Genomic DNA, 72089 nt, shown 5'->3' on the forward strand with positions numbered 1-72089 from the left:
CGAACTGCTCGGAAGACGGCTGCTCCTGGTACTGATCCAAAGGCTCCGAGTCTACTCACGATCATCAAGCATAGTCCAAGCATACACACATGCACAAACAATAACAAACTATAAGAAACAGTACACCAATACAATAGAACAACACATAAAACTGGCCTAGAACTATTCTACGCGTTACAACGATCGCGTGGATATAAAGAACGCTTAAAACGGAGCTAAAACGCGAAAACTACGCTCGAAACAAGGTACAGGGACCTATTTGTAAGAAAACAGGGCAACCAGGGGCTTCTGGACAAAAATCAGGGACCTAAACGCAATTAAAGGGTAGATCTAGGGGTTAGCACGAGAAAAACCCAAGATAAGGACTGCGGGTTCAAAATCCAGAGAGCTCAGGGGTCAAAAGGGAAGAAAAAGGGCCTATCTGTAAATATTTTTGACTCACGGGGTGGACTGCGGGTTGATTTCTCGAAAACCCGAGGACTCTTTAGCAAAGAGGCTGGCTGAAGCGGTATGTTTTAACCTGGGCCACTGGATCTAACATCTACGGCCCAGATCAGATCTATTTCGCGAAGGGGTATGTGCGCATCGTGGCCGCTGGATCTAGATCCAACGGTTTACACGCGATTCAGTTCGGACGGTCCGATCTAACTGCCGTTTACGGACGGTCCGATCTGACTGCCGTTTACGGACGGTCCGATCTGTCCGAGGGGGTCCGGTCCACTGGATCCTGATCGGAGGGCTGGGACTAGACTCACACGGCGAAGGGGTATCTGCGGATCTGGACGCTTGGATCTCGATCGAAGGGTGCTGGTCCAAGAGGTAAGCGAGATCTAATCCTACACCTCCACTACAGATCGAGCGGCTGAGGGCTTTCCGGCCGGCTCTGGTGGCGGCGGCTACTGGGCATGGCGGAGGGCGGTCGGGGCTCGCCGGAGGACACGCTGTCGGGCGTTTCCGGCCACTATTCGGGGTACGGCTGGCACTGGGAGAAAGAGAGGACGACGGCAAACCCATCTAGGCGGTCAAGGAAGCGGTTTAGGGTTTGGGTTGGGGTTCCCCACGGCAGGGGCGGCTCGGTTTCACGGTGACAAGCGGAACATGCTCACGCGGAGGGAGAGAAGAAGGGAGATAAGCACGGCGCGACCCTTACCACGTCTGGAAACCGCGACGACTGCTGGCGGTGGAGAAGTGGCGATGCCGGAATGTAATTGCGACAGTGCGGCTCGGTCAACGACGGCGCAGCCCTCGGATTGAGCGGCGGAGCGGCAACGCGGGGCTTGGGGGAAAAACTGGGGAAGGCAGAGGCGGCCGAGGGGAAACGTGAAGAAGTGGTCGCGGCTAAGAAGGGGGCGGTCCTCGGCATACGGTCAATCGGGCAACGGAACTCCGCCCTTCCCGGAGTCGTTGCGGCTTGATTCAATCCAGGCGTTGCGGCTTCTAGAAGCAAGGGGAAGCTCGGGTGCTGGCCAGGGCGCGGGCTCGGGGCGCGCAGCAGAGCGGGGCCACGGGCAGCGACAGGGAGGCCGGCCGGCGGGGAAGGGAAACAGAGGAGGAGTTGAGCTGGGGGAATGACCGAGAAAGAAGGAATAACTGAGGAAAGAACGAGAATGACTGAGAAAAGAAGGAATGACTGAGAATATAAGGGATGACCGAGAACAGAAGGAATGACTGAGAGAAAGGAAGGAATGACTGAGAAAAGAGAGACTACAGGAGTGACTGAGAAAAGAAGGAATGACTGACTCACTTTCCTGTTTCCACTCAAATCTATTGGAATTCAGTTCGAATTTGAATTCAACTTGTATGCACTCAACCAAATAAAACTTATGCACCAGCATGAATGCACAAACATGTTGACCTTACAATAAATTTTATTTCCCGTGTTATAAATTTCTTTTAAATGCAGGATAAATTAGAAAAACCTTGAAAATTTTATTTGAGCCAAAATAAATTCCTTAAAATTTGGGAAAATTACATTAGGGTGTTACACCCTGGCATCTTGAGATGTAGATAAACGTAATGTGGCACTGCCATAAACTTGGCAAGTGCCGGACGGCCCAAAATTGCATGGTAAGAAGATTCGAAGTTAGCTACTTCGAACTTGATAAACTCAGTACGGTAGTTCTCCCTCGTGCCAAAGGTGACTGGGAGGACGACCGTACCAAGTGGGTGTGCCGCGTTACCTGGGATGATGCCGTAGAAAGGGGACTTGCTGGGAATCAGCATGTCCTTGAAATCCAGGCTCATCTTCCTCAAAGTGCTGACGAAGATGAGGTTGAGCCCGCTTCCGCCATCGATGAGGACCTTGGTGAGCTTGACCTCTGCCACCACAGGATCGAGGACCAAGAGGAACTTTCCAGGTTCCGAAAAGCTCACCCACTAGTCGTCGCGGGAGAACGAGATGGGGACCTCCGACCAACGGAGTGGTCGTGGTACCGCCGGCTCGACGGACATGATCTCCCGAGAAGCAGCTTCTGGTCCCGCCTGGAGCCAAAATCCTCATCTCCCCCGAAGATGACGTTGATGACCTTCGAAGCGTCCTGGAACTTCGAGTTGCGCCCTTGGTCCTCGTGGTCGTCATCCTCGGGTTCTTTGTCCGCAGGCTTCTTGTTCTTCTTACCACCACCGGAGTTGCTGAACGTCCTCCGAAGGTGGTAATAGTCAATGGTAGCGTGGTTGGCACCTGGGTGCCATGGGCACTTTTTCTGCAGGAGCTTCTCGAACTCCTCCTGCGTTGTCGACTTCTTGCCCCGCGAAGGATGATCCATAGCCGTGATGATATCATCTGGCTTACATTTCCGGGGTGGACCCGAAAAGTTCCGCTGGCCTTTGTCGTTGTGGTTGTCGTTTGGGCGCCTCAGGTTGCTATCTTGACGCCGCGGGAACCGCTCCCGCATCTTCTCCTCCTGTTCGGACCAATCGTGCATCATATCACGAAGGCCCGCAACGGTCTTTGGCCTGTTCCGCCCAAAATCTCTGTAGATGCTTGGGTCATTGATGCCGTTGTAGAAGCAGTTGATGATGTCGTCCTTCGAAATGTTCGCGATGGTGGCACGGACGTCGAAGAAGCGACGTGTGTAGGACCGTAGGAGCTCGTTACGTTCCTGTTTACACTGGGCAAGATTGTGATGAGTACCTGCACGAGCGGTCGCTCCCTGGAAGTTGTCGATGAAGATCTTCTTGAGTTGCTCCCAGGAGTCGATGGAGTTGTTGCTGAGGCTCTCCAGCCATGTGAGCGGCGCAGGGTCCAAAGCCATCGGGAAGTAGACGACTTTGGTGATGTTCGAGCCCCCTGCGACCTCAATGGCCATGGAGTAGCAACGGAGCCACTACTGAGGAGCCTGCTTGCCGTCGTACTTGGTGATGCCGATCGGCTTGAAGCCCTCCGGGTACTTATAGCTGCTGAATCGCGCAAAGAAAGCTGGGAAACGATCACTACAATCAGTCCCTTCAGTCTCGATTTCTTCACATACCTTACGCCTGGAGGAGATCACAGTCCGCGCATCGTGGCCTTCATTAATGTGCTGGCGCAAGTCTTCTGTAGGAGGCCGATGATTGGCCTGTCGTGGGCTACCCCCTGAAGGTGGCTGTTGCCTCCCGCTAGGAGCCTGGCTCCCGTGAGCGTTGTTGTTGTTGTGGCTGGGCTGAAGTCGAGGGCGACCGCCAGCCGTTCGGCTGTGAGCCTGGCTCCAACTCTCACCCACGCGCTCCTCCCTGATGGTGGAAGCTGGATTTTGCTGATCCAGCTGGATCCAGGCCCTCTGTGCGTAAAGAAGTGCTTGACGCACGTCCGGATCATAGCTGCGCTCAAGGATGGCCGTAACCCTAGCAATGTTAGCCACCGGGGTCCTAAAACCCCGTTCGCTTACGGCGACAAACTCAGTGTCAAGCTCGCGATACATAGATCGCCTACGCTCGTTGGCCCTCCTTCGCCGGATTGCGCGGGCCCTGTTCCTGGCCCTCCACGCCTCACGATCGGCGTTGTTCTCTTCGCCGGCGTTGGCAGTGGCCTCATCTTTAGCGACCGCTTCGAAGTCAACGATGGGAAAACCACCATCATCCTCGCCTTCTTCCGCCATTAGCACCTGGCGGGAGGTGAGCTCGTCAGAGCTCGCGTCGACTAGTTCAGTCGACCCCTCCGCCACGGTAGCCAACGGCCTGCCCTCCTGAAAGGGCAGGGGCTCGAGGTGAGCCACAAGTCGACCCTCAGCCTCGAGTAGATCGGAGAGCGCCATGCCCCTCCAATGCACAATGCGCCCCTGCGGCATGGAGGTGATCACCAGATCACTGGCGCCAAAACAACCCGAAGCCCCCCGACACGCGGTGGCTTCAGGCCTTCCGTCCTAGAGCAGAAAGTCCAGGTCCTTCTCTAGCATGGAGAGGGACCCAGAGACGTTGGCCTCCTGGAGATCAGTGGCCGGATTGCGTGAACCGAATCCTGGAGATCAATTACGCGAATCTTTAGATTGGAACGAGTCCAACTCAAGGGAAGTTGCTGCAACACTGGATGAAGCCGAGCCTGAAGCAGACTCCACCCCGATCTTTGTCGCAGAAGCACAGGTCGACAAAGTCATCGAGATCGTCGACGAACTTGTCGAGGTCGCTGCGGAGATCCGCAACGGAAGTCTTTGGCTTCATGTCGACGAGGAATCGCTGAAAATTGCCCACACCATCTGCGATGCAGACCCACGAGCCAAAAACGAATGTCGTGCCCTGAGAGGGAACTGACCTGGTGAATTTGAAAGACGCCATCGAGCTCGCCGATGGATCTTCAATGCGTCCCCCTACCTGGCACGCCAGCTGTCGGTGTTTTACCGGCTGCCCACCGAGGGATATACCCAAGGTGGTAAGTTTTGGGTGAGGAGACGCCAAGACCAGAAACTCGAAGGTGCAAGGAACACAAAGCTTTAGACAGGTTCGGGCCGCAAAGCGCGTAATACCCTACGTCCTGTATGGTGGTTTGTATTGCCTTAGGTGTAGAATGATCTAGAGATCTTATTTTGAGAGGGGTCCCTGTCCTCCCTTATATATCCGAGAGGCCAGGGTTACAAGGATACTAACTAACACCTGCCAAGGAATCGTACCAGAACATATCTTGAGTAGATTCCTTCTGTATTGGTTAGCTCTATCTCCTACTTAAACGGGATAAATAAGAGATAAACGAGATAAATAAGAGATAAGATGGACTTAATCTCTTAGATCTCTTTAAACTACGTTATATACACAATCCCATGGCCCCGGGTCTGACAGGATCAGACCAACATTATTACGCACAGTACCAACCACACCACATTATCACAAACATTTAATTTATAAAGTATGTTTATCGAAAGCCAATTTGTAAACTAAAAGACCATCCATGAAATACGAAGAAACAAAGAGCCAACATCTCCAGCAAACGATATGCCTTAATCATCATCTTATTTTGATCCTCACTGCGCTGCAATTATGTCCAATGGTATAGCCAACACGTTCCTCTGAATAAAACCTGCATAAAAATTTTAGTTGACATTTGTTAAAAACAACATCATTCCTAGAGAGCCAAATATAACCCAACACATTGCTGATATGCCTGTCAATAAGTGTATTTTTGATTTATGACCCCCCTATTTCCTCCAAATATAAATCATCAACATTGGTGGTGCTAAATTATAAACTAAGTGAATAGCACGCCAAAAAAATTTAGTGTAAGTGTATAAAAGTTTCAATATTTGATATCGAATTTGCACTTCTCACATCTTCTAACCCTCAATTCGTAAACCTTTCAAAATATAATTCTCCATCTGTGAATTGTTTCGATTTAGATGGATTTATTTTCCTTTTCTCGGTTTCTCTCTTTTTTTTTTAGGTTACAGACCAAGTGAAGGATCGTTTTTCCTGTGACCGTATCGATGACAATGATTGGATCCAATCGATCCATTCATCCGTGTCTACCTACCTTTCTCTCTCGCTCGCTTCTTCTCAATTGCCGCTGCTGCCCCCCTCCCCTCCCGCCACTACTGTCAATGCACCCACACGAAGCTCTCTTCCGCCCGTGGGCATGTGCCATGTCGTGGCTCACACGCTCCATTGCGACCACCCTCTCCTCGACGCACAGGGGGCCTGACTCCAACGCCGACGAGTCGGAGACTGAGCCCCGCCTCCACCGAGAGCGGGGCGGGGCCGAGGGAGGAGGAGTCCTCGCCATGCGGCCGCTCGCGTGAGGGCTCCGCGAACGGTTGCGCCGAGAACTGGCCGCTGTCCGACCTATTAGGGTTCCAGGACTCCTCGTATGGATGTCTCCGATTGCTAAATGGATGTATTCAAATCCGATTTTCTATAAAGTTTTCTTCCAATTCCATATTCGTATGAGAAAAAAATATAAAATATCCAACCATATCTTTACCCGCAAAGAAAAAACCGGTGAAAGCATCTCAAACTTATCTTTAAACTAATTACTAACGATGTACACCATTTAAACTATTTAAAATCTATTTATATGGAAAATGAATAATAATGTTAATTCTAATACTACACATGCTATATAAAGATTAGGTTTAATTAATTTTAATTTATCTATTTAATGATGACTTTATTTTTTATATGTTAATTATTAATTATTTTAAATATTTATGCTAGATATTTATTTAATATTTAAAATTATTTTAATATATTTAATTATTAAAATTATCTGTACGCTATTCTCTATTATCTATCTTTTATGCATGTGCTATGTGCTTATATGTTACTCTCTACTTATTAATAATTTTGATCTACTATAAAATATTGATAAAATAAATTTATACTCGTGAGAAGGTATATATCCAAATCTGAATCGAACTTGTACTATTCATTTTGCATTTCTATCCAATAAGATCCGTATTTATATTTGAATTTGGATTAAAATATAGTAAAAGATACTATCCGGATCTGATTCCATTCCTATTCGATCCGAATTCATTTCTATGTGTAGAGATATAGTAGCAGTAGGGGAATGATGGTTGCGACAACAGCTGAAGAAGCATAGCGGTTGTGGCAGTTGGGTGGAAGCTGCGGAGGTGGTGCATCCGTTGGTTGGAGTCTTAGGGTGCGTTTGGTTTAGCTGTGAGCTGTGAAAAAGCAGCTGTGAGATGTCAGCTATGAAAAAGCTGTTGTGAGATGTCAGCTATGAAAAAGCTGAAAGTCGTTTGGTTCAACCTGCTGTGAAAAAGCTGTTGTGACCTGACAGCTGTGTAAATTGTCTGTAATGTCCCTGAATCTTTGATATGATGTTTATATGCGAAATGATCGTAGTGATGTGAACTTTGCATTGATGACATGTTTATCACGAAATTATATATTACATATATAAATGAGTGCATTGTTCATGTCAAAAGATGATTATCCTATGTCGTCAAGGTGAGAAACTTAGCATGGCTTTCAATTTGCGTCATTTTTGCTTGATTTGATATAAATTGTCTATGACATCCTTGAGATCCTGATAAACCTCAATAATATTAATTTCAAATTTTAATTAGTCGTTCCATATTTCAATTTCATTAATTCCCAAATATTATTTAGTCGTTCACAACTCTCAATTGGCTATTCAAAAATCTCAATTAACCATTACATCTCTCAATTAATCATTCCCAAATCTTAATTAAACAAATTCAAATCTCAATTAACCATTTACAAATCGAGTGCCCAACTGACGATTCTTCCCAACTGATTGGCAACTACAGAACTACTCCCCAATGCACCGTCGCCCGAGCACCACGTCGTTGCGCTGCCGGCCCGCCCGACCACCCCGCCGCTCGAGCCCATAGCTGCGCCGGACCGCCACCGACGCCGCCGCCCGCCGCCCCGAGCAATCTGACGCAGCAGCACCAACACCAAGCCCTTGTCGCCTCCGATGCGGCAGCTGGCGTGGGGAGGATAGCCTCCGGAGACACAAGAGCGAGTGGAGGGGGGCCCAACGGCCGGTGTGGTGAGAGAAGAGCGCCGGCGTGGGGAAGGAAGCTCCAGGGCCCGGAGAGGTCGAGATCCGGCGACCAGTGAGGGCAGCGCTGGGGCTGCGTCCGGCAAGGGTAGGGCCAAGGTCCGGTGCAAGTTAGGGAGTCGAACAGCGAGGGCAGGGCCAAGGGCCGACGCGAGCTCGCGCGGCCGATGAGGGAGGGCCTCCCTTAGAGGGCCTATACGGTTTTCAGACAACCTGGCGAAGGCTATGAGAATGAGGTGTCTATGGCCTTCATCGTTCACTAGATCTAGCAAAATCTTTGTATATTGCTTAAATCTCATAGAATTTTAATTTTCTCTCATACTATCTTCGTCCTAAATTATAATTTGTTTTAACTTTTCTAGATACATATATTTTGCTATACACCTAGATGTACACTGTGTCTAGATACTTAGGCAAAACTATGTATCAAAAAAGCTAAAATAAATTATAATTTAGAACCGAGGGGAGCAGTAAGCATGAGTAGACATGTACGCGATGAAATATGTGTATGTATTTGATCCTCCAATTAATAAGCGGCGACCACTATATAAATAATTTTTGTAGTAATATAATGAGTAGCGGCCTAGGTTTTCTTGGCGAGAATGCATGGGAATAAAGCAATACTGAAGAGTGTTTGCGTTGGGTAAAATTAAGTTTTGGAGTTGAGGCTACAGGAAGCTTACGCGCCGGCGCACTGTATGATTCGTACGTCACCGTATAACAACTAGCCTAATACGCGTATGGCGCGTCATCAGCTGAGACTGTAACAGGCGCTAGATGCCAGGAGGTAGCGTAAAGCAAAGATTTTCTTGTGACCTGCTCGTGCTCTTTCTCTTTGACATGTTCCTACTACGATTGGCTAGGGAGGAGGATGGAACTGGACAGGTATATCCACAGTGTTCCTAATGAAGAGGTCCAAATTTTAACACGGTTGTTCATGTTAGTTTTCCTATATATTGTTTCCATTTGACTAGCATCAGCTGCAATTATTGCAGAGTAAGGAGCTGTTTGGGAGGGATTCAATAGTGAAGCCGAAACTGGTGAAGCTAAAAAATATAGCTTCATCTAGTTTCTAGTTTATTTTAGCAAAGGTTTACAACACAGCTTTATACTATAGTATCTCATTGTGTGTAAAATAGGTGAAATCAAAACCAAAAAAGCTGTGCCAAAAGGACCCTGGCTTGTGTGAAGGATCCATCCACCCACCCATCAACTACAGCCGGGACGGAATCTTCAATTTGTTTCTTGCCCCGGGGGTCCTCCTTGGTGTGCAGAAAATATATCAGATCCCGCAAGAAGTTCACAGCTAGGAAAACTGGTCAGGCGGTGGAAAATCTCTGCGTGCCGAGCGAAGCAGACCGCACCGAGGAAAACGATGAACATGACAGTTGACGGTATTCTATTCCATCCTCGCTGCTGCTGGTCCGTGCGCGTTATTCCATCTTTTCTTTACCCGGAGTTCAAACCACCAAATGCTCGGAAGATTTGCTTTCCTTCGCATCCAAGCACGCAGAGCAGACAAAGTCATGAATAATGTGCACTTCTCCCTCCATTCAAAATTTAAGGATACATTATGTTTCGAGAAAATCTTAAGTAAACTTAGTAGTGTATCAAAAATATACAAATTGAATTTGGTTGCTTTCATGCTTCGCATATTGCTTTTATAACCATAAATGGCATATTATTCGCGGAGTACTTGAAGTAGGGTTATGTACGTGTATTTATAGCTATTTGTATCTTAACCGTGTTTTTTTAAAAAAGCTTCCTGTATGTATGAATAAGAGATCCCATCAGGTTTGTCTGCCACACTATCTTTTAAAATAGAAGATTTTGAAATGCCACACCATTTTTTAAAATGGAAGATTTTGAAATCCGCTTGCGAGGGAGGTAACATCAATCTGTCCAAATAATTAAGGGTTCGTTTGGTAAGCCTCCAGCTCTTGTCAAAACAGCTCCAGTTCTAACTTCTACAGTGAAGCGTCTTCTTTAATGAGGTTGGAATTATTTTATAAAATGTTTGGTAAAATAGCTCTACTCGTTCCTTTCTCTTTTCTCCGCGCCGCCGCAGTCCATTCTCGCGACTCTTCCTGGCCGTTCACTGCTAGCTTGCCTCCGCCGCTAGCCAAGCACTGCTGTTGCATGCTGCTGCTTGTCTGCTGCCCCGCCTCGGCCAGCTGCTCCGCATGCCCTGCTGCGCGCTTTCTGCAGCTGCTCCCTTGTAAGCCCAAGCGTGTGAGGCTGCGGCTGAGGCATGGACGGCGAGCGGTGCTCGCTCCGGTGGGTAGACATCGGCGGGCGGCGCGCCCTTCTCTAGCCTCGGAACAACCGCCGGCAAGCCTCCAACCTCCAGGTACAGCATAATTTCGGGTTAATTTTCGCCGAGTTGATGGGCAGTTTGGTAACACTGGGTGTGGGAAGGGGGAGGAGCCGGGCGGAGCCACTATTTTGGGCTCCGGCTCCGTCGATCGGTCCGTGTGAGCAGGATTTGCGGGACTTATTCGGAATTCTTTGACGGAGCTAATTAGAGGTGCCCCTCTGGTACGGCTTCACCTGAAGCCGGTGGTGAAGCCCTGCCAAGCCAAAGAGGGCCTAAAAGCAACAGCTGGTAGCCATCGACGAATCAACTGCTCAACTAGCCGCGAAGAGTCACAGCAAAAGAGCCAAAGAATAGTCTCCAAGAATATATAATCCCTTTTGCAACGGAACAAGTTGAGTCGTCGTCATCATTTCTCCTCTTCTCTATAAAACCTCACCATCACACATGGATCTAGCATCGATCTCAATTGGATCACAACGCCATCGGCACAAAAACAATGGAGCTCATGTGGCTTCTCCTCGCGGCTCTCCTCCTTCCTCTCTCCTTCATGCTGTTGTCCTCCCACGCCAAGAACGGCGGCAAGGCCAGCCGCCGCCTGCCGCCGGGGCCGGCCGTCGTGCCGGTGCTCGGCAACCTGCTGTGGGTGAGGCACCATGGGATCGACATCGTGCGCGCCATGCGCCGCCTCCACGCGCGCCACGGCCCGCTGCTCACGCTCCGCATGGGCTCCCGCCTCGAGGTCACCGTCTCCGACCGCCGCCTCGCGCACGCCGCGCTCGTCGAGCGCGGCGCCGCTCTGGCCGACCGCCCCGGGTTCGCGTCCAGGGACCTCCTGGGTCTCAACGCCGCCACCATCTCCACCTCCAGCTACGGCCCGCTGTGGCGCTTGTTCCGGCGCAACTTCGTGGCCGAGGTCGCGCACCCGGCGCGGCTCCGGCTGTTCGCGCCGGCGCGGGCGGCGGTGCTCGCCGAGCTCACGGACAAGCTGCGGCTCAGGGAGGAGGACGGGGGCGGCGACCAAGGCACCATCGTGGAAACGTTCCAGTACGCCATGTTCCGCCTCCTCGTGGCCATGTGCTTCGGGGAGCAGCTCGGCGAGCGCGCCGTGCGCGACATCGCCGCCGCGCAGCGCGACCTGCTGCTCTACTCCTCCACCAAGGTCAGGGTCTTCGCCTTCCTGCCCGCCGTCACGACGCGCCTCTTCCGCGGCCGCCTGCAGGCCATGTTCGCCATGCGCCAAAGGCTCAAGGACATGTACATGCCGCTGATCGACGCGCGCAGGGAGCGCAAGAAGCTCGGACTCGGAGCCGTGCCGCCTGAGCCGCAGGACGAGACAACGACGCTGCCGCACTCTTACGTCGACACGCTTCTGGACATCCGGCTCGCCGACGACGGCGGGCGCGCGCTGACCGACGACGAGATGATTGCGCTGTGCTCGGAGTTCCTCAACGGCGGCACGGACACCACGTCCACGGCGCTGCAGTGGATCATGGCTGAGCTTGTCAAGAACCCGGCCATCCAGGAAAAGCTCCACGACGAGATCAAGTCCACAATGGCCTCCACCGGCTCGGATCATATCTCCGAGGAGGACGTGCTCAAGATGCCGTACCTGAAGGCGGTGGTGCTGGAAGGCCTCCGGCGCCACCCGCCGGGTCACATGGTGCTGCCGCACGCGCCGGCGGAGGACATGGAGCTGGGCGGGTACGTGATCCCGAAGGGCACGACGGTGAACTTCTTGGTGGCGGACATGGGCATGGACGAGCGGGCGTGGGAGCGGCCGACGGAGTTCGCGCCGGAGAGGTTCATGCCGGGCGGCGACGGCGAAGGCGTTGACATCACGGGCACGCGAGAGATCAGGATGATGCCGTTCGGGGCCGGGCGGAGGATCTGCCCCGGGCTCAACGTCGCGACGCTTCACCTCGAGTACTTCGTGGCGAACCTGGTGCGCGTGTTCGAGTGGCGAAGCGCGGAGGGGGAGGAGGTGGACGTGGACGGCGAGAAGGCTGAGTTCACCATCGTCATGGCCAAGCCGCTCCAGGCGCGCATCGTGCCCAGAGGAGCTGCTTGAGACTTGGCGAGACTGTGTTGCGTGCTTGCTTGATTGTACCGTGTCAATGAACTTGCTAGTAGTACTAGGTAATTGTTGCTTTGTAAATTGTAATGGTGAATTAGTGGATAATGCCATTTTGTTGCTAGTGGATTTTTCATAGATTTTGCCTGGATGAAAACAAAAGCCACATTCATCCACCTTTTATATTGAACGGAGGTCGACCACTGATCTGAATCCGAGCCCAAAAAAAAATGACTGCCTTTTGGATAGAATCAATGAGAACTATAGAGACACAAAGGATGTGCAAAATGAAATGTATCAGTTCTCGTTAGCAAATTCAATGATCTTTTATGACTTGATCGATGCCTAACAAATTGATGATGAGGAATTGGCGAGCAAGATGATTCAAGCACTTAATAATTTTAAAAGCTAAACTAGATTTTTTTTAATTTCCAAAAAATGCAAAACCTACCTTTGAAACCATCCAAGGGGCTAAATTTATCTAGTTTCAATAGTTGAATGGTCCCGGTGTCCAGTTTTGTACTTGAAGGTTAAAAATTAGATTTTTGGGATAACTAAAATTTTCCCTAAGAAAAAAAAAGCAAAAATTACCTTGGAGATCCGAAATGCTTGAAAGCATGCATCTTTATTGAGCAAATTTTGCCAAATTCCTCCCTGTGTTTTTTTAGTATAAAAAGATACCACGTTGGGATTGCACTTGTGTATTTATTTTTCTTACGCCATCTTTGAGCTAATTATAAGCTCCGCAAAAATGTTCAACAATTGAGTTTTGTAACAACTTATTAATTGCCAAAGATATTGCTAAAAAATAGCGAGCTCAACTTTATTTCTTCTTAGGTGTATACTAAAACACAATATGATTTTCAATTTTAAGATAACACTAAACAATGACTATGTTCTCACTATATGGTAAGAAGTATTGTCCTAAGTCAGACTATTTTAAGTTTGCCAAATTTTTAGAGTACGAATATTTATGGCATCAAATAGGTATACTATGAAAGCAAAATGAGCGTGCTCAACTACTCATCCGGATGCGAGTCCTCGACTCGACATATGTGCTCGCATTTTTCTAAATATATTTCATGATTTAACTAGCATGATTTTTTTTCAGTGGTAGACAACGTGCTCATCGATAACAAGGCGTCTACGGTGACTTTGCGTTTGCGTCTATACTATATTTCGCAAAATAAAATATACTACAAAAATGTGGTTCATGATTAATTTAATGTTACTTATTTGCTATAATAAAATACTGGTATATTTTTGTATAAATTTAATCAAACTTAAAATAGTTTAACTTATAATAAAGTTAGAAGTGCAATTGTTTTTTTGGGGGGGGGGTGTTTCCCTATATAAACTAGTCAATATCTTGTGACGCTTACTTTCATACAATAAATTCACTTTTGAAAACTTGGCATTGACTGATAAGATAGTTTGTTTAGCGCAGTGAAAGAGTTGCTTTCTAGGTGACGTAATTAAAATATCCGATAAATCGCTTTCCTGTTTTCAATTCGTGTGTGTGTGGTTGGTGGGCCAGGGGGCGACTAGCTCATCCTCAGATGTTATCTCTTCCATGGTGTGTTAATCTTTACTATGGGATTAGAACATTGGCATATGCTGCCGAGTATTCAAGACACTTGCAATCCGTAGGATGGATTTATGCTTTGGTAGTCAATCCAAATGCTTATAAACCGTAGCATTTGCATGTAACCAAAAAACTGTTTCAGTAGTTGACTAGTTTCACATATATTTATCGAAAGGTGGTCAATATCTTGCCAGCCTGCTCTATCTTCCACGTTGCTTGCCAGTGTTCATGAAGTTTTCGAAAGTGTCATGTACGAGGTTCGCGACGTTCTTATCTGCACGGTTGAACATGAAACTTTAGAGAAACCATTAAGAACCTGCACCTGCGGTGTGCTGTGGTTTAGTCTCTATATTTGTTTTAAAAAAGTAAATCCATTCTCTGTAGTTTGCCGTCATCCCTTCTCTTTCTTGAATCCGTCTGCATCACCCTTCGTTGGTGGGTTCAGCTTCAGCCAATCTTGCAGCCCTGCTAGGCTGCTACCCCAGCACATGTGCCTAGCAGCAAACTACAAGCAGATATTGTTGAAGTATGCTTATATAGACAAGTTACACATTGATACGGCACTTCGGAGGGCATGACGGCAAACGGAAAAACACCATTCTTGGACGCCAGCTCTCAAGGGCTGCTCTATTGCGCCGGAGTTGCACCTTGAATTTTGTGCAATAAACTTACAAGGTTCGACATGTAAACACTAAACAGTATTTCGTAATTCAAAAAATCTATTAACTGAACATATGCCATTTCATGGAACTTGCAAAGCGTTTCTGACGGAGTTGAAGCACGTCGTTTCTTGCACAACCCGAACGGGCACAGACGCAACATACATACTGCTGCTAGACCATCGGAACAAAAAACTGGCTTCGTGAAGACCAGGTGAACGTACATCTGCTCAGGTTACAATAATGAATACATCTCTACTGCCGTAGCTGTTCCTTCAAAACAATTAGCATCCAAATAACCGAGGCAATTATGTACAGAGGCTGGCTTTTCCAAATCTGAGTAATAACCCTCGCTAAATTGTTCGAGCCAACTAACTACGCAGCCCTCACTAATTCCAAGAATGTACAACAGAAACATACGAGGCCTTTTATGTCTGCTGATTCGCCTTGTTTCCCGCCAGTATGAGGGAGATCTCCAGGCCACGACTGAATGCTTGGTTGAAGAGGATGCGTGACTGAAATGTTGACACGAAGGGGAACCATGAGAAGAAAACGATTGGCACAAAGATGAGGGCGCCCATTCCTGCATCATACATCCGTGCAATCTCGCGTACAGAGTCCCAGAGCCCGAGGGTTTTTACTACCCTCTTCCATGTGATGGCCAGCTGCCATGACAAGAAAAAGTTAGCAGGGCATTGTCATGACAAACTAATGTGATGACCCAAGCACATGAACTTGAGTTTGGCAGAATTGCACTATCCATATACACATGTTCCTTCTAATTGCTATAGTGATAAAACTTGATATTCCACCAGGATTATGGTTAACTAAGTTATCTCCAGAAGTACTATTAGCATATTTAGTAGAAGTATTATAGACATATTTGGTACTGTAAGACAATGAGAATGTTACTGGAATACATTCTTCGACATCAATTATATATTTTTCAAAATAAAAAAAATGGAAGCTAAAGCGGTGAAACAAGACAAAGACAAGTTGGTAAACGGGCTAATAGTGTGATCAATTCACTATGCAAGCATCAAAGGGCTACCCATGACAGCAGCAAAGTTACCAGCCACTAATTTGATACTTGGAATATTCTACTATTGCTTTGATTAAGTAGGAGATACAAGGATGTTGTAGTACTTACACATAAAACACACCAACCAGTTGCTATAAAAGCAAGTGCACTCGCAAACAAATCAGCAATAGTGAAGCGGGTGAATACAATAAGTAGCGCAATTCCTGCAATAATTCCAATAGCAAGGAGGCCCTGCAGAAACCGAACAAAAGTCGGCAAGGCAGTTGACTTCTTCGGAGTTGCAGTAAAAAGCTGAAACCAGAACAAAAACTTAGCTTAGAGTTCATCCATATGATCTGAAAACGTGCAATATATGAAAGCCTAAATAATTAACATGATGAACCTTGAAAAGGAGAACCATAACAAAGAGAACAATCCATGAGAAACCATAGACCTGGACAGTAACAAAGGCATTAGTATAGGAAGAAGTTAGAAAGAGAGAAACATGGTTGGTGGTAGGAACAGAAGTAAAGCATGATGTGCGTCCTGCTATACTACTATTATGTTTTTATGTTACTTATTTTAAACACTTAGGCTATGAATATCTACAATAGCCACTTCAACACTGAAATCCATGACAAAGATTACAAGGGAAAAATGAAGAGACCCAATAACATTTATTTACTAAGACCATATTACATGTTACACTCCAAATTTATCAAATCACAAGAACATATTTTTAGGTCCAAACATTTGACATATATACCTAGGTGGTGTTTGGCTGTGGCGAATGTAATGCTAACTGATTACAATGGGTATCTGATTGTGTTGCCTACTGTTTGTTCCGGTGGCTCTGTAATTGAATCCCGTGTAACCGGATGCGGGCTAGTAGAGAGCTGATACCACACTCCAAATGCAGCGCAATCGGATAACACCGCGGAGGACATCACATCGGTCTAGAAGAAAACAGAACATGGGAGAGAATATGGAAGAGTTGGGCACCTAGCATGTGCAAATTTTTCATGTGGACTGCTGCACTAAATAGGTGTTGGACAGCTGATCGCCTAGCCAGGAAAGGTCTTCCCCATCCTGCAGTCTGCTCTCTATGCGACCAGGTTGAAGAAACAGCTGACCAGCTGCTGGTCACGTGTGTATTCTCCCGTCAGGTTTGGTTCAGGGTTCTGCAGAAATTCGGCTTACAGATTTTAGCTCCACAGACCGACCTTTTCTTCTCTGATTGGTCGGCAGCTGCAAGCGCAAGAGTGGACGGCCAGGTCCAAAAAGGATTCAATTCCATCATCATCTTGGGAGCCTGGTCCATCTGGAAACACTGGAATCGATGCGTCTTCAATGGGGCTCCTCCTGATGTGTCGTGTGGTTTCTGTCATCGAAGAGGAGTTACACCAGTGGTCTATACCCGAGGCTCGAGGAGTGTCACACCTCCTCGCCATTGGTTCTCAGGCTGTTTAGGTTCTGGCCTGTTTAGTTGGTTAGGTCTCAGCTATTTGTGCCGTATGTAATAGTTTTCAGGTTTTTCTCTGTAAGGGCGTGATACAGGCCCCTTTCTGTATCACTTGGGGTTTCCTACCCCTTTCTTTCTTCTTAATATATTGATGTGCAGCTCTCCTGCGCGTTTGAGAAAAAAGAAGCAAACAGAACATGTATTCTGATACATCCCTTGCATTCGCAGCGTATTCTGATTTCATTACCGTTTGCATTTGCACTTGCCAACCAAACAGCACCCTAGTTGAATTCTTTGAAGACCTGGAAGGTGAAGCTATAGGTCGTACTAGCATACAGATGCTTTCCGTGAGGATAGGGTAAAGCGCTATGCTGATTCCTACTTGCATTGAGGTGCCACCATTGATCAGTTTGATCAAAAACGCAGAAATGAGAAGTGAAAACAAAACTTAGGCATGATATATAAAATTCTTAAAAAAGGTTTAATACCAGTGAATAATCGGGTTAATAAGAAGGGGCAAAGCAATTGAAGAACATTTAAAGGGAGATACAGTAGGGGAAGCCCCTAGTGTGAGCAATTGAAGAGTTTACAGTGACGAACTACTAACTGAGAGAGCTCAACTTACTGCAAGGGATGTATTATGCGACGTAATCTTAAGCTTGTACACAATGCCATACTGAAAAATGAGAAATCTGAGGCTCAAGATTGTCTCTAGAATACGTCCTCTGAAAGTCCGGATATGACTCTGTATAAACATATTGAGATGACTTAATTAAACAGTGTTAATTGTTCAGTAAAAAGAACAAACTATCTAGGGTTAAAATAAATATATAGTTCAAACACTGGTGCATCCTTGCTGACCTGCTCCTCATCCCACCAGCTTTCCCAACTATTATCACCCTTTACACCCACTCCTCCTTTATAAAGTAACCAGTTTGTCCAGTCATCAAAGTCCTCCACAGTCCTGATATTTCCAATAATGCAGAGTAAGTACAATAAGTTATCAAGCATCCATGTCTCTTATGCATACCAAAACAAAAACATGTTCTTAGAGCCTGTTTCTATAATCTAGCTTATATAAGCTCATGTTCATGTGGTCAACAAACACCCCAACTATAGATGTCCAAACAGCCCGACACGGAGCCCGGCTTTTTATCCCAGCCTAAGGACGACACGGCCTGGTAGCACTTGTCGTGTTTGGCTGCCACCTTGGCACGCCGAGCGGCACGGACTGCCTGATAAGGCCTGTCACACCTCCAAATATAATCCTACCGCAAGCCTGCTGGAAATCGTAGCCCGGCGCCTCTCCCCATTTCTCCTCCTTAGCTCGGCAGCTCCCCCTTTCGACGCTCAAACTCCGCCTCCTCGACCACCCCACCCTCTGCTGCCGGCCTCAGCCTCCTCGACCCCGCCGCCTCTCTCCCGCAGCAGCTCCTCTGCGCGCTGCTGCTGCTACCCCCCCCAACACACACACACACACACACACACACACCGCCACCGCTGCCCCCCTCCGCCACCGGAGCCAAGGAAGGAAGGCCACCAGTCAATGGTCGCTGCTCACGTCCCCTTCTTCCTCCCCGCGCAAATCTGCGGCGTGGCGCTGGCGGCCTGGCGTGGTGCGGAGGCCTCCACAGGCTGTGGGCTGGCTCAGCACGCTAGGCCAGCCGTGCTTTATGTGCCAGCACAGCACGAAATAGGCACGGCGTGCCCGTGCCTGGGTCAAGGGCGCAGCCCACCCGTGGGCAGGCACAGCATGGCACGGCAGCACCACCATGCCATGCCAGGCCCAGTCAAGTTGTGCCCGGGAACGTGCTGGGTCGTTTGGCCATCTATAACCCCAACTTATAAAAGCCATCATACAATAATCTAGGCTCCCCAGCTTATATAATCCTCTAAGCTCCCCTGGACCAACTTATTTCAGCTTATTTTAGTTTTGTTTTTCTTCCACACCTATAAGCTGGATTATATAATCTTTTGGGGGGGGGGGGGGGGTAAACATTATTTTCCTATGCATCCAGTGAAAATATTCATCAATATGGTGTTATGTTTCTCCACGATGTAAAAAGCCACCTAACTGTCAATTCTCCCAATCAATGGTCTCATTCGATTCCAAATACCAACTTAGAGGAAAGGATTTAAAGGTAGGATTAGAATAAACATACTTCTGCCACTCAAAACCAGAGGGGTTGAATATGTAAGGCGCGAAAAGCCAAGACATGACAAGGAACCAGCTACTGATAGTTATCAGAATAAATGAAGATGAACCGCCCTTCGTGTAACCATACGCAATGTAAATGATGAGGAGGAGAGCAACCTCAAGCCTGCAATAAGAATGTCTTTCCGATCAATCACCAACTAGTCCAAGCAAGCACACTTTATTAGAACTGCAGTGTCAGAACCCAGTAATGCCTAAGAAAAACAAATATCAAGTGTTTCCAGGTTTGATTCTGAACCTAAAGCACAGAAACACAGGTTTGTCCTCACACAAGTTACGGTAATGGTTCAGATTCCATGTTATGGATGCATCGATACACCCACTGTTAAACAATAAATTCGACCTTGTTACTCCAGTAGGCATGTGGCACAGTAATATAAGATATTACTCCCTCTGTTCCAAATTATAGGTCGTTTTGGCTGTTCTAGGTACAAAGATTTTGCTATGCATCTAGATATACACTATGTCTAGATACATTGCAAAAACTATGTATATAAAAAAGCCAAAATAACCTATAAACTGTAATGGAGGGAGTACAAGCAATTGCACTGACATAATAAATTAGCACTCTTATCTATTATAGGAAGATATGTTTGCGCAACCTTTTATAATACAGGTCAACTTCCTATAAGAATTTATGACTACTTTGGAAAGTAAATAACTTACGCTTTGACAAAGTGGCTTCGCGAATAAAGCCTATAATTTTCAGCAAACTTTATGTGGCGAACAACAAATCCTCTTCCAGTAGCATGATACTGCATAAAGGAAACATTCAGCAAAAAATCTAGCAAGTGATACTTTTAACAATTAATACGACTTTTGTACCTTTGCACCACCATGAAGGATCGTTCTACCAAAGTAATGTGTTCTTGTTCCAAGCGAAAAGGTGAAAAAGACTGAGCAAAACTGGAGCTGCATTGTAATAAAACTAAAAACAGCCTGCAAAAGATTGAACATTATGATGTGATAACAAATACCCAGTAAGGTCTTGTTCGGTTTGGAGGGGATTGAAGGGGGTTGGGAGGGATCAAATCCCCAACAAGCCAAAATCCCACTCAATCCCTCCCTATCCCCTTGAGAAGGGGATTGACCGAACAAGCCCTAAAGAAGAGATATATTTTTCAAAAAAAAAAGCCACCTTCATCAGCCCCAGCTCCAAAATGAAACCCATTATCATTGGAACTGCTGTAAAAATACCAATCTGGACCAGAAACTGAGCATTCAAAGCAGCATCTAGTGCTGTGTTCCCCAAAAACCTAGCCTGGCGAGATATTGAGTAGTCAAGTCCAGAGAGTGCCTGAAAATTACAATACCAAATCTCAGACAAATTAAAATTCAGAGAAATCCACATAAAAGTGGAGAATAATACATTGAGAATTGAAAGTGCTCACCAGATAAACCCTTCCGTACAAGAAGATATACACAGTTAAAACAGTCATCTGCGCGCATAAATGAACAAACAAGTCAACAGACTGGTAATTAATAAGTTGAAAGTCTCAGAATCAGTTCACTATGAACTAATTCCTATTGCAGAATTGTTCAAGGTGGATATCAAGAACCAGGTTTCCTTGCCAGGGATGGAAAAACAGATCAGATTTCCAATGCAAATTTCAATGCAATGTTGAAAATTAATACTATCCAAAATATTCAAAAGTTCAACAAGCTTTGTGGTTTGAGCTCAACGGCAAAAGGGAATATTCAAGATAGATTCCTATCATGAATCAAGAACAAATTCAATTCAACAATTTACCAAACAGCATTTTGGGACTCTGATAGAAGCTGGGCTCTATTTTCATAAGCCTCCAAAGTTGTGGCATCAGCTTTCTGGAGAAGCTGCAGTTCAGTTGTAGTGGCCAGATGAATCTGGCTGGGTAGCTGACGACAGAGGGGAGAGATCAAGTCTCCTGCTCTGCACTTAGATTAGAAGGAGGTGGAGGAAGTAAATTCTATTGCTTCATGTTCCAGATACAGGGCCTTCATATATATAAGTAAATTCTATTGCTTGATGTTCCAGATACAGGGCCTTCATATATATAGGGCAATCCCTTTGCCCCTTGCTCGAGCTGTCAACAACTCGAGATAAACCAAATCCCAAACAAACTGAACCTTAAACTGACCAAAGTCGTCCATCTAAAATCCTGAACTAACAAAATTCAATCTAAGATAACTATGATGCTTGGGCTGCATCCTGCGTCTTCGTGGCCTTCTTGTTGAGCCGGGAGTACTTCCGGCCCCACATGACAGCAGTATGCAGGCATGCCGCGTCAATGCTGTTGCAATTTCTAGCTATATGGGCACTCAGGTAACCACATGCTGTATTGCAAGTTAAGATGCCACGGAAAGAACCCAGTAAACACATGAGATGCTACAGAAAAATCCAGCATCCATAAAATAAACCCATATGCAGAGGCAGCATAAGGGAGGGAAGGAGGTGGGGAATACCATTGTGCAGACATAATAACCAACAGTGGTGAAAAAGAAGGTTAGCATCCTGAAGAAGTCAAATAACTGCCCCAGCCGATACACATCTCGGCTGAGAACTTGCTCGCCGTTGCCTCCAGCTACTTTCCCCTCAAAAAGTGCAATTTGGTTCAAGCCAACATCCCGACCTTTCCCAACCTGAAAAGAAGAATAATTTGTATTCCCTTATAAACTTCTGGGAATAGTAAATATGGAGGTAGTGGTATATGCACTCATTGAATAAATGCAAGCATGCGTGCCCTTCAAAGAATCTACAATGTCATCAATATAAATGTTAGCACGTGCGCTTGCAACTTTGTGTGCACATGGTCGTAACATGTGCACTATATACTAAGTGATAATCAATTCTGATGTCTAAGTTTCACCAGTCTTCTGAATTGTAATGCACATATTAATATTTTCAAGTGCAAAAGTATGCAAGTGCGCATGTCCTGTTAAGTCAAATAACCGCGAATATTTAAAGGTTAACAAGGGAACTTAAATATTAACCTGTATATATTCATGGTGTGTGATGTTCCCTTGGCGCAGAGTCGAATTGAATCCTGCAGAATAGTTCACGCTTAAAGAACTTTGAAGAGTTCAGGTATCCAATATGAAACCAGAAGTGATGCAATGTGTATAGTTATTTATAATGTGATAGAAATAACAAAAACAGAGATGATATTACAGAATCAACATCCCTTCCATAAGTACACATATTCTCCCAGAACTATAATAAGCCACACATCTTTTTCAAAATAATATAATAAGCCACACGTACATAAACAATATAATTGTGTAATCATAACATCTGGTTATTTCAGGAACAGAATATATCCACAACATTTTGAACAACAGTCCAATTTCTAGTGACAGAAAACTCACACACATGAAGCTGAAATAGTCACAATTCCTTTTCTTAAGGACTTAAATCTGGTTCCAAGCATCAAATACAACGAAGCACAACTGCCACCATGTCAAACTCATGATGAAACTTAAACGTAGAGAATAAAAAATACCCACCAGCATATATATCTTCGCTTATATTAATCACTCGGGATGCCTTGCTAATGCCACCTCGGGTTATGTGAAATATTCGATCAAAAACATCAGGATGTCCATAGTGCATTCTAACCCTGGAGAAAGATAATGTCACCAGTAAGTTTGTCCAGTTTGAAATCATTATCACAGATCCCATAATGAGAAGAGAATGTAGTAAGAAAGAACAGCCAAACAATATTTCCTATAGCAAGTTATCATATGGTTGGCAGCATTTACTCACTTGAGGTAAGCAAGAACTCGTTGCCCCAAAGTAACAAAACTGGTTTCTTGTTTGGACATAAATGACGCTAGGGAAGAGACACTAGCAAAAATGAAATAGATCAGGTCAATACAGAAACATTTAATAAGTAAATATAGATAGCTGGTAAATGAGTAAGATTAGTTAAATAATAACCTTCCCGTGAAAACATGCTCCCTCACACCTAAAATTGTGGGGTTCCTTATGCCATGGTTTCCATGAGCATTACGAAATTCTTCAAGCAAATTTCTCATTTTCATTGCCTCCTCCAGGTAGTTATCCTACATGGGAACTTCTGTCAGTCAAGGTTACAAAGAGGTATGTGAAACTCTGTAATGTTGTTCTAAAAAAGAATCTATACTATCTGATATGTATATCGAGAAATGTTAGTGTCCAGTTCAACCTCATCCAAGTGCTCGCACAAAACCCGAGTGCGGACCATTGTTGGATGAGATTATACGTGCACATCATATTAAATGGAGATGGGTGTATCATTTTTTTACTCCTGTGAGAGTCTAGTGATCCTCACAACCCTTTGAATCTAATCTGTGCACGTCTCATGGAGAGACTCAGGTGACGGGACAGCATATTAGAACTTAAAGATGTTGCTCTAGAAACCCACAGTAAATATACAAGCAAGTTAAAAGAATATACTATATATCCTTCATTATTGGAAATTATAGAAAATTTTACCAAGTATGAACAGAATTTAACACAATTCACCTGTCATGGTTAACTAAGCATCTATACCATGAATGGAATTCTTAAAAACAGGACAACCAAATGACCAATCCAAAAGTAATAAAATTTTCGAATTGACATTCTACTCCCAATAACAATTAATACAGAATAATCTATGCAAATGCTAGTAAACAGATTCTGCAAGGAGTGTCTATCAATGAAAAGATAAGGTTACCGTTAGCAGTGAAATAGAAAAAGGTAAACCTGGTTCATATCGATCGTCTGTATTGCATCTCCCCGAGTGAAGATTATAGCATGGTTCTGGTTCTCAGGTTTCCCCTCACCAAGCTTGGGGTTCCCAGGCAGTTTAATCGAGTATATTTCCTATTTGTGTAACAGGATGCAGGATAAAGCATAAGATGTTAAGTAAAAGAAACAAATGCATTATGTCTAACAAGATTGCAGCAAATAAAATTATGCTTTCCATTGTGATTTAGTTGGACTGAAATAGTAAATATGACACGGATAGTAGTAAATGTACACATTGACCTAATGTCAACATAAGTCTATGCAACCATTCAAACTATTGAACATCTTTTTTTCTGAAAGGGTAGGTTTTACAAATTTTGAGCAAAGAATACATAGAACTAGATTCCATATAATACATGAACTTTATTTAGTGACTTGAGAAGTCTTTGACCTACAACAATGCACCAGCTTGTTGATGTCTCGCAGCATGGCTTTCACAAAAGTAATGATAGCAAAGTAGGTATACAGCAGTGAGTTGAGGCTAGGGAACAAATGCCAGTGGTAACCGGACAGCTACCATCAGTAACCAGTTGTACTGGCCTAACACATTACAATGAGGAGACGATGTGTAAAAAGAACATGATAAAACATGAAGTGTAAAAGATAGGAAAAACAAACGGTAACCATTGGGACAGCCGAACTGTTAAAGTTTAGCAATCCAGTTTCGAAATCCTTTGTTGGGGCTAAAGTATTTGTAGGTACTAACAGAAGTGGAAATTGGTTCGGTATTTTGTTGAAAGTTTCAAGACCTATGACTTCTTTTTAACGATTTATTCAGGACAAAACCATGAGAAAATAGTGGTATCAGCTCATTCAAGAGGAAGAAATTGTTGCCAGACCAAGGAACATGGGGGGACCTTTTTTTTGGCAAGGAGTCACATGGTATCTGGTATTCACGATAAAGGGAAAAAGAATGGTAGAGGATGCAATTATCATTTGATACATGACTGACCACCTGGCCAAGAAAACACAAGCTAAATAAATTTTTCAGCTATCTATATTTTTCGGGGGCCAACTGTGGTAAGCTGGCAATCTAAATCGGACTGATGGGTAGGCTCATAATTGATTCTAAAGTGAGAAGATGAATGCATCACATCAATAGATTCAAGAAAATAGACTGACTTGATCTTTGCCGTGAACATCAGCCTTTACAAGCTTGGAATAATACTCTTTTGTAGCATGTCCATCACTTGACACACTATCCTCTTCATGTATGAAAGCGACCCGAAGAGCCTCATTTCTACAAATTATAACAAAACTTGATCAGTATCATTAAGTTTGAGTGTTTGACAGCTGTAGGGCCTATTTGGAACACAGGACTTTCACACGAATTTCACAGGAAGCAGATCAATTCCCACACAAAGCGCGTAAAATTCACATACTTGCAAGCAGGACATTCTAGTGTCAAGCAAAAAATCAAGATCAGAGACATTTTAGGACTTGAAAATCCTCGGACAAATGTGAAAAAAAATTCATGTAGATCAACTACTTCCTCCAGACCCTTTTCTAAGGCGTAATAGCATTTTTCAATTTGGCCGATATGTAGGGGGGGGCAGTGCATCGAGGCGTCAAAGCAATTCATCATATTAAAGTGTAGGAGTACGAAGCGACGCTGGCCAACCTGTAGACGTTCTGAGAGTATAAAATCAATCCGGTATTCACCCCTTGCATGCATGCATGCAGGCCAGGTAGTTAAATCAGCCAAACACCTTGAACAGCTTTGCTAGGCAATTAATTTGGCGCACCCTCTCATCCCTCGTCTTGGTATATGGAATTACACCAGTGACCTTAGAAAAGGGTCTGGAGGGAGTAGTTGACAAAAGAAACTAGACTAGTAGGCCCTGAAATTAGCATTGTTTTATCTAATACAGTAACAACTACAAACCCATTCAATAAACAAGATAAACAAGAAAGTCAACCAACCTTTGCAGTAAGAGGGCAATATCTGCAGCTTCTTGTTTTTTCATTTGCTTCTGCTGTCCATATATTTGGCATGAAACAACATAAGTAAATTTTATATCTGCTTGGGCCCGTGCATCAGGAGACAACTCATAGCCTTGAGTGTCAATATATTGTGCTGCAGAATTGCCATCTTCAATACCTGGTAGAGCAAGAAGGATGAAGATAGTCAAACAAATGTGTTCAACTAAGTAACAAACAACACAAAACTATATACCCACCTCCAAGGTATCTCTTCTCCAGGTAACTTTGTAACATCAGAGCTCTTCTATAGTACATCATACCACGCACTGCCTCAGCAAAATAAGTAAATGAACACAGAAACTAAAGAAGGGTAAAACCATGCAGATAAGCAAATCAGAATAAATATTTTTCAACCTAACATGTAACTTGTTTGTTGTGCATCATTTTGTTTACTACTTAAGAATCTACTGAAACAAAAAGAAATGAAAAAATAAATTTACCTGTCCTTGCCAAAGTTTGGCCACGATAGGACACCCAAAACCGGAGTTCCAAGGTGTCACTTGGGCTATCCTTAAAATCATCTTCTGATGATTCACCACGGCCAATTCGTTCTAAGAAGTTAGCCCACTCATCTGCAGACCAGGTGAGAGAATGTTATGTGTAAAAACGACAATCCCTTTTCTTTTTTGGTTGGTTTTTGGGTTGGGGGGGGGGGGGGGGGGCGCTTGGCTCTAGGTACAATACATCAGCATAATGAAAGTGCTTTATTATATGGAGTTTCTGCGAGAGAAATATTCAAGAAAAAAGGAACAGTGTTGTCCCAGCAGCCTCAAAGCCTAACAAATAACCACGCAACACTGTGACAATCATGCTTACAGTTTACCGCCAAAACATAATCAGAGCTTGCAAAATGATGTCCATTGCACTAGGGTGTTATAAAGCAAGAACAAAAAATATAAAGAAAAAAAGAAGGCGACAATCAAAAGCAGAAAGCAGGCACTGTTTTTGTCACTCACTTGGACTTGCTTTTATACTCATCACCCTGCCAGAATAACAAAAAAAGAGGTAGTATACTTGCCATTATCTAGCCAGAAGGTCCTGATGTGTCCCAACTCCCAATTAATGGATATTTATACAAACCAGAAGTCACAAGCAAAAAAAATACAAGTACCAAGGTAAACCAGTAATCAAAGCAGCATCAGTACTTCAGCAGACAGGTCCAGAAACATAGCCACGCTTAAAATATTTTAATGAATTATAAATTTGCAAATTAGAAGCTCAGAATTAGGCATGGCAACAGTACCAGGGTATATTTTTTGAAGGTAGAAAAGTATCGAAATGCCGTCTTCATTCTCAACACAAAGCTCTGACATGCTATAAAGTACCGTCTCACTGTAGTAGGGAGTAAAGACACTGTTGCACATGAAAATTAGGTGTTAATAGGAACCTATTCATTATAATATAATGAAGATCCTATGTGTTAATAGTACCTGAACGGGATCATCTCAGATACAGGCTTTGCTGCTGGCATGTCCATGAATAGAGAATTGGTGAAAAATTGTAATCTTCTCCGAGCTTCAAGATTTTTTGGAATGTTGGCCGCCGAATCTTTGACAGTCAAAAGTAAGTGCAAACGCTTAACTTGTTCTTTCTGCAGGGACAAACAAAAGCAACACACTAGTAACAGCATTACAGCTAAGAGATTTTTAGTTTTTTTTTGTAAGATTAGTACCATTTCTGGATCATTTGGCCAGAAAATCTTAGAGAATAGGCGCCCTTCATTTCTAGCTCTTAATAATAGTTGCCATGTGTCGAATTGTTCCCTGCAAAAAGAAAGAGAATGTTTTCAACAGAAATAAATGGAGTATCATTGTCAAATAAAAAAATGATTTTCAGTTCATACCTCAGATTTGGTGCAAGAAATTCATGTGTGATAACCTCGTAGAGCTCAAGGAGAGCTTTTGTAACACCAGCTGCAAGACCAGCAGTCTCGTTGCGTATCTAATAGACGCACCATTTATCATAAACACATTCATACAAATTTATGAAACACAGAAGCAAAAATGCATTCACAATAAATTTATGAAACACAGAAGAAATAGGAATAGTTCAACAATAAGCATGATATACTTGTTGACTTTGGCCTCCAGGTTAGTCACTCAATCTCACACAAACATACAAGCAAGAGGTAGGAGAAGGGGAAACAGGGGAGACACCAAACAATGGTGCTGCTGAACTGAGTCACAGCTGCTCTTACTCCTTGCATATACCATGAGTCAAATGTCACTAGTCCCTACCAACTACTAGCTAGATCATACTTCTATACTAGCACTACTGTTGCAGCATACTGCCCACTACTTGCTACTGCCTGGTTCTGTCCAACATGACAGGCTGAGCATGACCAAAAAGGAAGGGGAGCACTACCTGCTCCTGATGCAAATGAAATGCAAGAGCGTACTCAATTATCTATCAATAATAAAACACCTTATGCGGAAAATGCAAGTAAAGCACAATAGAGTGGCTTTTCAATTTTCATTCCCAGACTCAAGAAACAAGGGTAACAATCTTACCAGAAGACCTGTCAAACCCGTAAGCTTTCTCTGGACTAACTGCAACTTCCTGAGATTTATAGTCACTAAAAGCGAACCCTGTGCTATACTGTCATTGAGATCTCGGAAAAGCCTTTCAACCCTGTATAAATATCAGCAGCACGTGTTATAGTCAAGTAGCGAAATAAGGGCAAACATTAAGTAGCCTTGATGTTAGTATCAGATTCATCTTTCTCTGAGAAAGCATACCAGCGCTGCCCTTCAGCATCAACCAACGAATGAAGAATTCTTTCAGTGCTGTAGTAACATTCCTTGACAGCATAAGCCATGTATTCATCTTTTGATATTCTATACCATAGCTCATATTGGGAGTCTTTACAGTCAGAAGCATAGTCATTTGCCAACATAATCTACAGAAGAATCAACCAACAGATTGCTAACAGCCAAACCACAGATTCAGATATGCAAAAGATTCATTCTCACAATGAAAAATGCTACTTGAACTAGGATTTCTCATACCTTGCTAGTCAGCAGAAACAATGGCCATTGTACAAGTCTCAAATTTCCACAGTTACTTGGCATCATAAGCAAGTCCATTTCCCTGAAAGGAAATCCACCAATATTGAAGCAAAGAAAATCACACATAAGGTAATAATCTATTACTATTTTCTGCCTGACCTGTTACTGATATAGTCTTCTTCACGCAAGCTCTTGATAATCTCATTCCAAAATGGGGAAAATATCGAGGCATACATCTTAGTAATTTCTGAATCCTAATGTCAAGTGATAAAAAAATAGAACAACATTACACTTATATCCGATGTTTCAAGAAAAACTGATTATCAAATTCACCAGGTGACTTCTTTGTATAACGAATAGAAAAGGAACCTTCAAAACTAAAGAGTGTGCAGTCTATCATCAAAGCTGTATGGATATTCCCTTGGAGAGATAATAACAACAACGAGAAAGGGGAAATCTGAACTCACAAATTAAGAATGAACCTAGAATCTAGTGAAACAAGACGCTAGATTAGTTGGACAATGTTCAGTTAAATTAGGTTGAAAAAGAAAAAAGCAATTATTTCAAGGATGTGAAATATGGAACCAATCTTTTAAAGGAAGTATCAAAAACAACATGTGGTGAACAGGTGTGCATTTACCTGAGCAACTGGTCTGCTCGATATCCTGCAGAATAAGATACAAAGAGTATGAAAAACAAGCACCTAAAGATCCAGAGCAATCTATACTAAACAGAAATAAACATATACAAAGTTCAGCTAATATGTAATTAATCATAAACAATTAGAATGACACGAATTCAGAGAATAGGGCTAAGAACCTTTGAGGCGAAAGGTTTTTAGCAAATGCTTCTGGAAAGCTCTCAAAACGTTTATGAAGCATTTCTATTGAACGAATCTGCATCATATTAGCAAATGTCAAAATGGTAATTTAGTTTGCATTTCATAAGAAATGTATGCATAGTCGATAGCATTTGGATCCACGAACAAGGCCAGGACTTGAAAGAACAAATATACCTCCCCAAGTCGATCTCTAGCACCCATAACACCACCAACAAGAGCTGATAAGAGTGTGTACCAAATGTGGATGTCCATCAGGTATATCTACAGATACATAGATACAAATAAAAGAACGTAATGTAGCATTTGCATGTTCTTTTTGTTTCTCTTATATCAATATCAAAGCTACAGGTCAAAACAGGTAACTTACAGCCAAGACTGGTGCCCAAAGACTCAGAATGGTCAAAGCATTTTTATTTCCTAAATAACAAACTGTCAGTCGTAGTTGCATTATTTTAATGTGCATAGAAATAGATAGTAAAGATAATTTCAGTAGACACAGTGGCAACAATTAAACAATAATATTAGTGTAATATTTTCCAGATATACTAACCCCTTGATACAAGATCATGCCAGGAATACTTCAAATCATGGAGTTGAACTATTATATTGGTTGGTTCAACTAAAGGCTTAATCTGCAAGAGGTGAATGACAAAGTATGAACAATTTTTTTTTGTTATACAGAACATAGAACAAACATCATATTTCTAGACTTTGTTATAACCACCTGGAGAAAATATGCAAAAGTAAATTTGCAGGCCAGTATGACAATCCAAAATATCACATATCTGCATAAGAAGATTTACAGTAAGTACATAACAAAGAATGATGAACACAGTCAGTGAGGGCCAGTTATCGTCGAGAGTAATGGTGGGTATTCAAAATGATAGTCAGACAGGTAGTAAAAAGCTAGTGGATGGTATATCTCAGGAAATTTCCAGTAACTACTAATGTCAAATTACGCCAGGCTATTGCCAGTAACCACTAACATCAGGAAGTAATCAAACCCATGAGTATCTCAGGCTACTGTAACCCAATTCCTAACTTCGTAAGTGCATACCAGTGTTTCAAAAGCGACAAGGCGACCCAAGGTAAGCTGGGTAAACCCGGACACCTAATCGACGCTTTTGAAACACTGGTGCATTCATGTATCTAACCCTGAAACAAAGGCAAGTAACACAACAAATACCACAAGCAAACTTCATTATGAAATGCTCACAACTCAACCAAGAATTAAGAGCAATCGCCAATCGCAAAGTATACTAAAAAAATTAACAGATGGCCAGTAGTATATTGATGCTAAAAATTGAAAATGAAGGTCTTGCTACCGATGTTAGCCCGAAGAACCACAAAAAAAGTTAAGGGTGTCAAAAACTTTGTTGCAGAAATCACGAAAAGCAAAAGGAAAGAACCTGGCATAATCACTTATACTCTCATAAAGTCCCCGTCCAATATAATATCGCTCCTAAGAACAAAAAGTAAAAAAAGTGAGTGGATGATTCAACAGAAGAAATTTCTTTCCAATTTTATGGAATGATGATATATACCTGGTATATCCACTTGAAAAATTGAAAAAACTGTGACCGATCAGAAAAACTGGAAAGCCTGTGACAAGCAGGGATCTTGGCCATTAGTGCAAACGCAATCCGAACAGCAGCATAACCACCAAGAACAAGACCATAAATCCGGAAATAAGTCGAATCAGAGTTCCTTGCATTTTTCTCTTCCAAGACCTTCCTGCTCAATATCAGCATTCACGTGAATAGATAACTTAGCGTACATAAACAGAAAAAGAAGTAAAAAACTAACTGAATACTCACACATAAAGATAAGTTACAAATGTTGAAACTGCAGTTAACCAAAAGAATCGGATAACTAATCTTGAGATGGCAAAACCTCTTGCCATCTTATACGCACCAAACATGAGCAGCACATCCAAGCAGCCTAAAGAAGAACACAATAACAATAAAATATGGAATATAAAAGGAACAACAGAAATATCAGTAGCTTCCTATCGAGATTATATATAGAAATGAAAAGATATGATGAAGCAAGAATAAGTTATAAAAAAAATAACAGTAACATAGAGAAAAAACTGGATGAGAAGGTGCAGACTGCACCCCCGCTTTGATTTAAGAAGATGCGAGACTCGAACCCGGGCTGGCTGCCTGAGAGCACGCTCTGCTAGCCGCTAGCCCGCGAGAGTGCTCGCATAACAGTAACATAGAGAACATACACTCAATGAAGTTTAGGATGAAAAAGGCTGGTCCAGCACTAAGTAGTATTTTAAAGGTGTCAATATCTATCTTCCCATGGTGAAAGGCGATAATAGCTAAGCCCTGCATCACCAATCAGTGAAAAATCTTAATGATTATACATTCAAGATATACTTATTCATGATTAGTCATAATCTCAGACCACTAACCTGAAACATTAATAGTAGAAAAATCCACAAGCGATGGAAACTGCGGTACAAGTGCAGAAAAGTACGATGTTCAACAAAATTGGTCTTTCCTGTCTGCAAATAAGGCATCAAAGGCAGAAATTTTAAGGTCAAAAACATTGGTAATTATGAAAATTGGAAAACACAGAAAAGACCAACATTACAGGAAAACAGTATCGACTTTAGTTTAGTCAAAATGCCTCCCTCTTAGTTGCATGCACCACCAGATAAACACCCCATATTTTCTCTAGAGACTACCTCTTTTCATTATACACTTTCAATACTTATAAACTAAAGAGAAGATTTTCCATACAAAGAAGAAAAGGATTAGCAAATCATCTAGCCCTTTACTCTTTGCATCCCAAAGCACCCGAAGAATAAATCATCAGAAAAGCATCCTGATTCAGCTACCTTAACTTTCAAGTAAGATCAATATTGTTGTCAATCCAGAAACTAGCAGGCTATGTAAGGTAGACTAAGACAAGTATTTCCTTGTTCACCTTTCAGTTTCCATTTTTAACTGTTCCAAATCTAATAGTAAGAACGGAGTTACACTGTAGCCTGTTTCAAATAAAGTTACTCTGTAACCTGTTTAAAATGAGTCTTAACATTACATGTGTAATGGTAGAATTGACCAATTATAAAACCATATGTTATGTACAGCAGCAGCATTACTGAGGAGAAACAACAATTGAAAATTTGAATATTTTAGTGCAAATCATTTTATTAGCTTCAAAGCAATTAAGATAGACTAGGAACTTAAATCCACAACCACAAACAAACATTAAACTGATAAGACACTAAAGGCTAGAAACTAGCAGACAGAAAAGTAGGAACCTCAAGTGATAATATTTCATATAGTTGTGTTTCCCACATTGTATGCCCCTCACAAGTCACATATTAAAAAAAAAAAACTACTCGTCTCTTTAGGAAAATATGCAAGATTAACTTACACGCTTCCTCTTAGCAGGCTTGCGCAAAAATTTGGAACCCTCAGCAGGTGGCCAACAAAGCTCAAAGCATGAACGTGACCTACACATACGTAGCAGAATAAAGTTAGCAACAGAAGAAAATGATATAAGAGGAAGCAGCAGATAGGCAAGCTTATAGACCAACCAAAAATATTCATTGAAGTCGTCATAATTCCTCCAAGCAGAATGTGCAGCTTTTCCACCATTATTATTGTTAGCCTCCTGTGAACAGTATATGCAAAAACTTTCAATGCAGCAGCGAAAGGTCTGAGACAGTTAAACAACCGGCACGCAATTGGCTAATTTTATCCTAGCTTAATACACAGATGGCAGGCACAAAATAAACTAGACAGATGGCACATGACCCAGTAGACCACTAGAACCATCTAATTTAGAATATACCCAACTAAACACCGAAGGAAAACTTCAACAAAATAAACAGCAGTAAAAATACAATTCCAAAGCACTAAACAGTGCCAGCAATGCAATGTACCATGTGCAACACATCTTGAAAGTGTAATTGTGCAATTAGGATTGAATTTTATAACCAAACAGTAGTTAAAATTCTGGGGGAAATGCTACATTTAATCTATACTTGCTCCTAGTCCTAGAAACAAGATTTCAAGTCAAAATTGTGTTGAAGAGTTAGCAATATAAGAACAATATACCAAATCAAAGGGAACAAAAAGAAGGAAACCATTTTGTTGCTGTTAGCAAACTTTTTTTTTGCTTAAATGAACATATTTCAAGATTGGAAATGAGACGCCAAAGACTGTTAAAACACCCCATGGAGTTTCCACAATTTTCCAGATTGACCCAATACCTTGGTGGAACCTGGATTACATAATTACACCCTACAGGCAGATTGAATAGTTAATTGGAACCCATACCAAATTTTTGAAGGGTATATGTCAATCCAAATGCAGCCAGAAATACGAGTTGGGAAACATTACTGATCTATATGATAAAAGTAGATCAAAGATAGAACCATTAATAGACAAACCTACCGCTGCCATGGTTTCATATATTGGGGTGATTATTTTCTCCAGAAATGAGGTGGAACCATCACCAGTAATACAACTCTTTGCAGGTTCAGCTTCAGATGAGTCAAGAATTCCATCGAGTTCCTTTGCCATCTGAAATATGCCAATAATGTCATTTGAGCTGAATAAAACTGCAGTACCGTACAGCAGCACATCGTTAGAGAAATACGGAGGACTTCTTCCCTAACAAGGACATATACAACCACAACAACAAAAGGAGTCGAGCTTAAGTTTTGACAAAAAATGCAAATATGGTTACTCAATATTGTGGTATCTGCTCGTGCAAGGGGTTTAGGGATATGGCACTCACCCTCAACCACAGTCGGCAGGGCTTTTCCCTTACAAGCTAGAAGAGGCTCTGAGGCTAATTAAGTGTAAGTTCATTGTATAATTCCTATGAAGTACATGAGGTCCCTTATGTATGAGGAGCTAATGCCTATAATCACAGAAACCAAGCTGACCTACATCTCTAATTTCCTAATAAAGCTCATCACCTTCCCAGTTAGATGATCTGCTATCTTCATGTGACTCCTAATTTATGAATTACTAATAACTTGCCACATCGGCCTGGCCTGTGCAGCTAATCCATTCCACATGCAAATTAGCATATGATGACCATCTCCAGGCAAACACAGGCCTCCACAAACCACACACAATTCTCTTGGTTAAGTGGCCTACACAAACCATGCACAATTCTCTTTGCTAAGGGGAACACACCACGGAAACCAAGACAACACCAGGCGAGGATGGCCATACAGCAATTGCCACACCAGGCAACATGCTCTCTGACCACCGCTGCATGGAAACAGCAAGGCTGCCTGGCTACCTGGTAAGGGATTGCCTAGTAGCTTTGTTTGGTTCGCCTTCTTTTTGCTTCCAAACCTCAAGAATTGGTCATTAATCTAGAGGATTGTAAAATGCTAGAGGTGGTAATCTGGATAGTAATATGTAGTCTAACTTTTCTTCACTTTTTTAGAACTTGAGATGCTTTGCTATTTTATTAAACCTGATTTTGTACCCCCTCTTTCACTTTACGTATAGGATTTCAAAAAATCTTCAAAAGTGATCTTTGACCATCAATTCCCATAGAATATATTATTAGCTGTAACAAAACTAATATCATATTGAAAGCTACATGAAATATAAATTTATTGTTGCAACTTTTAGACACTAGACATAAAATTTGACAAATTTTTAGTCAAAACTAAGTTCGATTGTTTCAAATCTGAATACGCCCTACATAAAGAAAAGGAGGGAGAAGTTCATATGATTTGCTGGTCATATGCAAGATGAAGAACAACATGCGCTAGTCCAGGTTGTCTATGTTTTGTGAATCGTTACCCAATTATGTAGAGTGTCATCATCAAGTTCTACCAAGGATTATTACAATAGCACCTGTGCACCAACTATTTATTAACCCCCCAGCCCCCCACCCCACCCCCTCTCATCTTTAAATATAAGACACTTAGGGTATACCTGATCATGGCCCGCCTGACCGACCCGCCCAAAAAAAACTGACCCTATCCGACCTGGAAAGTGCACGGGCCTGTTTTTTGACCCATGCAGAAATTAGGGTCATGTACAGGCTGTAATTTTAACCCATGGGCCGGCCTGACAACCCAAAGAAATACAACAACAACAACAACTTAGCCTTTTGTCCCAAGCAAGTTGGGGTAGGCTAGAGATGAAACCCACAGAAAACAAGAATAAGAAACACAAAAAGTGCACAAGCCAAAGGAAGAGTTAGGGGTTAAACAAAAAGTAACAAAGGTCACGGTTCAGGTACATTAATTGCTAATCTCCAAGCGCTCCTATCCATAACTAATTCCTTAGCGATATTCCACTCCTTAAGGTCTCTCTTAACCGTCTCGTCCCAAGTTAGTCTAGGTCTACCTCTACCTCTCTTTACATTATCGCCCCGCTTTAAAACTCCACTACGCACCGGCGCCTCGGGAGGCCTCCGTTGTACATGTCCAAACCATCTCAACCGATGTTGAATCAACTTCTCCTCGATAGGTGCCACCCCGACCCTATCTCGAATCTCTTCGTTCCGGATTCTGTCCCTTCTTGTATGCCCGCAGAACCAACGCAGCATACGCATCTCTGCTACACTTAGTTGCTGGACATGTCGCCTTTTTGTAGTCCAACATTCAGCACCGTATAGCATCGCTGGGCGAATCGCCGTCCTATAGAACTTACCTTTTAGCCTCTGTGGCACCTTCTTGTCACAGAGGACGCCCGAAGCCTGCCGCCACTTCAACCACCCGGCTGAAATTCTATGTCTAACATCTTCATCAATGTCTCCATCTTTCTGAAGCATTGATCCTAGATACCGGAAAGTATCCTTCTTGGCCACCACTTGACCTTCGAGGCTAACGTCCCCATCCTCATGCCTAGTCGGGCTAAAGTCGCACATCATATACTCGGTCTTGGTCCTACTCAGTCTGAACCCCCTCGACTCTAACGTGTGTCTCCACAGCTCTAACTTCATATTAACCCCTACACTACTCTCATCAACTAGCACCACATCATCAGCAAAGAGCATACACCAAGGGATATCACCCTGTATGTCCCTTGTGACCTCATCCATCACCAAAGCAAATAGATAAGGGCTCAATGCTGACCCCTGATGTAGTCCAATTTTAATTGGAAAGTCACTGGTATCGCCATCACATGTTCGAACACAAGTCATCGCATCCTTGTACATATCCTTGATGAGGGTAATATACTTAGTTGGAACTTTATGTTTTTCCAAGGCCCACCACATGACGTCTCTCGGTACTTTATCATACGCCTTCTCTAGGTCAATAAAGACCATGTGTAAGTCCTTCTTCTCCTCTCTATATCTCTCCATCAACTGTCGGACTAAGAAAATCGCCTCCATGGTCTACCTCCCAGGCATGAACCCAAACTGGTTTTGGGTCACCCTTGTCAATCCTCTTAGGCGATGCTCGATAACCCTCTCCCAAAGTTTCATCGTATGGCTCATCAGCTTAATCCCCCGGTAGTTAGTACAACTTTGAACATCTCCCTTATTCTTGAAGATCGGTACTAATATACTTCTCCTCCATTCCTCCGGCATCTTGTTTGACTGGAAAATTAGGTTAAAAAGCTTAGTTAACCATACTACCGCCCTCTCGCCCAGGCATCTCCACACCTCAATGGGGATGCCATCGGGACCCATCGCTTTACCTCCCTTCATCCTCTTCAAAGCCTCCCCGATCTCTGCCTCCTGAATCCTCCTCACAAAGCGTCTGTTGGTATCATCAAATGAGTCGTCCAACTCGAAGGTAGGACCCTCATTTTCCCCATTAAACAACTTGTCGAAGTATTCTCGCCATCTGTCCTTGATCTCCTCATCCTTCACCAGAAGTCGATCTGTCCCATCCTTGATGCATTTGATTTGGTTTATGTCCCTTGTCTTCCTCTCGCGGGTCCTAGCTATCCTATAAATGTCCTTCTCTCCTTCCTTCGTACCTAGCCGTTGATACAGATCATCAAAAGCCTGACCTTTCGCTACACTTACAGCTCGCTTTGCAGACCTTTCGCTACACTTACAACCCAAAGAAATGAAAAAGAAAAACACACAGCACCCCAGCCTCCCACCATGCAGTCCAGCCCAACAAGCACTAGTGCAGCTGTACATATAAAGAATCCCCTCTCAACCCTATCCGTCCCTAACCCCCCCCCCCCCCCCCCCGCCACCAGGACGGCGGCGGCCGCTAAACCCCATCCGTATAGTTCCTAGTTAGCTAGTGGTTGATTTGTTTATTCGGTGCTTGGTGAAGGTACAGTGTTAGCTAGTCAGATGAGATTTATTAGTTGTGTAGTGACTTGTGAGCCCATGAGGTTCACTTTGAGTTGCGATCTGCTAAGTTGTGCTATTAATAAGTTGAGACATGGATTGAATTTTGATAAAAAAAATGAGTTCTGTACACGTAATACAGATTACAGCTCAAGATGAACCCATATGATGCCATGCCGCCGGGTCAGCCCACAGGCTATGGGGCCAGCCTCAGGTTGGGCACAGTCCATGTTTTTCAGCCCGGCTCTCGGGTCAGGTCAGGCACAGGCCAGAAAAAAAGAAAATCGGGTTTCGTTTGGCTTGGCCCGAGCTACGATCAGGTCTAGCTTACGGCAAGCTAATTAGTTCATTTAGCTTGTCCTAAACATCATATATTGAAAAACAGAGGGAGTAGCAATTAAGTCCTGACTGACAGTGCCGCACCCCAAAAAAACAAAAAACAAAAATATGATATCACTTGCCAGAAGATACAAGTATTCTTACAGTATTCCAAATTAAACCATAAAGGAGCAACTTGCTAAGGACAAAGCTAAGTGTTTACTGCAGCTGACATATCAGTCATACTCATCGACCTGACAATACCATCTACACAAAGTATAGGCCATACTAAACTCATTTCCAGATGTAGTCTCTCTGAAACTACAAAAGAGAAAGAACAGCACTTGGGTTAGGAAGGGACTCACATTGTGGAAAATGTAGCATAAGCATTCTGGGAGAAAACGAATATTCGCAGCTTCACCCCAAATCAAAAAGTAGAGAGCAACCAATATGATCTTCCGGTTCTTATTTACTGCTTCAAGGCTATCCAAGATTTTTTTTAAAAAAAAGATGGAAAACAGGTAAAGCATCACGCAAGATGATAGCACGCCCAATGAAAGTATTAACCACAAAAGTTTTTATCACCTTGTCCATGCCACGCGCTTTCCCAAGTACCTGCACCATTTTATGTAATTGTCCAGAACTTTGCAGAAAACTTCAGTGACCGCCCTCTCATCAATTTTCTACAAGACCCATAGCTTTGCTTAGTGCTTGTTGCATATATACATAAGAGAATTTACTGGCAAATGGACACAAAAGTTTATTGACTAACATTAGAGACATGGCAGTCAAAGGTTTACCAGCAATATGTTAACCAACAATAATAAATCTAGGCACTTCAGATCCCTATCCAAACAGAACTACAGTACTGGAGTGACAGGTATACTTCAAATCTGTACACAGGTCAATTGATAAACACAAAATGCTAATTGTTCAGATTTCCATTCCTCATTCTGAGCCAAGCTCAACTTACATGAATTCCATGCAGGAAGCTAAGCACTAAATGAAAAATTCATAAGCAAGGCCACCATAGAACACCCAGCTACAGTTCATATACAGGCCCCTTTGGCCAGTGTTCTAAACCAGCTCTCAAGCGCTCTAGCTCCAGCTCCACCCGACTCCGGCACCAATCAGCTCCCTGCTTGACAATTCAGCATTTGGTGGCGCTTCTCTCTCTACTTCAGCTCTAGCTTGTAGCGCAGACAAGACCCAAGCGACAGCGGCTTCTTCCTGCGTCCCCGTCAGAGAGCGGCGTCGCGAAGACGAGCTGCAGGCTAAAAGCGGCGGCTGGCGAGTGGGCGGACAGGCGAACGAGGATGAGCTGTGGACGGGAGCGGTGACCGGTGGGCGGGCAGACGGGGACGAGCGACGGCCGGTGGGCAGGAGCGAGCGACCAGTAGGCTATGTAACCCCGAAACGGCACTGTACAGCCGTTTGGCGTTTCGGAAACGTTTCCGTATCCGATACGCCTCTGATACGCGGCCGATACGTTTCGCCGCCGTATCAGCGAAATTAAAAAAAGAAAAAGACGCGATACGTGGGCTGAAACGTTTCACAGCAAATTGGGCCGTATCGGCCGGTCGGCCCATGGAACGGCTGCCCTAAGCCTCTAACGCGCACCACGCGCAGCAGGCAGCACATCTCGTCGACCCCTCCCGGCCGCCGCTCTCTCGCCCGCGCTCCCTCGCCCGCTCGAAGCCGGAGCCCCGCCGGCCGCCGCCCGCCGAAGAGGAGCCGCCGCTCGCCGGAGAGGAGCCGCCGCCTGCCGGAGAGAAGCCGCTCGGCGCCGGCGCAGGAGGCAGACAGCCAAACAGAGACAGGAGCGCTGCGGCCGCCGCCGGCCATCGGGCATCGGCGCAAGGTTTGGGCGTCCGGCATCTTCCACTCTTCCCCTCCACTAGTCCACTGCAGTACTGCACATCTCGAGTTCGTGAGTTTCCTGACTTGCTGTTCTTGAAATCTAGCAGTAGGCACTAGGCAGTAGGCACTAGGCACTAAGCGTGTTAGCCACTTAGGCAGTAAATGGCAACATCAAATCCATCAAGCAATGCTAGTGCAAGTGCAAGTCAAACTCGTGCAAGTGGTAGTGGTAGTGCTAGTGGTAGTGTAGGATCTGTGACTGTAACAGATCCAAGGGCTCCTCTATGGGATCATGTCAACATTTTAGAGAAAGCTAAACCAGGTGCATCTGGAGGCAAAATTCTGTGGCAATGCAAGTACTGCAAAATCTCCAAAGCCACCAGCTACACTAGAGTTGAAGCTCACTTGCTGCAGATGAAGAACAAGGGGGTTGCTTTGTGTCCCAAAGTGTCATATGAAATGCTCTCTGACATGCGGAGGGAAGTTCAAAGGTGTAAAGAACTTGTTGAAAGAGAAAGAACACGCTATGTTCCCTTGCCTACTGGTTCTGCTCCTTCAACTTCAAATGCAACAACTGCCATGAAGAAGAAGAGAGGGCCTGCTTCTGCATTGGAGAAGGCTTGGGACTTGGACAACCGCAGGCATTTGGATGCTTTACTTGCAAGAGCTTTTTACTCTGGAGGGATATCTTTCAATTTTGCAAGGAATCCATATTTTAGAGAGGCTATTTCCTTTGCTTGCAGCCATGACTTGAATGGTTATGTAGGTCCTGGGTACAACAAATACAGGGAGTCACTATTGGTGCAGGAAAGGAGGCACATAGAGAGATTATTGGAGAGTTCAAAGAGTGTATGGCCAGAGAAGGGTGTGACAATCTGTTGTGATGGTTGGTCAGACCCACAAAGGCGACCAATCATCAACTTTCTTGCTGTTTGTGACAAATCCCCCATGTTCTTGAGGGCTGATAACTGTCAAGGAGAAATCAAGACAAAAGAATACATTGCTGATAAGTTGAGAGGTATTATTGAGGAAGTAGGTCGACAAAATGTGGTCCAAATCATCACAGACAACGCTTCAAATTGCAAAGGTGCGGGTCTCATTTTGGAAGCTGAGTTTGATAACATATTTTGGACACCATGTGTTGTGCATACTCTTAATCTTGCTATGAAAAGTATATGTGAGCCTAAACCACCAAAGAATAATTCTTCTGATGATGAATTGTTTATTTGGTCTGAACTTGAGTTTATGCACAATGTTAAAAGTGAAGCTCAGATGATAAAGAATTTTATAATGAATCATGGCATGAGACTATCAATGTTCAATGAGTTTAGTGATTTGAAGCTATTGTCTATTGCTGAAACAAGGTTTGCCTCAGTTGTGTGTATGCTGAAACGGTTTGTTGAGGTTAAAGCAGCTCTCCAACATATGGTTATTAGTGACAAGTGGAGCATATACAAAGATGATGCTCCAACTGCCCAAGTTGTGAAAGAAAAGATACTTAGTGATGTTTGGTGGGGCAATGTTGATTTTATTCTTAGGATTACTACTCCTATCTATGAAATGATACGTATTGCGGACACCGACACACCATGCCTTCATTTGATTTATGAGATGTGGGATTCAATGATTGAGAAAGTGAAGAAAGAGATATATTTATGGGAAGGAAAGGAACTAAACGATGACTCCATCTTATACTCGGTCATATATGAAATATTGATTGCAAGGTGGACAAAAGGCAATAATCCACTTCATTGTATGGCTCATTCACTCAATCCAAGGTATATATATAGATCTGCTCGGTGCTCGCTGCTCACTGCTCAATTCAAATTGTATTAATCTCTTCAATATTCAGTATTCACTAATTCACAAGCATGATGGTCATTACAGATATTATACTAAAAAGTGGCTTGAAGAAGGTGTTGGCCGTGTTCCTCCCCACAAGGATAAAGAGGTATCACAAATGAGGATGCAATGCTTCAAGAAATTCTTTCGGAACCCAGAAGAATTGGCTCAAGTAAAAGAAGAATACTCAAGGTTCTCAAGTTGCTCAGAAGAATTCAATGATCCTGATTCAATCCATGATAGGTTTGCTGTTTCTCCCATGACTTGGTGGACAAATCATGGACAATCCATTCCACTTTTGATGACTTTGGCCATAAAATTGATTAGCCAACCGGCATCATCCTCTTGCTGTGAACGAAATTGGAGTACTTACAGCTTTATCCATAGTGTCAAAAGAAATGCTTTAACTGTAGAGCGTGCTGAGGATTTAGTCTTTGTGCATTCTAATCTAAGGCATCTCTCAAGAAAAACCGATGCATACAAGAAAGAGGAGACAAGGCTGTGGGATGTTTCAGGAGATTCATGGGACTCAATGGGTGGTGTAGGTCTTCTTGAAGTGGCTGATTTGTCCCTTGATGAGCCTGAATTGCATGCTCTTTCTTTTGGACTTGGTGCTCTCTCTATTCATGAAGCTACTACTGCTACTGCAGCAAATGAAGAAGATGGAGATGAAGTAGCTTCAATTAATTGTAATTGGGACTCCACTTCCTAGTTGCTATTTGCTGGTTTTCTACTTTCCTAGTTTCCTTTCCTATCAACATTCATGTTATGAACTTATGAAGCTGTGAACTTCCTAAACTATGATCGTTTATTGTAATGTTGTGAACTTATTTAATATTTCATATTTTCTATTTGAGAATTGAGATTTGAGAGCTAAATTTTTTTATTCTGCATTATTATTGCTATTATTATTATTTGTTAAAAAAACTCAAGCGTATCGGCGTATCGGATTTTTTGAGAAATTGCCGTATCGGCGTATCCGTATCAGCTCGATACTGATACGCGTATCGGTATCGGTGCTGCATAGCCAGTAGGTGAGCGGGCAGGCGGAGATGATGGGCAGCCGGTGGGCGGGGACGAGCGCTCAGCAGGAGGTGGGTGGACGGGAGTTACGGCTAATGAGCAGCGGAGACGAGCGGAGCGGATTGGAATCAGGGGAGTAGGTTTTTGCTGCTCCCCACCACATGTACAAAAACAGGAATCGATTTCGCCCACTCGAGGGGAGAAGCGGGCACCGTTTTTTACGTTTGGCACCGCTCCGGGGAATCCGGTGTGGAGCAGAGCGGAGGGAGCGCTGCCAAACAGGGCCACAGTTTTAAAGACTAGGTTTGTGGTAGAAATTCTATAATGTCCATCAAAGTGTCTAGTTACTAACATATGAAGAATTAAATCAGTAGGATAAAAAATTCTTATCAAAATCCTATACCAGATGATTAGTTGCTTATAAAAAGAGAAGAACTTACCGGTTCTGTCCCATCGAGCAGGCCAAGACGGGACTGAGCATTGGCTAATGTAAGTACAACATTTTCACGCTGGTTTCGAATATTATCATCCTGGAACAACCCCAGACAAATTAGATACTCAATACAAAGGCAATACAAAATTCTATCATGAAACTGGTGACGAACAAATTGGTCAAAAGCTAGAAATAAAGAACTTCCCATACAGTTGCATAATCAGTAATTAATTCACATAATACAAAGATCAACAGAACAAGCATTAAAAACTATAAACTTTTGAAAAGAGTCTATGAGACACTTCGTTCAACATAACTTTCTTTCCGCAAAATGTTCTTGTATGAATGGGATGTAAGAACATCCGCATAATATCAAACTGTCCATGTCCAACCAAAGACAACAGAGAAACAAAGTGTCTCAAGACACAAAGTAGCTTGTTAACAAGCAAAAGAAAGATGTCAACAGTCAATGCCAAGTTGTGTTTTAATCATTTGACACTTCTAAAGTAAACTACAAGGTACAAGCACTAAGCATACAGGTGTTTCTGGCAAAGCTTTCATTTATGCCAGATCTGAGCACAGGTTGCCTCCCATAATAATATTAGCAAACTATTATGTAAAGACATCAAAAATAAGAAAGTATGTTACTCAGAACAAGCAGCAGCTTTAACTATAGCATGCGCCAACATGCAGGATTAAGTATTAAACCGTACAAGAAATCTAGCAAAAAATCTAATATAATGTGATCAATCAACAAAGAATGTGATAAAAGAAGCTTTTTACCTGGAAGCCAAATACATATTGCAAAAGGTCAAAAATGTCTTTCTGCCTTAGCTGTGGCGCATCATAAGTGAACCGTGGCAGATCCTCACAGTTTTGAATCGCTGTTGTTGCAGCCCTGACCTGATACAGTTGCACGGAATTGTTCTCAACAACAAAAGATACTTCTTTTATTTGTTAAGGCATAACAAGACAATGAAAAAGATCTGAGTCATGAGTACCATTTTGCAACTAAGAGTTTAATCTGTACAACCTATTTCCTCATCTTCGTTGCAACATTTAAATCCCATAATACATTTTAATGCTCCGGCAATGAGGCAAGGTAACCCATAGCATGTGGGAAAATGGAAATAGGACTACAGTGGTAGTGTGTTGTATGATTACATTAAAGCCTCCAGTCAGAAAAAAATAATTAAATGTCATCCAAGGGAACATACAGTGAAAATATCATAATTTGACAAGCAGTTTTTTTTTAATATTTAGATTGATCATAGGAAAATGACATTTTATGGATTTGAGTATTTGACCCACAAATGCTCCTGAATTATGTTAGTTGTATTATGTTCTCAGGCATAGTACAGCACAAATCGGTAGTTGAGGATATGTTTTGGAAAATGTGTCACAAACCAAAGCAAATACTCATACCTCGGGGAAAAAACCAATAATATTTGTTACTGACGAGGGTGCATCCAAGGGTACAATGTTGTATGGCATAAGTTCACCTCTCAAGGCTGCATCGGATCTTTTTATTTTCTTTATCTGAAAAGGACAAATAGAAAAGAGTAACAGTTGATTAGCATAACACTAGTTTCTTATGGTTTAAAAGTATGTGAAATAAACCAGATTATTATTGCAGGCTTTTAGCACACCAGTATACAATCACAAACAAAACCAGAACAATCATTCCTGAGAATAGTTACAAAATAAGGGGGGAAATAGCATGATCATGAGATCTTTCATGAATTACCTCCTCTAGAATTTGTCTATGAAGTCTATCAGTTGGTGATTGCCCGACAAGAATTTCCAGAACATCAAGCAAAGCCCTCAAAGTAACATAAACTTTCTTCATTTCCATAGCCCTAGCTCCCATCCTGATCATACCAAACAAAATATACTAGATATGAGCAATTTAACATATATAAGGTTTGTTTCTATGAATGACATAATGGTAGTAAGCCCTAGAGGCATGAAATATTTAGGCGTCCACTGCATTACGAAAACTAAAAAAAATGCACATCAAGAAGGCAAATTTCTTATGATATGTGACGTGGTAGAACAACATGGCTTAGCAGTTCAACAATAAGAAGGCAGATGAGCAGCCTAGGTCCATCAAAAATTGCCATAGAGAATAAGCAAGCAGAAAGGCACAAACAGTGTCATGTATACATCCCTGTCAATTCTATGATTATCACAGGTTCACTGCGATTACGTTATTATACTAAAGACAGATGAAATAATGCAGTTCCTGTGCGCAACCAGTGATCGAAAGGTAATGCAGGCAAAGCCTCCTGTGGCACAGTAAACTTTTTGTGACTAGTAAAATCGAACTGGACGGATGCCTCGCTTTTGAGTAAAAAAGCATGCTAGCCTAGAAGATAAAAGTGCATAATGGCACATTTTCTGAAACTCTACTGCTAGGTCAGCCCTAAAGTCAATCTCTCTTAACAAAGAGTGGCCATACTCTGTACTGAACGTTCCTGACTCCCTCAATCTCTCCTGTTCACGTTGCATATCATCAACCCGGCGCCGACTCTTATAATCCAGATAAAAATTCCATAGAACTTGAATGTCATTTTGCCGGTCTATCGAAGCTCCATCCTTCTTCGCAAGTTTTTGCTGCAGAATGCCATGATTAGACAAGGGAAGATAGGAAGAACTCAGTGGAAAACAGACTCAATGTGAACAAAAATAATTAGTATCTGAAGATGAGAGCAAGCGTACCTTAATAACAGATTGTAAACCTGTCTTGAACTGAAGCATCCCTCTTCCCTCACTGCTGGGATCAAGGTTTTGAGCCAGTGTATAGGCTTGTTCACAAACTGTGGTGCAAGCAGAAAAGGCGTAACTTAGAGTACATCAAAGCACCTGCCTAGCCTTAATAAAGTTAGCTGATTATCTTTGTCAAATCCCTGGAAGGGGTGTTTTGTCTAGTATGTCTTCCAGATTTTAGCACTGCTCAGTTTTCCCAGTGGAGACCAACCAGGACAAACCACGAGCCAGCAACACTACAAAACCTTAAGAATTGTGATTTCGTGTGTGATGGTAGCGTTAGCATAGCAACTGTGAACTCCAGTCAGACTGAGGGCACCTAGAGCCCTCTGACCACCCCAGAAATTGCCACAACACAGCAAGCACACTTGCTTGAAATCAATTGTCCACTGATAGGACCTCGGTAAAGCACACAATTATTAGCTAGAACTCAGCTCTGCACCTGGAACCTAATCATCACTCAGCTCGAAGAAGAGGAAAGCGCGGTACTGCACGACATAGTATCCCCAAATCAGCAACTGGGAAACCCCCACCCCACACCCCCCACCCCCAAAAAAAAATCAGCAGCTCCAAAACCCCATCAAGAGCTCCCTCAACCAAATCAGCTGCCAGCTCCATCCCTGTACTAGGCGAACAAAGAGAGGGAGAGGGGGAGTCACGATGGGGCTCTCTGCTTACGGATCCGCGCGACGTTGGGGTCCTCGTCCTCGATGTCGTCGGCTGCCTGCAGGATCTGCTCGATGTTGGTGGTCCGGCCGAGCGAGGCCGGCACGGCGGCTGCCAGCCCCAGCCCCCCGGCCGCCCCGCCGGCGCGGAGGTGGTCCCGGTCCCGCTTGAGCGCGGCCCGCACAAGGCGCTCCCAGTTGTCCGCCGCCCGCTCGGGGCCCCCGCCCCTCCGGCGCCTGGACGACGCCATCGCGGCGGCGAGCCCTGCCTAGGTCACTCCCAGTCCCAGCAGCGGAGCGTGGAGGAGGCGCGCCGCGCGATCTGGTGCAGCTGCCTGCGCCAGCAGCAGTGGAGGGCGTTTTGGGGGCAGACCGGACGGGAGCGGATTCAAAAGTGCCTCGAGGTGGGGTGGTGAAGAAGGGAGGGAAAAAAATGGTCAGTTCCTTGGCTAGTCGCTCGGTTTCACTGCCGCCGCCGCCGCCGCCGCCGCGGCGCCCCTGGGATGGATGGCCGCGTGGGCTTCTTTGGCTTTTGGGATGACACGATCGAGAGGCTCGGGTGTGGGGTGTGGCCCGGGAAGGGGGGCGCACGCGGTAACGTAACGTGCCGGCCGCGGGCGACGCGGGGGTGACCTGGGCGATGACTGACTAGTTTGCGTGCGTCTCGAACGAGATATCGCTTTTGCTCGGCCGGAATTTTGCAGAAGCAGCGCAGATTTTGCGCGTTGTTGCGAGCCCGTCGGACAGCAAAAGCACATCATAAAAATTAGGGGTGTTTTTATCCTTTGGGCCTGTTCGATAAAACTAATTGCGGAAGATAGGGTTAATTGGTGATACGAATCTATTAAACCTAATTAAAAATTAATTAGCACATGTTCACGGTAGCATCACATGACTAATCATGGATTAATTAGGCTTAATATATTCATCTCGCGAAATAGCCTAGAATTATGCAATTAGTTTTGTCATTAGTTTACGTTAGTACTTTTAATTAGCAACTAAATATTTGATGTGACAGGACTAAAGTTCAGCCTTGCTGGATCTAGGACCGGTCGATAAAAGTAGTCTTAGATAGTTAGATTGGACAACTTTATTTTCAACTAGGAGGTCGGATGTTTGGATGAGCTAAATATTACGAAAATCAGATAGAAAAATTGTAGTCGATCCAAACAGCAAGATTATTCTGGACTTTTTATAGATTATAAAAATCTAACGACCCAAACTTTTATAGGAGTAGTCACGTAATCTGGTTCTACATAGCTATTTTGATATTACATGCACAACCAAACCTTCAATCACCATAAAGTTATTCATGATCCAAATAGTCCATCTATTTATAATCTGTAATCTAGATTTATAACTTATAGCTAGATTCTTATGCATATCTCATACATACAGGCATGGATGTCTTGAGAACCTATTCCTTTGAGGATTTAGCTGTTTTGACCGTCTACTTTTTATTGATTGTTTATCTTTTTGTCCTGTAAATTTTACGTAATGACTTGTTTTGCGGCTGATTTAGTAGAGACATCATTGTCGTCCACATCTCAACCATTACTACAATCGGTTATTTACCTCTTGGCTTCCAAAAATAGTACATCTAGTGCAGGTCTTTGTTGTTTCCTCATGTTTTATTTGGAATATTTGAAATATTTATTATGTTTCTCTTAATGTTTCTAGCTTATGCGTGTTTCTAGCTTATGCATGGGTTATCCGGTGCATTGCACTGCAATTTAATTATGGAAGCGATTAATCTCAAATGTCAGAGATTTTCTTTAGGAAAATGATATCTTTCTACAATTGTGAAAGGGTTTACTCTCTTTATGACGGGCACTACCAATGAACAGGGTCATATAATCGAGAAGGCACATGACAATTCTACGTAATTATCATGTTTATCTTTCTTTTTGTTGTTGTGCAACATCATTGTGGTTCTAGCGTTTGGCATGTTCCATAATTTTTCTTGACAAGGGGGTGTTTTGATGTGTTTGGTTTGAGGAATCAATCTCTAGAATTTAATGGTCGATCTATAATGTAGTTATCCTATGAATTTTGGTGGAATGACCACATTCCTCATCATTAAGATAACCATGTGGTTGTAACCGTAAAGGATGAGGTGACAATGGATCGATCATTATATTCCCAAACCAAACACAAATAAGATGAGTGAAAAATGTTTACAATTTGAAACCGAGGAACACCTCACAGGCTCGTAGGATTATTGCACACATACAAAAAGTGGTTTGCAGGTTGTTCAAGGGGGCAGACAGGTATACCGCTCGTATAACCTCATTCAATTACACTTGTACCATAAACACTTACAGTTCTAAATGCAATTCCTCTATAGTTATTTAGGAGTGATTGCAAGTGTTTTCTCAGACGATTTTTTTATTTTTAGAACAAGAAACATCATAAAATGGATGCAAAACTATAATTAACTCAAACAATATAAAACTAAAAATCATGGGAGTACGAATGTTGAGCAATGAAATCCTACTATGAACAAGATCATTTCACTGCCGCTCTCACACTTGTCAATGCACTATGAGTGCACGGCGGAAACGAGTCTACTAGCCACTTCACTCCTCCACAGGGTCGCCTGACCATCAACCACGTCCTGCTTGAGTGCCAGGAGCATCTCTCCTACTAGTCCTAGAAGCCGTAGTGCACGTCGGCGAGGAGCCAAGGACGAGGAGGGCAAATATAAATCGTGGAGGTGGTGTCTTTCCGTCAACTTGCTGTTGGCCGGTTGGCCCTCATCTATAGATGTCCAACAGTGCGGGCCGTGCTGGCACGGCCCGTGGCGGGCCAGGCACGGCACAGATCATGCCGGGCTAGGAACGGCACGAATCACCTATCGGGCCATGCCGTGCCGGCCCGCGTGCCGCTGCCTGTGCCCAAGCACGGCACGACCTGGGCCAAATCGGGCCGTGCCGTGCCGGTGGCCCGGCCGGCCCTATAGTATCGTGCCGCCGGCCGGCCCAATTACAGCTAACAGCTATACTCAGCTATGACCAACATCTTCCCAGGCTATTGATTACCCAAACTATACATTGGCATGAGGATCTGAACAACTCAAAGCCAAATCCCAAATAACACCGGAACTCCACAGTATATAAGCATAAGCATATGAATTAACTTAGGCAATCAACACACGTCAATTACAAAAATCAAAGCGATAATTACAAGTCAACTAGAGGACATACATAGTTGTAACCTGCATTTTCCTAGAACTACATAGTTGTAATCAAAGCAATAATTACAGCACCTTCAAACCACCTCAAATTGCATGTTTCACAGTTTCAGTATAAGGATGCCAAAAATAACAGAATTTAACACAATTGCATGTTTCAATCAAGGATACTAAAAATAACAGAATATTATTGGAGCCATAGTGCAATGCTGCTTCATTAAAAACCTTCTTAGGTAAAAACTCACACCTCGTGAGAAAACCTTAGAAAGGAAAAGAGTACAGCTAGCTCCTAGAAAGAAAAGATCTTCCACCCCCGCTTTCTTGCTGCTCTTTATCCCTATTGTTGTTGACATCTTCATCCACCAGGTACATTGCTTCAAAGGTGGCTTCAAATTCCTTGGTCTCTTTCTCCACAGTGTGCTGACTTCGCATATCAGCGAGCTCCTAATCATTTATGCAGGATAAGACTTCAACCATATCGGGAGTTAGCCGCCGCCGCCGGTTCTCAAGCACCCTGCCAGCTAAACTAAAAGTTGACTCTGATGATACAGTAGAAGCAGGCACAGTTAGAACATCTTTAGCAAGTATAGAAAGCATAGGATATGTCAACTTGTGCCGTTGCCACCAATTTAGAACACTGAACTCAGAGTCAAACTGCGTTACTGTATCACTATCAAGATATGAAGACAACTCAGATATAGCAGCAACAGTAGATGATACAGATACAGGAGTACCTGCTGGCCTTCCAGGCAAGATATCATCTTCATAGATATCATCCCATGCCTCTGAAACATTACCTGCGCTTCCAGCGGATTTATGTTGATGTGCACTCAAGAGTGCAGCACCAAATTTCATTTCATATATCTGAAAAATCTTAGTTATCTTGGAACGAATAGATGTAGGATATCTTGAATAATCTGTGCCCGTTAGTCCAGATAACTTCACAAGAAGCTTATTGAACCCCATCATTTTAGCTCTAGGATCCAATACAAAAGCAAAGCAATATAGGATGGGTATGTTCCTCCAATATTTCAAAAATTTTGTTTTCATAGGAATAACAGCAACTCTTAGCAGTCTATCATTCTCAAAAGCAGTTTGACGTCTAGCAATTTTAAGTATATGATGTAGCATTAATGTTGAAGTGGGGTAATAAATTCCAGACAATGCAACAGACGTATCATAGAACAATTTGAGGAATGATAATACCTTTTCAGCAATATCCCAATGGTCATCAGTCAATAAAAAAGAGTCATCTTTCTTAACTGGATAGTTAGTTTGGATAAAGACAGAAAATGTGCTTCGATACGGAACAAGATGCTTAAGCATTAAGTAAGTAGAATTCCACCTAACATCCATATCCACACCAAACTTGCGAGGGGACACTCCTAAACTCAAACAAAAGCTTTTAAATGCAGCAATACGCTAGTTCGAAGCATTTAAGAATGTAATTGCAGTTCTAAAATCATCAAGATAATGCTTCAGTCGTTTCAATCCAGATTTAACAATAAGATTAACAATGTGGCAATTACAGCGCTGATGCAAGAAAATAGCAGATAAGTCATCTTCTTTATCCTCAGGAGGAATTAAATGGCCAATGTACTTAGAAAACATAGGTTTTAGAACAGATACTGCAGTTTTATTAGCTGAAGCATTGTCAAGAACAATAGAAAATATTTTATCAGCAATGCCATAATCATCTACCACCATAGCAACTCTGTCAGCAATGTTCGTGCCAGTATGTGCCACTTCAATTGGCCTTAAACCAAGCAACCTCTTTTCTAACCCCCAATCAGAATTGACAAAATGAGCAACCACACTAATGTAGTCCTCTTTAGCCTTACCACACCATATATCAGAAGTAATAGCAACAGATGAAACTGAATTTTTTAAGATTTCAGTAAGTTTCTCCATACGTTCATTAAAAAGTTTGATCAAATCTCTAGCAGTAGTTTGCCTAGATGTCTTAACAAATCTAGGATTATGAGCATTCACAATATATTCTTGAAATGCATCAGATTCAGCAAAACAAAGAGGCAGATCAGTTCTAGCAATCAAACGGCATAATTCAGTACGTGCTACTGCATCAGAGTACTCCCAACGCACAAGAGAACCATCAGGATTATATTTAAGAACAGATTGAATTCTACCGGTACGTTCCTTTTCTTTCTTAGCAGGGCAATTATGGCGGAGCAAATGTCCAGTGCCACAAGAGGATTTAGCAGACAGGGTTTGCTTGCAGTGATTGCAGATGGCAGCGATTCTTACCTTTTCCCCTTTCTCATTGGTGGTGACCTCTGTGAAGTCATCCCACACTTTGGACCTTTTCTTAGATCCTCCTCCTCCCCCAGCCGCCGAAGCCGTGCTTGCGTTAGTCGGGCTCGAGGATCCCGTTCCCGTCCCTGTTCCCACATCGGCGTCCACATCGATAGCAGCATGCGCGCCGCTACCGAGGATGAAGCGCCTAGCATCCTCTGCGTCGTTCTGGTCTTGAAGCATCAACTCCTCATCCTCGGCGGCCCGATCTAGTTCCATGGCTGCCACCTCCTCTGCGCCTCCGGTTCCTCAACAGCGCACGCGACACACCCTCGATGCAAGCATCGAGCAGCACCTACGAGAGACAGATAGAGGATTAGGGTTAGGGTTACAAGCCATGACGAACATAGAAGCTCAGAGACGAAGAGCACGTTACCTGCGCAACCGCCGGAGCACCAGAGTCGCTTTCGAGGGGACAATGGAGAGATCTTGACCAGAACGATGGACAGATGGAGGATTAGGGTTAGGGTTAGGTGAGAGGAGGAACGCCAGGGAGAGGATGAGAAGAGGAGAGGCAGGATTGGGAAGGTCGGAAGGAGATCCACGAGGAGTTGTGCGGCGCCGCCGTGCCGGCGAGGCGGTGCCGATTCGCCGTCGCCTCCGTGGCGACTGGGAGAGGGGCAGAGGGCGAGCGGCTGCGGCTGCGGCTGCGGTCGGGAGAGGGGAGAAATGAGCGCTAGGGTTAGGGCGTGAGAGCGGCGGACGGACGGGTACTTATACCCTGGCGGCTAGGTGGGCTGGGCCTCATTTTTTACCGGGCCGAGGCCGTGCCTGCTGTTGGCACCGTGCCGGGCTCGTGCTAGCCCGGCGTGCCGGGCTTCGCGTCCAGGCACGGCGCGCCGGTCACGTCGGGCCGGCCCGGGCACGGTGCAGGCCGGGCCGTGCCGGGGTCGTACCGGGCTAAAACCGTGCCGGGCCTCGGGCCAAAAAGGCGGCTCGCACTGTTTGGACATCTATACCCTCATCCTTGTATATAGAAAAAGTAATTCTTTTACTCCTAGTGGTAGAGAAATTAGCTGGATCTTGATCTCAGTTCTTAGTCGCACACCAAGAAAATTTTCCTGCGCAGAATCTTCCTGCAACCATTCTAAAATCATAGATTCATTAGTATCGTCAGTAGGGTTAATCTTATTAGAAAGAATCTCTTTGTTACTACTCATCTCTACCTTAGATTGTAAAGCGTGTCTAGCAAATTTCTAGATCTTATAAATCTACTTGCTCAAAGATTACATCATCCACGAAGATCCTCATATTCTGAACTCCTCATCATTCAAAACAGAAATGCTGGATGGGAACCACATTTTTAAGTAGCAATCCCTTTCCAGTATTCTGAAACAAGAGCTAATATTATCCTCTTCTTGCAAGAAACATAGATGTCGCGACCAAGTATCTAGAAACCAATAACTCCTAGCATGCTAACTTACAGAAATTGTTTCATCTGGTATAATCAGGGGAGGAGATTATAATTATTCATCTACGGAGAAGCGGCGTTTAATTGCTAGTTTGCTACAAGCTTTATAAGTCACACAACTTAACTGTAAAATACAAAAAATAATAGAATGAAAGAAAATTACCCGGAGAAGATCGACAAAACTGCTTTGTTGGTTTACAATCTGAAGCAGCTGCATCCTTAACTCCTTATTTCTGATAAGCACTCATATCTTTGAACTGCAAACCTTTCTGATCCACCTTCAACTTCAGAAATCTCATCCAAATTACCACCACTCTCTTATGGAACAACCTGGTGCCCCTACTTTAAGTCCAACTAGCTTGGGTGACTGTCGGACCCGGACACACGGGACTGTTCATGTGGCACACTTCTCTTAGTATACAGGATGGGACATGGCTCACGCTCTACATCTGTTGTAACTACTCTTAATATAGTAGGATTACTCGTATAGTAGCGAAACTAGTCGGACACGGTAGGAAACTATCCGAGAAGTACTCGGGTAGGACTCCTGGGCTTGTACCCGACTAGGACTTCCATGTAAACCTATCCCCCCAGACTATATAAGGGCGGATAGGGACCCGCTCGGGGATAATCATCATCAAAGTCAATACAAACCACACAGGACGTAGGGTATTACGCCCTCGGCGGCCTGAACCTGTCTAAACCTTGTTCCTTTGCACCTTCGAGTTTCTGATCTCAGCGACACCCTACCTACAAACTCACCACCTCGGGGGTTTTCCTCGGTGGACGTGGCGGTAAAACACCGACAGCTGGCGCGCCAGGTAGGGGTGTTCATCGAGCATCCACCGGAGAATTCGATGGTATCCTTCAACTTCACCAGCGCTGTGCTTGACGAGGGCACAACCTTCATCTTTGGCTTCTGGATCTGCGTCGCCAACGGTTTGGGTGGCTTTTGTCAGACCCGGGGCCACGGGGCTGTGTACATCAAGGAGTCCATATTGGGCTAGGGGAGAGGATTTGTCCTGTACCTTATTTATGTTGTATTCTACCCGCATGCGGAGTAGAACTAGTCGATACAGAAGGAAACTACTCGAGTTGTATTTGAGTACGATTCCTAAGCTAGTATCAGGCTAGAATTCATGTAACGCTGTCCCCCCGGATATATAAAGGCGGGCAGGGACCCCTCTCAAAACGGGAGATCACCAGATCAACTTCAAGGCAATACAAACCATCATACAGGACGTAGGACATTACGCATATTGCGGCCTGAACCAGTCTAAATCTTGTGTTGTCAGCACCTTCGAGTTCCTGATCTCGGCACATCCCAACCCGAAACCTACCACCTTGGGTATACCCCTCGGTGGGCAGCCGGATAAAACCCGACAGCTGGCGCGCCAGGTAGGGGGGCGCATCAGAGATCCGCTGGAGAACTCGATGGCAATTTTCAAGTTCCCCAGTCCCGTGCTCCCTGAAGGCACAATCTTTGTTTTTGGCTCGTGGGTCTGCGTTGCCAACGGCGCAGGCGGTTTCCGTCAGCACATCGTCGACGACACCATCAAGCTAAAAACACTCGCCTCAAGGCTCGATGACTTTGTCAATAGTCTCGACGAGTTGCCGTTCTTTGACTCTGCCAGGGAAACCGAGGCAGAGTCTGTCACTACTGTTCCTTTTTCCGCGTTGGAAAAGGACTTGGACTCTTTGTTCCAAGCTGGAGGCTCCGAGGCCACCGCATGTCGGGGGGCTGAGGATCACCTGGCCACTTGTGGGCTGATGATCACCGCCACCTCCAAAGGACGAATCGTTCATTGGAGGGGGATGAATCTGTCCGATCTACTCAGACATGAAGACCGCTTGGTAGCTCACCTTGAGCCTTTGCCTTTTCAGGAGGGCAGGGCGTTGGCTACCATAACCGAGGGCTCGACTGAACTAGTCGAAGCCCCCTCTGAAGAACTCGCAACTCGCCAAGTCCTGATGGCGGAGGAGGGGGACGATGATGCTCTCATCCCCATCGGAGCACTTGACGGGATATCAGAAGATGAAGACACCGCTGAAGCTGTGGACGAGAATGACGCCGAGCGCGACGCGCGACGTGCAAGGAACAGAGCTCGTGCGGTTCGTAGAAGGCGGGCCAACGAGCGCATACGTTCTGCACAGCGCGAACTCGACGCTGAATTCGCCGCGGCAGATGAACGAGGCTTCAGGACTCCTGTGGCCAACATTGCTCGGGTAACAGCACTACTCGAGCGAAGCAATGACCCCAACGTTCGACAAGCGCTCCTCTACGCCCAACGGGCGTGGGTCCAGCTGGACCAGCAGGCTCCGGCATCATTCGTCAGGGACGAGCACGTCAGAGACAGCCGAAGCCAGGCCCCAAGTCGAACAACAGGCAATCGCCCGCGACCCCAACGCAGCAATAACAATGATGGTGTGGGTGGGAGTTAGTTCACCGGTGGGAGGCGGTAGCCACCTCCGGCAAACAACCCAAGACAGCCCAACCCTCCACGTCAACAACCAGACCTTCGCCAGAAGATCAATGAGGGGCGCGATGCCCGGTCAATCCTCGACTCGAGGCGGCGGGAACGCGAGGTAGCCGAGCGAGACGATGCTGACTGCAGCGATCATTTTCCTGCGTTCACTGCGAGATTCAACAGCTATAAGTACCCGGAGGGTTTCAAGCCGATTGGTATTACAAAGTATGACAGTAAGCAGGCCCCCCAACAATGGCTCCGCTGTTACTCCACTACCATTGAGGTGGCTGGCGGCTCCAACACTACCAAAGTCGTCTACTTTCCGATGGCTTTGGAGCCTGCACTGTTGACCTGGCTGGCAAGCCTTCCCAACGACTCCATCGACTCCTGGGAAGGCCTCAAGAAGGTTTTCATCGACAACTTCCAGGGGGCGATATCCTGAGCAGGAACCCGGCACGACCTCGCCCAGTGCAAGCAAGAGCATAATGAACTCCTCCGATCCTACACCCGACGTTTCTTCGATGTGCGGGCCACCATTGCCAACATCTCGGAGGAGGACATCATCGACTGCTTCTACAACGGCCTCACAGACCCAGGTATTTATCGTGATTTTGGGCGTAACAGGCCGAAGACGGTTGCAGGACTACGCGACATGATGCACGACTGGTCCGAACAAGAAGAAAAGATGCGCGAGAGGTTCCCAAGACGCACTGACCTCAACCAGAAGCGCAACAATGACAACCGGGCTGACAAAGGCCAGCGGGACTTTTCGGGTTCTTCCCGAAAGCGCAAGCCAGACGATCTCGTTGCGGCTGTGGAACGTCCTTCGTGGGGCAAGAAGTCGACCACGCAGGAGCAGTTTGAAAAACTCCTGCAGAAGAAGTGCCCGTGGTGCGTCAACTCCAAACACGCAGCGATTGACTGTTTTCAGCTCAAGCGCACCTTTGGCTCCCCTGGAAATGGCAAGAAGAACAAGTCGACGGGCAAAGAGCCCGAAGACGAGGAACAGGAAGACAAATCTGAGACGCCCAAGTTCCAGGATGCCTCCAAGACCGTCAATGTCATCTTTGGTGGTGATGAAGATTTCTGCTCCAAGCGGGAACAGAAGTTGCTGCTACGGGAAATTCTATCCGTTGAACCGGCGGTACCACGACCACTCCGATGGTCGGAGGTCCCCATATCATTTTCCCGTGCTGACCAATGGACCAGCTTTTCCGAGCCTGGGAAGTTCCCACTGGTGCTGGATCCCGTGGTCGCAGAAGTTAAGATTACTCGGGTTCTTATCGATGGCGGGAGCGGACTTGATCTTATCTTCGCCAGTACGCTGAAGAAGATGGGTCTGGACCTTACCAACAAGCTTACTCTGAGCAAAGCTCCTTTTTATGGTATTGTCCCCGGCAATGCTGCGCACCCGCTTGGAACGGTCGTTCTCCCAGTCACTTTCTAGACGAGGGAGAATTACCGAACCGAGTTCATCAAGTTCGAGGTGGCCAACTTCGAATCTTCCTACCATGCTATACTGGGGAGGCCGGCGCTCGCCAAGTTCATGGCGGTGCCGCACTATGTCTACTTACTTCTTAAGATGATAGGACGCAGCGGCGTGCTCACGCTCCGAGGCGACTTGAAGAAGTCCTATGATTGCAACCAAGAGGCCATCCAGTATGCATCGACTTCCCGTGTGCCAGATGCTTCCGAAGAAGTATTCGCGGCCGCACAGCAACTCTCTCAAGCCGAGCTGGACATCCCGACGAAGAAGGCGAGCCAATCGGGCATCAAATCGACAGGCGATATGGCTCTCAAGATGATCCAGCTCCAAGAAGGTGACTCCTCCAAGACAGCCATTATCGGCGCAGGCTTGGGCGACAAATAGGAACTCGCGCTCGTCAGTTTCCTGCAGGCTAACCGAGACATATTCGCATTGAAACCATCGGATATGCCAGGTGTGCCCAAGGAACTGATCGAGCATAGTCTTAATGTATATCCACAAGCTGTACCAAAGAAGCAACAACTTCGTCATTTTGCTCCTGATAAACGGGAGGCTATCAAGCGGGAAATAGCTAAACTCCTCGCGGCTGGATTCATTGAAGCGTCCCCCCATCAGGGAAGACTTAAAAGTGATGCTTTATCAGTCCCAGGAGGCTGATAACACTTTTATTACATCAGATGGTACATCACCGTACAGCTCTACGCGGTAATGGGCAGTGAAGCGCCACTATCGCGAGGATTACAACTAAAACCCACACTACTACGCTAGCTACAAAAAGAGGGTCATCAGAGTCTTGCGCCATGCGGAGTTCCAGCGGTGGCCTTAACCACAGGCAAGACTGGGTGCAGGACGAAACCCTACTCGACGTTTTCAGGGAGGTATTCTGGATCTTCTGCTGTAAAAAGTAATAGTGGGGTGAGTACAAACGCACTCAGCAAGTCCAATCACACCCACGGAGGGGGGTATAACAGAAACCAATGCACGGGACAATCCAAGGATAAGGTTATGGTTTATTTGCGGAAAACTCGGTTGTATGCATAGGTTCGTTTAAAAACATTTTCAAAACAAGTTTCTAGTACCAAGGAGCACGTGATGTCGATCCACACAGGATCCAAGTTTTAAGCTGCTACCGGACTCCCCGTCCGCCGTAGCACACGGCACAACTGCCGGACACTTTCCAAACAACCCACACCAGTCCAATCATTCCCAGAGAGAAACACTAGTTATGTGACCACACCATAACTTGCCCAATACCGTGGGCACGGCTATTCGAATAGATTTTAACTCTGCAGAGGTGTGCAACTTTACCCACAGGTGGGGTACCACAGCACGATCACCTTAGTGTCGGTGCAGATCCCAACAAAGCCATTACCCACCTTAGCTAGATCTGACTAGCCACCACGGGATCCATCAAGAGGTCATTCGACCTATCTCCGAGGTTTAACCGGGGCATAAGTCACACAGAGCTTATCCCTTCTCCTTGATCACCCGTTGCTCTCAGCTCACCTGATGGCTATCAGGCTAACTAGTGGGATTTATGCTAAGCCGTTGCCCATACAACGGTCAAGTGGTTTGCACGACAGGAAGCTAGGTGAGATGACACATCAACTCGGTCCTTAGGGATAAGCTTGATGGATATCTCCCTTCCTCGCTCAACCACACAGGTACGAGCACACCAACGGCAATTCGCACAGAAATACCATCCATCCCGTCTAACTCGTCTTTCAAAACCACATTTTATCCCTTCCCACACACACACACACACACTTTCTTTATAAAACCAGGTGGTCATGGTATGGCTATCACAAACAAGGGTGGCTATCCTACCATGTTTTCAGCAAGCAAAACACATGCAATTTTATAAAATAGGCAAATGGGTGGTGTTGACAAAACTAGGACAGGAACATGCATCAAAGGGCGGGATTGAACTTGCCATCATCAAGCCCTTGCGGGAGGTCTTGATCGAAGCACTGTCCCTCGGGTTCGGGGTCGCAGAACTGGTCCTCATTCGCTTGATCACAGTCGGGACCTTCCTCGTTCACTCCGTATCCTATGACACAAACAAACAAGCACACAATCAATCGAAAGAACTAAAAGCTTTTATCGTTGAGCTTGAATCGGAAATAATTTAGTTATGGAGATAGGGATAATATTTTTGGGTGATTTCTTAATGGCATGGTTAGAACTATACTAGAAAGGGCGTGGTAGAGTTTCGGGTCGATCGGAGATCGTTTGGCGCATAAAATGACGAGTTAAAGAGGGTTTCAGGGGTTAAACAGGGGTCCAGGGGCTTGTTCGTAATTATCCGGAAGGAGTAAGGATCTATTTGCGAATCCTAGAAATACTCAGGGCACGCTAAAGGGTGTCGGTTATATTTAGGTTTATGTAAGGGAGGAGGGAAAAGAAAAGGGGAGAAAGAAATGGAAAAAAAAGGGAGAAAGAAATGGGAAAAGAAAAAGGGGGAGAAAAGGAGAAGGAGAAAGAAAAGGAAATGGGAAAGAAAATGGAAAAAAATGACTCGTGCCGGCGGGATTCGCGGCGGTGACCGTGGCCGGTCGGCCACGCGCGCGCGACGCTCGCACGCTGCGAGAGGAGGACGAGGAGCGGGGCCGCGGCCGGATTCGGTGTCGGCTCGGGGGTTAGGGTTTCGACGAAAACGTTTTAGCGTGTGATTTTCTTAGCAAATTTTCGGGACGTCACATTCATTAAAGAAATAATCCACCCAGAGTGGGTAGCTAACCTGGTTCTTGTATTAAAAAAGAATAAAGAATGGAGAATGTGTGTCGATTATACCGATCTCAACAAGCATTGCCCAAAAGATCACTTTGGGCTCCCTCGCATCGATCAGGTAGTCGACTTGACCGCAAGTTGTGTACTGTTATGTTTCCTTGATTGTTATTCAGGGTACCACCAGATTGCTCTCAAGGAAGAAGACCAGATCAAGACCACGTTCATCACCCCGTTTGGGACTTATGCCTACAAGACAATGTCCTTCAGGTTGAAGAACGCTGGCGCTACTTATCAGCGGGCAATTCAGATGTGCTTTGCTGGTCAGTTACACCGGAACGTGGAGGCCTACGTGGACGATGTGGTCATGAAAACCAGGTGTCCCGAGGGCCTGATCACGGATCTGGAGGAAACTTTCGCTAGCCTAAGGAAATATCGATGGAAGCTCAATCCGACCAAGTGTGTTTTCGGCGTCCCATCGGGTAAATTGCTCGGGTTCATAGTCAGTAACCGAGGCATTGAGGCTAATCCTGAAAAGATCACTGCCATCACTGATATGGGGGCACCTGCCACAATCAAAGATGTGCAGAAACTTACAGGTTGCATGGCAGCTCTTAACAGATTCATCTCCCGGCTCGGGGAGAGGGGACTACCTTTTTTCAGACTTTTAAAGCGCCAGGACAAGTTTCACTGGACAGAGGAAGCCGAGCGGCTCTGCAGGATCTCAAGCAACACCTACAGTCGCCCCCGATCCTCACAGCACCATTGCCGGGTGAAACCCTTTTGCTTTACATTGCGGCAACTACCCATGTTATTAGCAGTGCCATTGTTGTCGAACGCTCCGAGGAAGGCCATGCTTTTGGCGTGCAGAGGCCTGTGTACTTTGTCAGTGAGGTACTCTCGGAGTCTAAGGTATGGTACCCGGCGGTCCAGAAGCTTCTCTACGGCATCTTGATCACCTCAAGGAAATTACGCCACTACTTTGAAGAGTACCGGATCACCGTGATCGCAGACTACCTGCTGGCGGATATCCTACACAACTAGGATGCCACGGGTCGTATTTCAAAATGGGCAGTAGAACTGGGGGCTTTGTCGATCGACTTCAAGCCACGCACTGCAATCAAGTCCCAAGCTCTAGTCGACTTCATGGCAGAGTGGAGGGAAAATCAAGTTCCAAATCAAGTTGACAAGCCAGAGCACTGGACCATGTACTTCGATGGTTCTCTCAAGCTCGATGGCGGCGGCGCTAGAGTTTTATTCATTTCCCCAAGAGGCGAACAACTCAAGTACGTCCTCCAAATCCTCTGGGAGGTATCCAACAATGAAGCCGAGTATGAAGCCTTGCTTCACGGGCTTCATTTGGCGATATCACTAGGGATCAAGCGACTACTTGTATACGGTGATTCACTTTTGGTCGTTCAGCAAGTCAACAAGGAGTGGGACTGCAACAAGGAGACCATGGAAGCCTATGTACAAGAGGTACGCAAGCTAGAAAACAAATTTTCTGGCCTCGAAGTTCTTCATGTGCTACGGGAGCACAATGTCGCCGCGGATGCCTTATCTAAGCTGGGATCAACCCGAGCACAAGTCCCAGGAGGGGTATTCGTACAGGAGTTGAAGCAACCATCCATCAGCCCTTCACCACAGGTCTCTACCAGCACTGGCTCTGAATGGCCAGAACGGGAGGTTATGCTAGTTGGCGAGGACTGGAGAGGACCCTTTATCGACTTCATCCGAGATCTCGTGTTACCAGCAGGGGTGGATCCCAAGAGCGCTGCCGCCGCCCGCGTCATGCGAAGGAGCAAGGGGTTTGCCCTAGTCGAAGACAAACTTTATCGGCGCGGCGCATGATCTGGAGTACTCATGAAGTGCGTCACAACAGAAGAAGGCCAGGATGTTTTGCAAGAGATACACGAGGGAGTATGCGGTAACCATGCAGCGTCACGCACGCTAGTAGGCAAAGTGTTTCGGGCTGGCTTCTGGTGGCCCACCGCCGTGTCTGATGCCGAGGATCTGGTGCGACGATGTCAGAACTGCCAGTTCTTTGGCAAGCAAACTCATGTCCCGGCCCACACCCTCATTACTATACCGCCTTCCTGGCCGTTCGCTTGCTGGAGCCTCGACATGATTGGGCCCTTCGCAACGGCGCCAGGAGGTTTTACTCATGTTTTGGTGGCCATCGACAAGTTCACCAAGTGGATCGAGTTCAAACCGATCGCAAAGCTTACTCCAGACAGGGTGGTCGACTTCATCTCCGACATCTTGCATCGGTTCGGCTTCCCCAACACTATTATCACCGATTTGGGTTCAAATTTCACGGCCAACCAATTCTGGGAATTCTGTGAAAACTCATCCATCGAGGTCAAGTATGTTTCAGTGGCACACCCAAGGGCAAATGGGCAAGTCGAGCGGGCAAATGGCTTGATCATTGACAGCCTCAAGAAGAGACTCTACGATGCCAATAGCAAGAAGGGCGGGAAGTGGATTCACGAGTTGCCACATGTCGTCTGGGGGCTCAGGACTCAACCTTCCAAGGCCACAGGGCAGACCCCGTTCTTTCTTGTCTATGGCTCCGAGGCAATTCTCCCAGCAGACATCATGTGGAAATCCCCAAGGGTCGAGATGTATAACGAAGGCGAGGCGGACGAAGCACGACAGCTGGAGCTGGATTCTATCGAAGAGGCTCGCTGCTCTGCTCTCATTCAGTCAGCCCGTTACCTACAGGGAATCCGGCGATATCATGATCGCAACATTAAGGAGCGGTCGTTTAGCATAGGCGACCTCGTCCTTCGTCGCGTTCAGGATGAGTCGGGTTTGCACAAGCTTAACTCAAGATGGGAGGGACCGTTCATCGTCAAGAGGGTTACAAGACCAGGATCTTATCGACTACAACACCCCGATGGTCAGGATGTACCCAATTCATGGAATATCCAGCACCTGCGACGGTTCTACCCCTAAGCAGACTCGTTTTCAATTTCTGTATGCGTCAAGGGCAAGTTTTTCTTTTCTGGGTCGATTTGGCAGCTTTGTGCCACATGACCCGAAATGTAAATTCTTGAATGCAAATGCGGCGGCTTTGGCCACGCTCAAGCTTTATACAAATCGACTACTTGCTAGTGGCACATGGGTCGTCGCGATGATAATCGTTTTTTTTCGAATGGGTTAGGCCCGTCTGGCTCGGGTTCTATCTAACTTGTTTGACATGTCCGCATGATAGGCTACTCCTGCGGTTGTTACACTTCAGGGTAGTTTTCGACTGTTTGCCATGGGCATCCTAGTCGTCGCGCCACAAACCGCGCGTTCCGGGCACGATTGGATCCCTTCGGTTGGATCTCATCTAGCTCACCCGATGAGCTCACGTGAAGGGCTAAATCGACTACTCTCTGAGTCGCTGCACTCAGAGGTAGCATGTCCCTACTACAAAGCAAACGGGGCTCTTAGACTTCACATAAGGCTACAAGAGAACAAAGGTGGTTTTTTATATCACAAAAGTCATAGACACTAACGGTTCAATCCTGGACCATGTTTCCCACAATTTTTTCAGCTACTGGCCGGACCTCTAGCAAATACTCGCGGAAGTTTTCATCAGTACAATCAGCAGCTGCACCCTCCGCGAGTACTTCTAGCCGAGCCTTTGGCCAGAAGGACTTCACAAGGCCCAGAGCATGACCCACGTATGATGTGGCCGCCTCGGTGACAAAGTTGAGGTTCTTTTGCGGCGCCACGCGAAGTCGATCCAGTAGTGGTGGCCCATCTTCAGCGCCGTCTTCCTGAGGGTCGACCATCTCTATGAGTTCCTAGCCGCCGTCTTCAAATCATCGAGTTCCTTCTGGCGTTGCTCTTTCTCCTCACCCAAAGTCTTGATCTGCTGGAGACAGTCGACGAACTGCTTCTCCGTGTCGGCCATCACTTTCCACAGACTCTCGACTTCATCTGCGCGGCGATTCAGCATGTTCTTCAAATCAGTAAGCAATCCCTCTTTATAATTTAAGAGTTTTTTAAGTTCTGCGATGATAAGCAGGTTTCAGACCATGGAGTTATCGACTACGGGTACGATTTCAAGATTCGAATTCAACGTACCTTGATGGGTTTTCCGCTGCTCCTTGAGTCGGCCTTGGAGCTCGGTGATGGTCTGCTCGAAGCCGGCTCGCTCCTGCATCAGCTCGTCGATACGTTTGGTGGACTCTTCCAGGTTCACTGCAGTTTTTTGGCTCATATCCTGCGCGTTCCCGGACGTCAGAGACAGACGACTTGAGCATACAGTTACCAGCGATTTAGACAAGATTTACCAGAGCAAACGTGTCGATCGCCTTGATCATTTGACGCAGGCGGCTCAGGTCGTCCCTTGGGAGGTGCATCTCTTGGAGTGTATCATCGTTCTCTCCTCCGGGGGTTGGCAGCACGGTTGCTTCGCTAGAAGCACCCGCACCCTCCAAGGCTGACGGCTGTGGGGTCTCTGCAAAGGACAAGTGTTTAACATAGGGACGATTACGGCAGAAGACAGCGGGATCATTTACATGCAACTTCGACGGGTAAGGCAACGGCGGCCTCGACTTGCTCATTGCCAGTGGCTTCGAGTTCCGCGTGCTGGAGCTCGGGCAGTGGTGAGTCAGGCAAGGCCACATCTGCCCTCTCTGCTGGCTCCGGCATGTTGGCTTGCCCGGGCGAAGGCTCGGGGGTTGGTGGAGCCAACTCGAGTTCTGGCGTCACCGCAGCTGTTGATCTGCTTAAGACAATAGCACAACACTTTTACTGTGATTTCTACACATGGCTAAGGGCAGGGTCCAAAGCGTTACTTACACCTGGGATCGCATCATTGTTGGCTTCCTCCAAACCAGCTTCAATGGCTTCCTCCCCATAGTACTCGTGGCCGGAGGTGCAGGTGTACAAGACGAGGGGGCTGGCAGCACTGGCGTGGCGATGGCCGCGGCACCTACTGCTGGCGGCAGAGCTGTTTCAGTCGAGGGCGTGAGCTGCCCCGATATAGTGCCCGCCACGGCGATCGTTACATCATCTGCAAGAGAAGGTGACGGGTCCGCCCTATCAGCTTCTGTGGGTCTGGCTTCTGGTGCATCATTCCCGGTGGGGGGCATTTTGGCTACCCTCTGGCGCTGGGGGCTGGGCAAAGAAGACGACGGACTGCAAAACAGAGTTGTTGTCAGTATTCAGCAAAACAACTCGATACCTTTATAGTTTGACAAACACTTACTTGGCGATGTCAGCGGTGCTGGCTTTGCGTTTCCGCATTTCCCGGCGCCGCCGGGGAATTAGAGGTGCGTCGTCAGATAATTCCACGGATGATCCGGAGGAGTTGTTTGCTTGCACCCTCTCCCCGGTTGCCCGGCTGCCCGCGGCCGACTCGCTGCCAGCAATTTTTCTTTCTGTGCTTTGGCTGCAGTGCTGGGCAACGTGTGATAAGGTCGGGGCAGATCGGGTTGCGGCGGGTAACTCCGATACAACGCCATTGAATCCTATGTTAAGATAATCAGTCAGTCTTAACTCTTCATATCAAAGGAGAAGTTGAGAAGTCGAACACTCACCGATGGTGGTCGATTCTGGGCTGTAAATCCCGCTGGAACATAAGGGACGGCATCCACATCCAGCAGAATTCGCTTGACGCGAACGAGCGCAGCATCATCTCCAAGCTCTTCTGCACACATACGGGATGGGTCTTCAGTACCCATGTACTCGAATCCTAAGGTATGGCGCTGTTGGATGGGTTGAATTCGGCGTTTGAAGAATGATAACATCACAGATGCCCCGGTTACCCCCATCTCTTTGTGAGCGGCAATCAACTCTAGCAGCTCTTTTACTTGGTCCATCTCGGCTTCAGCGGGTTCCAATGTCCATTCGCCGCGCTGAACAGGGGGCCTGCCTGACCGCACAGGGAGTTGGGGGGCGTGGTTCGCAATGTAGAACCATTGCTGTTTCCACCCGGGGATATTGGAAGGAAATTTGTAAGATATGTATTTTTCACTAGCGTGTTGCCTAAGCTGGATACCAGCGCCCCCTATCGCAGAAGGATTTTTTGAGGTGGGTTGGGGCTTCACGCGGAAAAGATAGCGGAAAAGAGCCCAATGGGGCTCAATTCCGAGGAAGGCTTCACAGAAGTGGATGAAAATGGAGATATGGCAGATCGAGTTAGGGTTGAGGTGTTGCAGCTCAATCCCGTAGAAATAGAGAAGGCCATGGAAGAACGAATAAGTGGGGAGGGCCAATCCCCGTTCAGAAAAAGAGCAAAAAGAAACGATCTCGTCGACGCTTTCCATGGGGAACGGGTCACGAAAGGGAAGGCGCCAATTGACGAGATCCCTCTCCTGAAGAAGACCTCCCAACACCAAATTTGCTAGATTGTGGCGAGAACACTTACTAATTGACCACTCGCCAGTTGCTGCTTGCGCTTCTTTCAAGTCCTTCTGGTCGGTCTTCTTCGGCGCCATTTCAAATCTGTTAAGCCACGAGTTGTTCGCACAACGCTCGGGGGCTATGGTGGCAGGCTCGAAGATTTTCGACTACGCAGGGTGGTGGAGGGGCGCCGGCAGGATATGCTCTAATTGGGGTTTTGATTTTTCTCTAGCGGCGGCGTACGATCTGAAGGCACAGGAAAAACCCTAACTGACTGTGAGGTTAAATAACCAGTGCTCAGGTAGTGGTTTACTGTGCGAAAGGTGAAGCGTCGCGCAAGGGGAATAATTGGACCACGAGCAGTTTTTTGGTGGATTTTTTGGGCTGTTGCTTGATTAACCATTTTTTCAGGGTTAATTGTCCCGAAAAAAGAGGTTTTTTGAGTTTCGAGTTCAATTTCTACCAATTACCTCCTCTTAGACTATATTTTATCGAAAGGGAGCATTTTTGCCACGACCTTTGGGATCCTTTTTTCCAAAAGATTTGGATTCCAGGCTCGGGGGCTGTGAGACACGTGGCATCGACTACTTATTTTTCGAAAGTACTCGAAGGATAAGAAGAGAAGACTCAAGACTAGTTTGACCCTCAGCTTGATTCTTTGATTCAACCTAAGGCTCGGGGGCTACTCCATATGGAGTGCGATTATTCATCGCACCCCATACAAAAGAAAGAATTCGGGGCATGAGCACCTCATAACTTCGATGCAGTCAGAAGAGTACTGGAAGAGAAATTTTAAGACGGAGCTTCGAAAGAAGTCGAAGACCACTTCAGAAGTACTCGAAGAGCCTGCAGTACTCAGCTACGAAGAGCTCGGGGACTTGTCAGACCCGGGGCCACGGGGCTGTGTACATCAAGGAGTCCATATTGGGCTAGGGGATAGGATTTGTCCTGAACCTTATTTATGTTGTATTCTACCCGCATGCGGAGTAGAACTAGTCGATATAGAAGGAAACTACTTGAGTTGTACTTGAGTACGATTCCTAAGCTAGTATCAGGCTAGGATTCATGTAACCCTGTCCCCCCGGATATATAAAGGCGGGCAGGGACCCCTCTCAAAACGGGAGATCACCAGATCAACTTCAAGGCAATACAAACCATCATACAGGATGTAGGGCATTACGCATATTGCGGCCTGAACCAGTCTAAATCTTGTGTTGTCGGCACCTTCGAGTTCCTGATCTCGGCGCATCCCAACCCGAAACCTACCACCTTGGGTATACCCCTCGGTGGACAGCCGGATAAAACCCGACAGCTTTAACAGCCACCTAGCCAACTCCAAGGAGCTGGAGGCCTGTTCATCAACTCCAAGCAGCGATCTTGACAACTTCATCGACAACCTCGACGATATGCTGCTTCCCGATCTGGCCCAGCAGATTGATAAGATGTCCGTTTTCAACGCGACTTCCACTCGTGACGCACCAGATCTATTCGGGTCAGATTCAAACCAATCTGAAAAGACCTTACGATCTAAATCCCTCTCCGACTTGGAGGAGGATTTGGATCTGCTGCTCGAGATCAAGGACGTGGGAGCCACTGCTTGCTGGGGGCCCCCGTTTCTTACTTCCACTCGGACTCCAACGCAAAGTACTCCCTGTGCAGTACTACACCTTCAAGCCGATCCCGAGAAGGACTCAGAGACGAGGGAGCCACCACTCGTCGGGCGGCCCCCGCCCTTGAAAACCACCCGCAACCTGATGGCCACACCGAATCATTTTTGGGCAGCCATCTGGGTTTAACCATAACATCAACACCGCAAGAATATTTCGTGTACTGGAAGGGCTTTGAGCCCTCCGAACTACTCGATTACGAGTCTCGCCTTGTGGCCTTCATGCAGGAACTACCCTTCCAGGAGGGTAGACCTCTTTCTCCCATCGCGGAAGAAGGAGAAAGTAGCACAGAGCTACTCGACCATAGTCGTACGGCTAACCACTCACCGGATCGTCAAGTCTGCATGGTCTCCCTTCGCAACACGGAGGATGACGAGCTGGACCCCCAGCACGACAACGAGCAACTCGCGGACGTCTCAGCCGACGAGCCCACAGTTGATGCTCCCTAGGATGAAGACGAGAAGCATCGAAGGATCCGGCGGGTAAAGAACGCCAAGCGCGCTCAACGCAGGCGCAACACACAGAATGGCGCCCGCGAACCAAGGGATCTCAATGACACTTTTGCAGCAGTTGTGGATCGCGAGTACCGTACGCCGATTGGCGCCATCACAGAAGCAGCACTCCTAGCTCAAGAACTCCCACCCAAACTGTCAGACCCGGGGCTACGGGACTGTGTACATAACGTAGTTTAAGCAGGACTAGGAGATAAAGCATGTCTTATCTCTTGTTTATGTTGTTCTCTACTCGTATGAGTAAGAGATAAAGCTAGTCAGTATAGAAGGAAACTACTCGAGTTATACTCGGGTACGATTCCTTGGCTAGTATTGGGCTAAGATTCATGTAACCCTGTCCTCCCGGATATATAAGGGGGGCAGGGACCCATTCAAAAAAAAACATCAACACCCAAGGCAATACAAACCACCATACAGGACGTAGGGTATTACGCACCTCGCGGCCCGAACCTGTCTAAGTCTTGTGTTCCTTGCACCTTCGAGTTCCTGATCTCGGCATCTCCTCACCTAAACTTACCACCTCGGGTATACCCTTCGGTGGGCAGCTGGTAAAACACCGATAGCTGGCGCGCCAGGTAGGGGAGCGCATCGAAGATCCACCGGCGAACTCGATGGTATCTTTCCAATTCACCAGGTTAGTACCCTCTCAAGGCACAATGTTTGTTTTTGGCTCGTGGGTCTGCGTCACAGATGGTGCGGGCAGTTTCTGTCAATTCCTCGTCGACATGAAGCCGAAAACTCCTGCGGCGGGTTCTCATAGCGACCTCGACAAGTTCGTGGATGATCTTGACGCCTTGTCAATCCATGGATCCGCTACGAGGACCGAGGAGGAGTCTGCTTCTGGCGTGACTTTATCCAGCGCTGCAACAACCTTCCTTGGGTTGGACTCGTTCAAATCTGAGGATTCACGTAGTCGATCACGACTCGGTCTACGCAATTTGGCCACTGATCTCCAGGAGGCCGACATCTCTGAGTCCCTCTCCACAATGGAGGACTTGGACTTTCTACTCCAACTCGAAAAGCCCAAAGCCACCGCACGTCGGGGGGCTTCGGGTTGTTTTGGTGCCAATGGTCTGACGATCACCTCTACTCCGGAGGGGCGTTTCGTGCATTGGAAGGGCATGAAACTTTCTAATCTACTCGAGGCCGAAGACCGACTTGTGGCACACCTCAAGCCTTTGCCTTTTTAGGAGGGCAGGCCGTTAGCCACTGTGCGGAGGAGTCGACCGAGCTAGTCGACGTGAGCTCTGATGAGCTCGTCTCACGCTAGGTGCTGATGGTGGAAGAAGGCGAGGATGATGGCGACTTGCCCATCGACGAATTTGATGCGGTATCTGAAGATGAGGCCACAGCCAACACCGGTGACGAGAATGACGCCGATCGTGAGGCACGGAGGACCAGGAACAGAGCTCATGCAGCCCGCCGAAGGAGGGTCAATGAGCGCATGCAATCTATGCATCGCGAGCTTGACACTGAATTCGCTGCCGTAAGCGAGTGGGGCTTCAGGACTCCGGTGGCCAACATCGCCTGGGTTACGGCTATACTCGAGCGCAATAAATGATCCAAATGTGCGTCAAGCACTTCGTTACGCACAGAGGGCTTGGATTCAGCTTGATCAACAAAACCCAGCGTCTACCCTCAGGGAGGAGTGCGTGGGTGAAAGCCGAAGCTAGGCTCACAGTCGAACGGCAGGTGGCCGTCCTGGACCTCAGTGCAGCAACAGCAACGACAACGCTCGCGGGAGTCAGGCCCCTGGCGGGAGGCAGCAGCCACCTCCAGGGGGTAACCCGCGATAGGCCAATCATCAGCCTCCTCCAGAAGACCTGCGCCAGCGAATCAATGAAGGACGCGATGTGCGGTCCGTGATCGATTCCAGGCGCAAAGAGCGTGAAGTAGTCGAGACAGAGGGCACTGACTGCAGCGATCGTTTTCCAGCTTTCTCTACACGGTTTAGTAGTTACAAGTACCCTGAGGGTTTCAAGCCGATCGGCATCACCAAGTTCGATGGCAAGCAAGCTCCTCAGCACTGGCTACGTTGCTACTCCACTGCCATTGAAGTCACAAGGGGCTCCAACATCACCAAGGTCGTCTACTTCCCGATGGCTTTGGACCCTGCGCCACTCACGTGGTTGGAGAGCCTCAGCAACAACTCGATCGACTCCTGAGAGTGTCTCAAGAAGGTCTTCATCGACAACTTCCAGGGGGCGATCACTCGTGCAGGTACTCGTCACGATCTTGCTCAATGTAAAAAGGAACATAACAAGCTCCTACGGTCCTATATGTGGCAGAACCGTCTGAATTATTCCGGCTCAAGTGCGCTAGTCATCGCTATACAGCCGATACTAACTCAACGCACTTCAAACGGAACAACCCATTGGTATGTCGGGTCTCCGCCCGATACAACCACGGTTCAACAGGATCGAAGCAGGTTTACCTCGCACGAAGGCGAGTTTACAATCACATAATAGCTCACCAACTTTTAATTTACAGAAGCTTAAACATTATTACACACCGTTTCAAACTTAAGGTAAACTTATACAAACATTGTTTAAAACGACAAGCTAAACAGCTTGTCCAGGTTCACAGCGGAAGAAAAATAAACACGCGACTACGCACGTCGTGAAGGTTGACACCGCGCTCAGCCCAAACCTTGGTGTCACTCAGGAGGGTCACGGCCAGCCGGGGACGGATCCCACTCCACGGACCAGCCAAACGGAACAGAGGTTGGCCATGCCGTACTATCCGTGAGGTTCTCGAAGGTCATACCTGAAAAATTTCACTAGCAAGACTGAGTATAATAATACTTAGCAAGGCTTAACCGCTTCATGGTATACTTAGCCATATAATTAGACTCATGAAGGCTTGAAATGGTTCTGGGCTTAATTTCAGCTAAAAAGCAACAAAGAATATGAACTAACTTTCATATTTTAGC

General features: G+C 45.6%; 2 protein-coding genes across 4 annotated transcripts; one reads left to right on the forward strand and one right to left on the reverse strand.

Annotated features, from left to right (window-relative positions):
* The first annotated feature begins 10024 nt into the window (after positions 1 to 10024).
* LOC112873769 (cytochrome P450 89A2-like) lies at positions 10025 to 12527 on the forward strand. The gene has a single exon (XM_025936818.1). It carries the CDS (start codon positions 10768 to 10770, stop codon positions 12337 to 12339), a length of 1572 nt encoding a protein of 523 aa, XP_025792603.1. The 5' UTR covers positions 10025 to 10767; the 3' UTR covers positions 12340 to 12527.
* Positions 12528 to 14649: 2122 nt separating this feature from the next.
* On the reverse strand, positions 14650 to 47594 carry LOC112874452 (callose synthase 10). Of its 3 annotated transcripts, XM_025937771.1 has the most exons (51): positions 47049 to 47594; positions 46323 to 46420; positions 46063 to 46217; positions 45349 to 45472; positions 45027 to 45140; positions 44385 to 44504; positions 43609 to 43698; positions 39029 to 39126; positions 38809 to 38926; positions 34285 to 34413; positions 33423 to 33499; positions 33260 to 33338; positions 32289 to 32381; positions 32100 to 32202; positions 31684 to 31807; positions 31411 to 31600; positions 31276 to 31328; positions 30591 to 30651; positions 30417 to 30498; positions 30234 to 30283; positions 30041 to 30127; positions 29845 to 29921; positions 29666 to 29690; positions 29185 to 29279; positions 29026 to 29107; positions 28756 to 28916; positions 28528 to 28648; positions 27861 to 27958; positions 27690 to 27780; positions 27448 to 27608; positions 27261 to 27370; positions 26458 to 26589; positions 26215 to 26283; positions 25958 to 26135; positions 25157 to 25274; positions 23990 to 24109; positions 23201 to 23325; positions 23027 to 23107; positions 22768 to 22880; positions 22255 to 22307; positions 21727 to 21903; positions 20676 to 20723; positions 20423 to 20581; positions 20110 to 20223; positions 19951 to 20039; positions 19232 to 19390; positions 17931 to 18033; positions 17695 to 17814; positions 16011 to 16061; positions 15737 to 15919; positions 14650 to 15251 (listed from the first exon to the last, which is right to left on the reverse strand). In XM_025937771.1, exons 1-51 carry the CDS (start codon positions 47284 to 47286, stop codon positions 15015 to 15017), a joined length of 5733 nt encoding a protein of 1910 aa, XP_025793556.1. In that variant the 5' UTR covers positions 47287 to 47594; the 3' UTR covers positions 14650 to 15014. The 3 variants fall into 3 exon arrangements, with proteins under 3 accessions (XP_025793556.1, XP_025793557.1, XP_025793558.1); XM_025937772.1 differs by lacking the exons at positions 46063 to 46217; positions 46323 to 46420; positions 47049 to 47594 and adding an exon at positions 45811 to 45829; XM_025937773.1 differs by lacking the exons at positions 38809 to 38926; positions 43609 to 43698; positions 44385 to 44504; ... (3 more) ...; positions 46323 to 46420; positions 47049 to 47594 and having other exon boundaries at positions 39029 to 39052.
* Positions 47595 to 72089: the final 24495 nt, after the last annotated feature.

The sequence above is a fragment of the Panicum hallii genome, chromosome 9, assembly GCF_002211085.1.
Source record: "Panicum hallii strain FIL2 chromosome 9, PHallii_v3.1, whole genome shotgun sequence".
In the NCBI taxonomy this organism is placed as follows: domain Eukaryota; kingdom Viridiplantae; phylum Streptophyta; class Magnoliopsida; order Poales; family Poaceae; genus Panicum; species Panicum hallii.

What these genes read in the sequence shown, in the direction of transcription:
- LOC112873769 (XM_025936818.1), top strand. Translation starts at nt 10,768, where the DNA reads ATGGAGCTCATGTGGCTTCTCCTCGCGGCTCTCCTCCTTCCTCTCTCC.
- LOC112874452 (XM_025937771.1), bottom strand. Translation starts at nt 47,286, where the DNA reads ATGGCGTCGTCCAGGCGCCGGAGGGGCGGGGGCCCCGAGCGGGCGGCG. An exon ending in CCCCAACGTCGCGCGGATCC is followed by an intron (nt 46,421 to 47,048) that starts GTAAGCAGAGAG and finishes CTTGCACCACAG; the next exon opens with TTTGTGAACAAGCCTATACA. An exon ending in CGAAGCCACTTTGTCAAAGC is followed by an intron (nt 19,391 to 19,950) that starts GTAAGTTATTTA and finishes TTCTTATTGCAG; the next exon opens with GCTTGAGGTTGCTCTCCTCC.